This window comes from Schistocerca americana, chromosome 6, assembly GCF_021461395.2.
Source record: "Schistocerca americana isolate TAMUIC-IGC-003095 chromosome 6, iqSchAmer2.1, whole genome shotgun sequence".
NCBI classification, from domain to species: domain Eukaryota; kingdom Metazoa; phylum Arthropoda; class Insecta; order Orthoptera; family Acrididae; genus Schistocerca; species Schistocerca americana.
The window spans coordinates 438,592,572-438,664,660 of record NC_060124.1 but is presented as its reverse complement, the minus strand read 5'-3'; positions in this window follow the sequence as shown (position 1 = coordinate 438,664,660).

Below are 72,089 nucleotides of genomic sequence, written 5' to 3'. Positions count from 1 at the left end.
GAATTTTTTTTAAAAAATTTGATCAAAGAAAGCACTGTAATTGAAAGCACAATTAAATTTGATCAATTTTTTCATTTCTGATTGTAACTAACAAGTGAGCCCGTTCAGGGCATTAGCGTGCAAATTATTTATGATGCTTCTCAAGCCGTCAAAAACTAAAAAACATCAATTTTTTAGAAAAATGGTAAATTAAGGCAACTCACTGCAGTTAAAAGATTTATTAATGTTTTACCTATTTTCCTTTAATAAGGTTTCAAAGACTGCTAAGCCATCCGCACATTGCTCTCCACACAACTTTTGTTTGTTTCCGACTCCTCTGACCATATGCATGTGGCTCTATACAGAAACTAATTTCTGAATTAGCAGAAGCGGTAATAAGTACGTAGGCACGGATTTTAGTTGCTTAAGCCAAATGGTAGCACACTCTACACATTACGTTATAGTGGCCTCACATAATGTGCACTCCCTTTGGTCGACATATGCAGTAGAGTTTGGCTGAAGTAAAGAATCTCAAATGGTGTACATATAGTTAGTATTTCAGTGACAAACTTGATCAAATTAATTCACTTTTTACAGTTGTACTTTGGGTGTAAATAAATTATTGTTGTATTTTGTTTGAAGAGACTAAATGTAATGTGGCTTACAATATTCAAATTAACATTAAAAATGATTAAGAAAATGAGGTATGTGCTCTATTAATTTACACGAATATTACCTCAACGCCACCTGTTGACAGATTTTTGCAACACTATAGCGCAGAATCTTTCTGAGATGCCAAGTTCAGAGTGCTTGAACTTTGTTTTTGTTATAACCCTATTTATTTTAAGAGATGCATCACATTGATTTATTACAGGAGCCTCACCCCTGAAAATCCGCTACCCCTAATACATGGAAATTAGTTGGCTTGGATAGCTCTCATGGACAACGGACAAAAATCATTTTTGGAAAATTTCTCAGCCTAATATTGACTGATTTTAAAAATTTATAAAGCTAACATCATATACATGAAAAGGAATATCCAAAAAAGAAATATGATCAATATAGTCGGGTATCATCTACTGTCTAAAATATTCATGGAGTATTCTGTGTTGGGTGTCCCATGCGAAATTTTTCTCTCGTACATGACTATAGAGAAAACTATCTTTTGGTCTTTTATCGTAAAATGTACCGACCAATTTTATCATGGTCCTTTGATTTGTAGCAATATCTTTTTAGCAGTGCTCTTTCTACATGTCATGTTAATCATACATGTAGAATAATTTGTTGCGAATAAGAGCAGCTTCTTTCAGTGTCAGACAGGTAAGAAAATCACATCGCTATGCTTTCAGCTACCTAGTTTCAACTACCTTACGAAGACAATTAAGTCTTATCAATTTTTATACTATTTTTGTTATATAATAATAATTTTCATTTATAATAGTTTTATTATATTAATTATATTTTCTTATTTTTGCAACACTTTTACACATATCGAATTAAAATTTTTTCCATGCAAATGGAGTTTAGAAATAAAATATATACTAGAAACAAAAAGGAATATTCTATAACAGAACTACGTGGAAATAAAAAAGGACAACTAACAATTTAGTTGCTCTATGGTAACTTACAGAAAATTTAAGTCATTATAATCTTATTAGAGATATTGGAGGTATTTACTGCACAAAAGGAGAAAATCTTAGAAGAATTTATGACAATTACATAACCATTATGCGACAGCATTATGATTTTTAAAATAACAGATTGAGATTGAGAATTGGAAAACAATAGATTTCTTGTAAATAACCGGAATATGGCAGTTTTAACAGCTTTTTAAAATCTAGATTTACTAAATTTAATTCAGCTGGACGTGGAGTTAAAGTAAAAACTCTTTATCTGTTTCTAATGTACCAAAATTAATGGTGTTAATGAAATAATTAATAAATATATAAAAATATAAAAATTCTATTGATATTCTTTATAAAATAGTATTAGCAGATATAAAATGAGATACATTATTAAATGAATTATAAAATTCCGACGTTTCCGCGACTATTGCAAGACGGTTCATCATGGTGTATTGCTAACGGCTGAATGGGCGCTGTTACTTATATACTATGGAGGCTTGCTATCATTGGATATGAGGGTGAGGAGAAGAGTATTAGGTGTTCTTTTATTGGTTTTTGCATTGATTGTTATCACGCCCACTTCCGCCAATGAAAACACGTAATACAAAGACCAATAAAAGAACAAAATAAATGGTTCAAATGGCTCCGAGCACTATGGGACTCAACTGCTGTGGTCATAAGTCCCCTAGAACTTAGAAATACTTAAACCTAACTAAGCTAAGGACATCATACACAGCCATGTCCGAGGCAGGATTCGAACCTGGGACTGTAGCGGTCGTGCGGTTCCAGACTGTAGCGCCTTTAACCGCTCGGCCACTCCGGCCGGCTAATAAAAGAACACCTAATACCCTTCCACCTCACTCTCATATCCAATGACAACACTGCTCCATACCATATAAGTAATCAAACTAGCGCCCATTTAGCAGTTAGCAATACACCCTGATGAACTGTCTTGCAATAGTCACGGAAACGTCAGAATTTTATAGTTGACAATGCGATCACGAATCCAGGAGAATTTGGTGGCTGTGACAAAGGCAACGGAAGCCTACGTTTACATGATTAGCACTGTTAAATCATCGAGCTTTTAACTGGTCATAGAGATACTGATTTGACTTCGTCCGAACAGGCCTCAGAAGGCCCAGCGGTACCGGTCGACCGCCCTGTCATCCTTAACTGATAGGCGTCATTGGATGCGGATGTGGAAGAGCGTATGGTCAGCACACTGCTCTTCCGGCCTTTTTAGGTTCCATGGACGGAGCCACTACTTCACAGCCAAGTAGGTCTTCAACAAGCCTCACAGGGGCCGAACGCACCTCACTTGCCAACAGAACTCAAAGTCGGGCGATCTCCCATCGAAGTGCTGGCCAAGACCAACAGAGCTTAATATCGGCGATGTGATGGGAACCGGTGTCATCACTGCGGCAATGCCATTGACTCAGATACTGATTTAGTTCTCAATATTCAAGCGAGAACCTTTCAAACACGGGTAGACATTCCTGGCAAACATCCACTCTTGCATTGTTTAGACACGGACACCGTCCTGTTCTAAGTCAACCAAACTGTTTCCAAAAACTTTTCCTCAAATTCTCTTAGCGTGCAGCAGAAATCAGCCACCTTGAGACCCTATGACCACACCCTTTCCCGTAAACTACTAACTATATAACTAACATATCTCCTTTACTCCAGGTTCGAATTCTGCCTCGGGCATGGATGTCTGTGATGTTCTTAGGTTAGTTAGGTTTAAGAAGTTCTACGTCTATGGGACTTATGACCTCAGATATTAAGTCCCTTAGTGCTTAGAGCCATTTGAACCTCCTTCACTCCGTTGGATCGGTAACAGTCTATGAAACTGCGTGACGAAAGCTGCCCGATGCATTGTATTTGACGGTCGATATGTGTGCTGTGCTCAAAGAAAGAGGAAACTTTCCAAACCGTGGGCGCCTCCACTCCTGTTACTCCATGTGTCAATTATATGTAGTGTGATCTGTAGTCATACTGTACAGCTCTAAGCTGTATAACACATTTGAACTTTTCGTCTGCTTCTTGAATAACATTATGTTTTCCCGCTTGTCATGTTTAAGAGGAATAACGATTTAACAACAAAAATTTTCTGACGCATACAGTTGTCTAAAAGCAGAGGTTTTATTATTTACCAAAACATATAGTAATGAAACCTTGGAAAGATAAATTTAGTTAGATGTTTTTGGTCTTTCTTCATTCTGCAGTGTCTTCAACTATGGAGCAATAGTTTTTGCTAACGTTTGCAGTTCCGCCGCCCCACCAATCGTTTTTCCATTATTACAACGTGTCGTATTTTCCAAGTTGTCGAGGATAAAGTCAAAATGGCAGTCAATAAAATTTAACTTTGGTGACATATGGCATTATGTGCGTTGGGAACTTCTTTTCAGGTTATTCACAATGTCTTTAAAGTCTTTTGTGATTTCTAGGAGAGTGCGTACACGATGGCTTCAAAGCATTCCATCTATCTTTATCAGTCTCACTTAAGACGTTAGCGAAATCTATGTCTTGCATAAGTTGTCGTATTTGGGGGCCAGTAAATATTTCCTCTTTAAGTTGTCCACTGCTCATATGGAGAAAATTTTTCTTCCGATCGGCAAAAGCTTCCCCGTGCCTGTACAGCGCTTCTACGGATACCTATATTAACCTAATTGTAATACTTTGTTTTAATATTTTATCTTATATTTACTATCTGCTCGTATGACACACTCATTTTGCCTGGAGTGTAGGAGTTTCACTCGGGACACTTTTAATGTACGTAATGTCCTTTCTTTTTCTGACCACCCTACTCGCACAGAAAGCAGTAGTACTTCGCGTTACTTGGTTGCATACCTGTCAATAGCCGTATTGGTTTTAGAACAGCACATAATATCCAGTTATGTCAAAGAGTAAGTATTTGAGCAAATTTCGCATAGATTCATAGTATCCTTCTTGTTAACCGAGTATCCGACTGGAACTGAGGAATATTTAATACCATTATTAAGGAGGACTGCCTTCAAATTTGATTTCGATGAGTCTAGAAAGTGTGTCCATAACTGAGGCTTATGAACATGACGCAGCGCTCCAAATAAGCCAGTGTTGTCACTACAGTAAAAAAACTTTATCGAGGAAGAGAGAAAGGTTTCAGAGTCATTCTGGTGCGTCGTACATTAACACTCCGAGAAAACAAATTCCATCACCGCAATCGCGATGCCAGTTATTTAGAGTGTGCCTGTGGCAGATTCAAGTACCTACAGGGGTCGTTACGTTCTCCCTGTGTAATGCCTTGAGGTGATGTTAATTATGACAGCAAATACTTCGGATCCGGACCAACAGGTGCTGTGCTGATTACGGCTCCTGTTTTCTACCCATTCTTGTCGGATAACATCTGTATAAGTTATTCATCAACGGTCAAATTATTTGGTGGCTTAGGCGGTAGAGAAACATCATGAAGAACTGGCAGCATGTATCGGGGCATATTTAGATCATAAATACCACCTTTCGATTTTGCCAGAATACCGCTCGGTCTCGAGTAAATTTTCGTGATGATGGGTGTGAGAGTCGAAGTGTGAGGTATAGCAAAAGATCCACCATCCTATCCAGAAAGTGCTCTGTATCGTTAGATAATTAAGAGACCATAAGATAGAGAATCACCAATGCAAAGTCATGCCCATTGGGCGGAGTTTCTCATGTGAAATTGTTGTGTAAAATGTAATGGCGTGTTTAGGTTAAATAAGTTAGTGAAAAGTTAAATAAGTTAGTAAAAAGAAAAAGATTGGTGGCCTTGTTATTCGAATAGTGTATAGTCATGATAACCAGAATTTATAATGTGTGCGCCATTCATATTCAGTGCGATGGCCACGTGTTGATCAAAGCCGTTGGGTAAGAAAGAAAATGTGGTATTGCCAGAGCGTAGTGAACAATCAGAGTTGTGTGAATTCCCAATAGTTAGATGCTCGTTATCCGTTTCCGTTGCTTAATATTCAAACAGGAGAATAATTTGTAGCTTAATTGTGGGTACTAGAGCTCATAATGAGTCACTGATGTTACTCGAGAGATAAGGATAAATCGACTCGTTTGGCAGACCACTCATCTTGCAGGCCTGACTGCTTGATGCCACAGTATGGGCAAGGCTTGTGGGTGTCTCTCAACTGTACGTTTATATTGCAATAATAAATAATTCAGAAAAATTCCTGTCCCAGATGAAGGCTCAATGAACAGTGCGTGGAATAGCTCGTTAGTGCAGCTAGACCGAAAAGAAATAGAATTTCAAAATAATGGCAAAATGTGACTATAACATTTAGAACCTTAAGTAGAAAAATATGGAACTGTATTGATTTGATAGGGATGCCGCTATTCCTCACACAAAATATGTGCGAGTAACATGTGATACAATGAATCATTATTCTTTGAATCACTGAAAAATCCCAATCTTCATACATCTAAAAATATTGAAAGCAGCTCATTAAACGCCGCTATTCCTCACACAAAATATGTGCTAGTAACATGTGATACAATGAATCATTATTCTTTGAATAACTGAAAAATCCCAATCTCCATACATCTAAAAATATTGAAAGCAGCTCATTAAACGGATATGTGATGAGTTCAAATGCTTGGATTAATGGAATCTCGATTCTGCACCGTGCTTCGAAAGCAACCAATCTTACAAATACAAGAACGTAACCTCACTGTTATAAAGCGTTCCCTAATGTTCTTAAAATATTACAAATATCATCAAGCTAACCCTTACATACATAACTGAAAAAGGCATTCATTTATAGCACGATGTCTACGAGTGAACAACAAACTGCCGTTCTACCATAGTCTTACGTAACTATAAAGCGTCTTACCACAATTGCCGATGACAAGGTTCAGCGCCAAACTATCTTCTTCTTTGTCCATTCAAACGCAACGTTCCACAAGTGTAAACCAGCATGCATGCTCCCCATTGGCCATCGCAGTCGTCTCGGCAATATGCTTACTCAAAGCTCCTAGTGTTTGTAAAAATTATTCCATCGATTGTGTGAGCGTACGACAGCAACCAGTTCCGAATTATTTAATAATGACAACGGTTTTTTTTATGAAATTATTTAATATCAGTGACGCATTACACCCTTTTGGGGCATCATCATACTGTCTATAAAAATAAGAAACCAACTAATTAGTAAGAAATAGAGGGAGGGACATGGTTCTGTCTTGCACGACGATCCGCAGGTAAAATGATCTGAATGTAATACAAACTTACGTAAAAGTAGATGGACATGAAACCCATTCGTCATAAAGCCATATAAAATGGGAAGTGGACACAAACAGTAACTGGATATTTAACGACCAGTCTTAAAAACATCAAATACGAAGTGGACCTAGTTGAAAGAATAGAAACCTCCAGTTTATCATGAAGAAGTTACAGAGAGATGCCGGAAAAATTTCACCGGCAATCGCATGTTAACTTAAACACTAATTAGGTTTATGTTGATTTTGTGTTTCGTATATGTGCCTTAAGCCGGTCATGTGCGCCACCTGGGCACCACTAGCCGCGCCAATCACGGTGTTTGCGTCTTAAACTGCCACACTAGTATTGTGTACACGACAAAGGGAGAATGTGCTGCGTGCTGCATGCGGCTCATACCGCGTTTCTTTTGTAAGAGTGGATCTGTTTTGTACTCTAGTGGCAGGGTCATCTGAAGCTTTCCTCTGATTTGATTTGTTTCTTGTTTTTATAGACAATCTGCTGATGGCCCAGGAGGGTGAAACACGTCACTGATATTAAATAATTTCGTAGCCGAGACTGTTTCTATTTTGAAATAGGCCTACTGATTTTGTCAAAGAGAATCTTGCTTCCAGACATCGATAGCTCGGTAGAATGTCTTTGCCGGTTGTCTGCTATAGGTGGCGCACGAAATGTGTTACCACTTCGTTTTTGAATACAAACTTTATTGTCAATACAATCTGAAAGGAACATATACTACAATGAAGAGCCGTCCATGGAGATTTGTTACAACCCAGAACATGCTCTGTATGTCCCCCATTTGATTTAGTAACTTCATTCAAACGAACACTGAAGTTAGTGATTATCCTACGGCACATGTCTTCCGTAATTTCACTGCAAGCTTGAAGAATAAGTCTTCTGAGCTCCATTAAATCACGTTGACGTTTCGGGGAAATTTTTTCCTTTAGGTATCCCCAAAGAAAAAGTCACATGGATTGAGGTCTGTACTATTGGGGGGCCAATTTTGTCCGTCATTGCAGCGACCTGGAAACCGGAGTGAAATGATCCGCATGTCGAAATGCACGTGTAAAAACTCCAACACAGTGTTTGCAGTTTGTGGCCTTGCTCCATCTTGCATGAAACACTGCGTGCTGAAGGGCAAGGCAGTAGCAAGAAGCTGTGGAATGAAGCTATTGCGAAGCATGCTCAAATAACGCTCGCTGTTCACAGTTTCTTAGAAGAAAAAGGGTCCAATAAGTCCGTGACTGGAAATTGCTGCCCACGCTGTAATCCTCGGAGAATAATGTTGTCGTTCATGAAGCACTTTTGGGTTTTCAGTGGCCCAAAAGTGTACATTTAGTTAATAATAAATGAAAAGCACCAGTTTGCTTTTGTTCTACAATATTATTTTTATTGCTAACTGGTTTTCGGCTTACAAGGCCATCTTCAGACATTTACTGAGTATTATCACCAAAGAAGTTAAATGTTAGCAGACAACATTGGAAGAGAAGTAACACATCTAGAGCGAAGTAGAAACATACAGTGGGTAACGTCTTTGCAATGAAATAGTAAAAACTGAACAGTACATAAATATCAATGGAGTTGACAGGAAAACCTTTAGTACAAAATAGGAATAGCATGCCTACATAACAGTTTCTATTAATAAACAAAACTAACAAAATAAGATAAAATTAGTACTAGACAAGGCTGCATCAAGAGGTATGAAACATGGAGAGTGATACACAACCAATTAAAAAAGAAGAGACAGTCGTCAATGTAAATACAGAATACACGAGGAACTTAAGCAATATCAGTAACATAAACAGAAATTAGTAAATGCAGGAAAATTGAGGTGTTTGAGGGAACCTACAATCTCAGAGTGTGATGGTACTGCATTTTAACATTAACATTATAATCAAAGCAGTGGCTGTATACCAGTTTACATTAAATAAATGAGCAAAGTAAAATATGAACAGTATTTGATGAGACAACTACAAGGGGAGTTAAACATGGACAGTAATACAAGTACAAGTTAAAAGCAAACCCTTAACTATTGAAACTACAGCATATGTGGAATACAAAGACAACTGCAACAAATAAAACAACTTAATGACTACAGGAAAATGGGAATATGTAGGAAGAGTGAGTGTGGGAAGTAATGAACAACAAAGATGATTATATGAAGTTTAGGAGAGGGGAAGTGTTGAGTTGTGTCTGGTCATTTAGGATGCGATCTGGACTGTTGGCAAGATGTTTGTTAATTTCTAGGGCTTCCAGCAGGTTGAGTTTATTGCCTTTGTTTGCTAAGTGAAGTACATGGGACACTGGCTGGTAGTTGTGACTCTCACTCAGTACATGCTCAGCAAATGCAAAGTCTGAATTCTGCAATCTCCAGCTGCGTTCATGTTCAGCCAGCCCAGTTGATATGTCTCTGCCTGACTGACCAATGTAAAATTTGTCACAATCAGAACAGGTGATTTTGTATACCCCACTGTTGGCTAATAACTGGATCTTGTCTTTGCTATTAAAAACACACTGGACTGTAGTGTTCCTATCATAGTAGGAAACCCTATACTTGCAGGATTTCAGTGCTTTGGCTACAGTCTGTGATACCTGACCCAGAAATGGTAGAGTACACCATTTCTTGCCGACAGTGGATGGGGAAGCAGCTGGGGCACAGAGGAGGGGTATAATTTTCCGTTTTTGTTTTCTGTGCAAGATGTGGTCAATAAGAACTGGATTATAGCCATTGGCTGAGGCAATAAATTTTATTGTATCTAACTCTGCTTTAAAATCATCTTTGGACATGGGGACAGATATGAGACGGTGTACCATTGAGTGGAAAGCTGCATGTTTGTGAGCTATGGGGTGTTGTGAGCAAGAAGGTATTACTGTGTCTGTAGTTGTTGTTTTTCTGTAAATTTTGAAACAATGTGTGTGTGTACTGATGTCAATGGTGACATTTAAGAAGTTTATGGATTTGTTGCCAATTTCCATAGTGAACTGGATATTTTTATGTTGACTGTTTAGGTTTTTCAAGAATGTGTTAGGTTGTCTTGCAGTACCAGTCCACATACACAGGACATCATCTACATATCTAAACCAGTATTTGATGTTTGCACTCAAAGGTTCTGTTTTTAGAAAATTTTGTTCAAAATGGTCCATAAATATTTCAGCCAACAGCGGATGAAGAGGGGAACCCATAGCTAAGCCATTTAATTGTTTATAAAGAGTGCCTTGGAACTGGAAATAGTTGTGTGCAAGGCAGGTCTGTGTGGCCAGTCTCAAGTCATTCAATTCCACAGGATTGACATTAGACTTGTGCATCAGCTCTGCCAGAATGTCAATACATTCTACTACTGGTATGTTAGAAAACAAACTGCTGACATCAAAGGATACTAATTTATCACGGTGTGAGACAGATATACCTTTTAACTAGTTTACTCGGTCCACAGAATTTGAAATACCATGCTTTGGTTTGAATTTAGTCTTGCTCTAAATTAGGACATCAAGATTACTGGCTAGTTTGTAAGATGGAGCAGTGAATGATGATACAACTGGACGAATAGGAACATCTTGTTTATGCAGTTTAGGAAGCCCGTACATTCTAGGAGGCACTGGCTTCATATTAGTTAACAGTTTTACTTCAAATTCAGAGAATATGCTACTGCATGAAATGATTGCATATTTAACATCCTCTTTGAACAATTTAGTAGGGTGTTTAGGAAGGACTTGGAAGCCTGTAGTATTCAGAAAATCATTAACTTTATCCACATTATCACATTTGTTCAAAAGCACAATACTGTTGCCTTTATCAGATTTTGTGGCAACGATACCTTGGCGTTGTAATTTCTGTTTTAAGGACTTGAGGGTGTGAAAGTCAATAGACCGTGGGATGTTACACACGAATTTGGTTTCGTTCTTTAGTGCATTGGCAACAATATGTTTTGCAGTGGTGTCTTTCGTTAAGGCATATTCAATATCAACTTTCATAACATCCAGTTGTTTTTCTGATGGAGGGTGGGGAGGAGCATATTTAAAACTATTTTCAAGCACTTTTTGTTCCTTTGGGGACAGAACCAAGTTCGATAAGTTAATTACACGTTGCGAAAAATTTTGTTTACAGTTTGAGGTTAGAGGATCACTCACCTTCCTAGTCATAGATAATTTCTTGTTCTGCCGCAAAAATACATCGTGAATAAGATCACTTACACTTTGACGAACTTCTCGATCGAAAACTTCCAACTCACACGGGTGTAACTTAGATGTGATTGCCATATGTATCACTTTTAGATGTGTACACACGTTGTCACGAAAACGATACCATTTCTTCCTTTATCTTTACATTTTGTTTGTTAACCAAACGTTTGTTTGTTGACCAAACTTTATTGAGAGTTTCTTCCCTAACCTCCGCCCACTGAGCAAACAGTAGTCTCTGCTGCTTGTGTTCTTCAGTGAGCTTCTGTGCACAGGTCATCTTGTATGGGTACATATCGAGGTCACTTTTAAGAACGCTTTGAACGGAGAGTCTCGATATTCCCAGTTGCACTGCTGCCTTTCTAAACGATTTCCCGGAACTTCTCTGTATAGCAACTCGTACCGCTTCAATATTCTACGGCGAACAAACAGGCTTAGGACGACGTCGCTTCTCTTCCTATACTGTTCAGGGACCCATCGTGTGCTAAACTGTTGTCGAAAACGCTTATGAGTCTCGAAAAAGAAACAAAATTAACGATCGTTGCTGTGTCGTCAGTCTTCCATTGTCAGCCATTGCTGCTTATTAGTCTCCTAGCGGCAGTATCGTGAATTACACGTCATTACGTAACTCATTTGTTTTTCCAAGCTCTGCTGGTACTGCTGTAGAGATCGCAGCGGGATATCTAATGGGCATCGTAAATATTAAAGAAACAATTGGTAACACATTTCGTGCGCCACCCTGTATTTAAGAACACGTGAAAGATATTCTGTGCTGAAAGTACAGAATGTGACAGCCAACCTTCAATTCCATTGCTGGTAATCACGTTATGTGCTTTACTCTACACGAAGGTGATAGATTTGTCGTACATAATTTAGCATTTCAGTATTCCTGTAAGCAACAGGAGAACCCGTTTCGCTGGAAAATGAAGTCTGCTTTTATCTTCCCTCTTGTTGCAACTCCCCAACAAGTGTTCACTTTCGTAGTCAGTCTACAGAACGAGATGTGTGCGTAGCAAATCCGCAAATGGTGTCCCGTACTCCTATACCACGTGCTGTGTGACTCAGAGGCCGACTTCTGTTCCGGTTCATAGGATCTGGCACGGAGCCGATATTGCCGTCAGTTAACTTTTATTCGCGTCGCCTGGGCACACCAACATTGAGGTGTCGAATGTAACTTGAAGAAATACGCGTAAAACTATGCGGTTCGTGTGAACAGGGATAAGTTGTGTTCACGGTAGAATATTCTTCTGCCCAGAATACAGGATCTATCTGGTTCTTGTTATCTGCGTTCTGTATTGCCTTAAACAGCGGTGTTACATGCGAAGAGTATCTCCGTGTTGAGTATTAGCTTGCACAGTTGAACAGCAACAGAAGACATTTACGTACCCTGATCCTAAAGAACTATATAATCAGGATACATTGTAGATAAATGTGAACATTTTCCCCACAGCAAACAGAAACCGAATACTTTGCGCTAAATGTGATAAAATGGTGAACAATTACCGAATCAGTAAAGGAGAACTCATAACCAGAAAGCGTATTTACACGACCCACCAATATCGACAAAAAACGGAAGGCCAAAATTACGGTCGAAGTTAGAGTATCAGGGAATAACTTTCAGCCTGGCAGAGAAAATGTTCAAATGTGTGTGAATGACCGAGGGAGGACTCGAACCTCCGGCGGGTGGGGCAGCGCAATCCGTGACATAGTGCCTCAAACCAGACGGCCACTCCGTGCGGCCGTGGCAGAGAGTTGCCGTACGTATGTACGAACGTTCTAATGTTGTTCGTACGTGTTGCGTGAAAAGTTAATGCACCTACACCTTGCCTTCTTCGATCTCGAAAATACCTTTCATCCAGTGTCAAACGAGCTAATTAAGCTTGCCCTGGAGAGTGTGGAGTACCCGAAAAACTGCTACGATCTGTCTGGCTACTCTACCATGATCCGGAGAGCCGGATACAGTCATCCGCTGGGATATCAGGGGATTATCTTACTTCAGCAGAAGTGCATAGGGTATCTGGTCTCTCGCCTCTCCTCTTGCTCACGGTCACGAATAAAGACATAGTAGATATACAGAAGACCGCTCTCTGGAAGTTAAGACTGGCCTGCAATGTCAAGTCCAAGTAAAGAATGACCCCATTGCAGAAGTAGATCTACGGCTCAACATTAAAAAACGCATCATGTCCCTGAATGATCGATGTGATTCATGTCGGGCAATCTGTGTGGCGAAATTATGTGGATACCATCAATGACATCTACTTACCAACAGCGAGAACTTTGAAGTACCTATGCTCGACAATTAATGCTAATGGAAATCTCTAACGAGCAGAGCCGCATTTGGCTCAAACGGCTATATGGGTACTTAATGACAAAGATTGCAAACAGGCTCAAGCCGAAAGTAGACCGATTTGTAATCCGTTCGGTTGCACTATATGGTGCCGACAATGAGTACTGGCGTTCGACAGAACTATTCAGACGTATGGCAGTGGAGTTGACCTTAAAAAATTAATGCAACCGGGTGCGCTAGATCTATACTGAGGTGGCAGGAGTCATGCGATAGCCCATAGCACCGTGTAGGACTTCTTTCGCCCGGCGCAGTGTAGCGCACAGACGTGGCATGGACTCGAAAAGTCGTTTCAAGTACCCTGCAGAAATATGGAGCCATGCTGCCTCTATGACCATCCTTAATTGCCAGAGTGTTGCCTGTGTAGGATTTCGTGCACGAACTGACGTATCGATTATGGCCCGTAAATGATCGATGGGATTAATGTCGGGTGATGTGGGTGGCGAAATCATTTACTCGAATTGTCCAGTATGTTCTTCAAACCAATCGCGAAACACTGTGGTCCAGTGTCATTGCGCATTGTCATCTATAAAAATTTCGTTGTTTTCGGGGAAGATAAGGTCCATGAATGGTGGCAAATAGTCTCTAAGTAGCCGAACATAATCATTTCCAGTCAGTGGTGGGTTTCGTTGGACCAGAGAACCTAGTCCACTCCAAGTGAACAAAGCTCAAACCATTATGGAGCCACACCAGCTTGCACAGTGCCTTATCGACAATTTGGGTCTATGGCTTCGTGGGCTCTACGCCACACTCGAAACCTACCATCAGATCTTACAAACTGAAATCGGGACTCATCTGACCAGGCCAGGGTTTCCAGTCGTCTAGGACCTAACCGACAAGGTCGCGAACCAAGGAGAGGCGCTGCAGGTGATTTGGTACCATTAGCACAGGCATTCGCGTCAGTCGTTTGCTGCCATGCCGATTAACGATATATTTCGCAGTATTGTCGATGCATGTCCCACATTGATTTCTATGGTTATTTCATGCAGTGTTTCTTGCATGTTAATACTGGTAAGTCTAAGCAAATGCCGATGCTCTCGGCCGTTAAGTCAAGACCATCCCCCGCTCCGTTGTCCGTGATGAGGGGTAATTCCTGAAATTTGGTATTCTTGGAACTCTCTTGTCACTGTGGCTCTCTCAATATTGAGTTCCCTAACCATTTCCGAAATGGAATGTCCCATGCGTCTAGCTCCAACTATCATTCGGCGTTCAAAGTCTGTTAAATCCTGTCGTGTGGCAATAATCACATCTCACACCTCTTCACTTGAGTACAAATTATAGCTCCGCCAATGTACTGCCCTTTTAGACCTAGTGTACATGATACTACCGGCATCTGTGTATGTGCACATCACTATCCCGTGACTTGTGTCACCTCATTGTACGAGACAGGCGAAAGTCTGTGAGATTACAAGAGGAATTTATTAATTCTAAACCCAAGGAAGGCATGTGCTGACAGACGTGAATAGTACCGAAGCATCACTTGAAAAGTCAAGGCAGTAAACTATTTACACGAATTGTTTAAAGAAGAGGCCAACCTTGTGGAGGATCAGTTTGAGTTCCGCAGGAAGGTAAGTACATGGGAGGAGATACTGGCTCTACCGTCTTCGAAGAACATAGGTTGAAGGAAAGCGAACCTACATTTGTAGCATTTTTAGAGACAGAGAAGGCTTTTGTCAGTGTTAACTGCAATTCCACTCTTTGGAATTTCGACGGTAGAAGAGGTAAAATGAGGGTTGTAGCGTACATAAACCGCTCTGCAGTTATAAAAAAGATGAACATCAAACGGGACCCATAGTCTACAAGGGAGCGAGACAATGATGTAGGCTATCCCCGATGTTATTCAGTCTGTACACTGAGATGTTGTGAAGCAAGCGAAGGAGAAATTGGGAAAGGGAATTAATGTTTTCGGTTTGCTAATAACATTATAATTCTGTAAGAGGCGGCTAAGCACGTTGGAAGAGGTTAAAAAAGGAATGTCGTAACAGTAAAACAAGGATTATGGAATACAGTCGAGAGAATTAGATTAGCTAGTGAGAGACTAAAGGAACTTCCGGACATTTTCTATCAACTAAGTAGCAGAATGCATGGAGACGACTGGGACAAGATCGACAGCATCACTCACAGGAGCATGCAGAACGAACACGAGCGCTGCACCGAGCGACAGAAGAAAAAGTTTGAAAGATGCCGGAAGCAGACCGACAAGGCGATTCCCGACATGTCACACACAGTGGTCAACCTCACTGAACGACAATTGACCGAAGAGGAAGTGTCTGTTCTTCAAAAAGGAGGGAATTCCGCTATCATCCCGAGAACTATACCTGTGGAGGTACCTATGGAGGATATCATTGCCAACACCGATGCAGCCATTCGGACCCTTCCTTGTGAAAGGGCAGAGGAAATACGCACGGAAGCAGCCAGGATACTGCGCCGAGCAAAACCACCAGCTTGCAACCTGAAGAAAGACGAGGTACAAGCCATTAAGAATCTCAACGCCGACAAGAGTATATTGGTACTGCCTGCCGATAAGGGGAATGCGACCGTCTTAATGAAGACCGAAGATTATGAGCAAAAGATCCGAGTCCTATTAGATCCGACGACGTACCGAAAACTAAGCGCAGATCCGACGCAGCGTATCACACGGAATACGAATCGATTAATCAAGAAGTCTTCTCTGCCGGCGGACGTACAGAGAAACCTGCGCAACACAGAAGCCCTACCACTTCGGCTGTATGGATTACCCAAGATCCATAAGAACAACGTTCCACTGAGACCGATCGTTAGCGCTCCTGGATCACCGACATATAAACTGGCAAAACACTTGGCCTCTCTGCTCCAGCCACACGTGGGAAAGACGGACACATATATTAAGGACTCAGGACATTTCATTGAGAAGCTGAAGAAACTGAAACTTGCACCAAACGACATCTTGGTCAGCTTTGATGTTGTTTCGTTATTTATGAAAGTGCCACTCAGTGACGTTCTGGAGCACATCGGTTCCATTTTCCCGCAGGACATCAGAAAGCTCTTCCATGCATGTCTCACCACGAGCTATTTCACGTGGAATGGAGATTTCTACGAACAGCTGGAAGGCGTCGCCTTGGGTAGTCCTCTCAGGCCTGTGGTGGCCAACTTCTTCATGGAACAATTCGAAGCACAGGCACTGGAATCGGTGACTTGCAAACCTAAGGTGTGGTACAGGTACGTCAATGATACTTTCGTGGTGTGGAGCCATGGTGAAGAACAGCTCGGTGACTTCCTAAGACACTTGAACAGCCTCCATGCCAACATAACATTTACCATGGAAATAGAAAAGGACAAGAAACTGCCATTTATAGATGTGCTGGTCACAAGGGACGGCGAAAACCTGGACACAGCGTGTATCGAAAACCGACACACACGGACCGATACCTGCACAAACTGTCAAACCACCAACCGAGACAGAAAAGAGGCATGATTAGTACGCTCGTAACGAGAGCCGGACGAGTATGTGAGCCGCAACACCTCAAACGAGAAATGCAACGCCTGGAGACTGTCCTGAGGAGCAATGGGTACTCCACAAATTACATTAGAAGTACAACAGAGCCAAACACTCGGCGAAGTAAGGAACCAGAAAAAGAAATGTCGGGTACGGACATTCTGCCATACATTCCCAGAGTGACGGACAGAATCGGCCGTATATTGCGCAAACATGGCGTAAAGACGATTTTCAAACCGACAAGGAAGATCAAAGAGTGTCTTAGATCGGCGAAGGAGAAAAGAGACCCACTTGCAGTGTCGGGAATATACCGTATACCATGCACATGCGGAAAAGTTTATGTCGGAATGACTGGACGATCCATCAACACCAGGATCAAAGAGCATAAGCGACATTGCAGGTTGGGGGAGGTGGAGAAATCGGCCGTGGCAGAGCACGCACTAAATGAGACCGACCACGTAATAAAATTCGCCGACACGGAAGTTCTGGCTGTAGAGAAGCACTATCACACGCGCTTGTTCAGAGAAGCTGTAGAAATACAAAAACACGCGAACAGTTTGAACAAGAAAGAGGAAAGCCTTAAGGTCAACGGATCCTGGCTTCCTGAACTGCAGCGAACGACCGTCGCAGGTACCAAGAGGAGAGCCGCACAGGAAATGACCGCGGAGAAGCCCTCGGACGTTGGCGCGCCAGGTGCATATAGTCTGCGCCCGCGAGCTCGGCTGCAGTTCACCACCGTCAGTGGAGGGCGAAGGTTTGACAATGCCACCAGTCGTGCTGGCGAAACGTCAGAAAAATCATTAGATGAACTTCGGCCGAAGAACCCGAGACAGAAGCCAATAGGCCATTTGTCTAGAGCTTAGTTCTGAGTTGAAGTGAGGCAAAGGCGATCCAGACAAGAAGAAAATAGGAGCTTTTGATATGAGGTGCTATAAAAGATGACGAGGATTACATCGGTATATCGAATAACAAATGAGGATATACTGAATTGAATTGAGGAAAAAGGAAATTTGTGACACAATTTGACTGAAAGAAGATACCGGTTGCAAACTCAGTCGATAGCAGTGGGCACTCCATATTGATGCACTGCATGGATTTGTAGCCTCATGACTGACTGCAAACGTCAGACCCTTAAAATCTATCGATTTCAGTGAACGCTACGGCCCATTACTGTTACTGATCGTGATAAAATACAAAATCATCTGAATGCCATGTTTGCGAATCCTTTCCCATATATTTTCTAAATGATTTCGCATACTAAACCACTAATTTCCTTGCTTTTCTATCCAGTTCGGCTGATGGAGAACACAGTTTACGATCGCTTGCACTTGCAATGACACACAGACCCGTTGACGGCAGGCGGTTCCTGTGGGTGATGACAGCAAGGTTCACGACAAAATGGGCTATCCAGAACGAAATCCCAGAGCGAAGTGAAAATCATCGTAACATTGTGCAGACAGTCCAGGAAGCAAATCACAACGAAATATTTAAACTCACTGCATACCGATCCCGTGCCGAATGTTTCAGAGAACTGTGAGGACTCCTCAAGAAGTGTGGCCCCACGGTTATTAGAGGCGCTCTCACCTCGGTGTATGGTCCCACGTGACTTACGGCTTCTACGGCAGCGGCCTCCATGGGAGCAGTTTGCGGCCGTGTTGTGAAGCCCAACTGACTTATCATTCCTCCGTAACGATACTTGGGCTACAAGCGGAACCAGACTCGCTGTAGAATAATGCATTTGCATTATACGAGTATACATTTTTTCCAATTCCAGATAAGCCAGCATCATTTGCATCTGGCCTATCCTTCTGTTGTACACTGTAAGACGCACTGATGAGGACTTTGAGGAATGGAACGGAAATCGGTAGATGTGTTCTAAACGTTCGGACAATAAATAATTACAATCCCCGAAAAAAATGGACGATTGATTAGCTGATTGTTTCCAGAGAGATTTATAAACTGTGCAAGTCAGTAATGCGTTGATACGCCTCTATTCCTTATGCAACGAGTTATTCGCCTTGGCATTGATTTACAGAGTTGCTGGACATCCTCCTGAGAGATAGTGTGCCCAGTTCTGTACAATTGAAGCGATAGATCGTCTAAATCCCAAGCTGATTGGAGGACATAACCATAAGACTCCAAACATTCTCAACTGGGGAGAGGTACGGCGACATTGCTGCTCAAGGTAGGGTGCCGGTGGTCAGTGTCTTACTGAAATATACACCCAGGAGGTCTTGCTACGATGGGCCACGAAACAAGACGTAGAGTATCGTCGACTTACCACTGTGCTGTAAAGGTACCACGAATAACCAGTGGGGTCCTGCTGTGAAAGAAAATGTCACCCCACACCATCATTCACCGCTGTCTGGCCATAAGGCGGAATCCGGTCTGCTTGGTAACCCACAGCTGTCTGACGCTTCTCCAGGTACGTCTTTTCTGGTCATTGGGGCTCAGTTCGAAGCGGGACTCATCAATAAAGACTCTTCTCTCCGGGGAATGAGATTCCAGGCCGAAGACATGTCTGGAGGCGCTCAGGAGAGCGGTACGTTGCCAGCGGAGCCCTTACAGCACATCCAAGCAGGCTTACAATTCAGAAATACGATGACCGGTCGCCCGCCGCGAAAGTTTCTAATTCTTGTCTTCGTGTTTTCTAAACCGTTCCTTGGGCAGCAAACAGCTTGGAATTTTGACGATCTAGTGTGCCAACTAGACAGAATTAGGCAGGATATTCCTCAGGGAGATATAAAACAATTTAATCAAGAAGTGCCAAGTCGAATAACTGCTTGCATAAGAGCCAGCAGTAGACTAACGGATTACTGATTTACTCAGTATTTGCATTTATTTATCTGCACATGTACATCACATCTACCGATTTCCGTCCCTTCTGAATAATTATTTCATGGTAAGTCTTATTTTTAGACTGTATTTTACCGTACGAACTTAAGGTGGGAGATGATGTCGCGTAGAAGACATCAGACCACTATACTTTTTCAGTTTTTATCCACTCGTAGCTAGGTCACAGATAATTGTTCACTTTGCAGTTAAGAAGTGATTTACTGACGCAATTAGTGTCAGCTCCTCTCATAGCGTAGATTGCAGCTCACGAGACCGATCAGCCTTCAGCTCGGGTTCGGCTCTGTTTACTGTCATAAGTCAATTTTTGTACCTCTTTCTTGCTCGGTTTTAGGAAACAAAGGAGGAACACGTTTGACGACGTTGTCTCTTGTCGGCTTCTCGAATTTGCACGCGCAACCGCCTGATTGGCTAACTTCAATTAATTAACTCGGAGACCGCACAGAGTAAGGAGATCTCTTCCTTAACAATTTATTCTTAGCATAACTTACTCTTCAATACCCGTACCAGCTTTTCAGACTTTTTCTGACCGACCTGTATATCGTCATTCAGATTAACTGTTATACCTAATATAAGTACATTTGCCAACAGTTTGTATTTTATCTTTTACCACCAATGTAGCGGAAATAACGTAATTTTTTATACCTCAGTCCCGCCACTTGGCGGCAGTCTCTGTGAGATACTGTTTGTAAAGCTGTTTATTGAATCGTGTATATTATTGTTTTATCATACTTTTAGGTTTTTACTTAGATTTAGCTTTATATTTTTAGTAAAAGGATGTTCAGCTAGTTCTACGGGTACAAAGAGCGGCAGTGTTCTTATACATTCACGCCGCTGGCGGCATGTGATATCGGCTAAGCTTTGTAATGCCATCGTGCTATCAATTAAGTTCCGATACTAATGGGTAACATGCATGACTGCGTAGTCTGTATAAAAAATTGTTCTTATTTGTGGTAACGTCACTCCTGTACTTTATGTAACATCTTTTGTAAAATTAAGCCTAATGATTTATTATTAATTACATTTGTGGTTATCAGCTTGCACGTTTTCTTGGCAGGCATTTCTGACGACGGGCAGAGACGAAAACGGGTCAATAAACCACTTCTCAGTGGGAAAATTAATATTTATTTTAGTGGCCTATTCAGCAATGTATAGAGAATTAAATCTCTGTACGTCCATATCTTTAGAGACGGCTGTTCGCTACAGCATGTCAAATGTCGGGATGTCATAATTAAGTTGCCATACGAAACTGAGATTCATATTCTGTTGCCTTTGAAACCAGAGACGTGTTCAAAGCTATACACAACCAATATAACTTCAGTTCTCAACTCATACTAATTCTGAGGGCTCTATACGGTTGATCTGTATTTAACTAACTCTATATTATCTTCTCTTTGTCTTCTGCAGGCTGAAACGTTTATCCGTTAACTACAGTGACTGATCACTTCCTCCCTTAAAATATGGGCGTAGTTGATCATTTCGCACATACAGGTGTTTCTTATATCTAAAGCCTCCGTAACTGATACGGTAGGAGTGTGGGTGCTTCGTGTAACCAATTATCGATATTACCTATAGTGGTCTTATCCAATTGTAAATTATTTTTCTGTTTTTACCTAACGCGATTTTTGGGTAAATGTGCTCTTTGATGTAACATCGATGTGTATGTTTTATTCTTTACATACGATAATTTATAAAATTGTAATTAATCTATGAATCTAATTTCAAAAGTAATTTGCTGTAAATGTTTCTAAAAGCTAAAGATTTAATTGTAATACTAGCTCATGCATAGTGAAAGTGGGTTTGTCACAATTTAAAACTTAGAGGGAAGTCACGCCGGAACGCCAGGCGGGAATAGAAAAGGCGGATCTGGCGGTCGAACTGTAGAGCTCCTTTGTGGCATGAGTCAGAAGGTGGCTAGCAGGCAATGGACGCGCCTCTTGTGAACTGAAAGAGGCGAGAAGAACTGCAAGATAGCCTCGGATGCAGAAGTAAGCGGTTTATTATTCATGGTATACTCTGGTTAGCTCTTTACTATGAAAATCCGACGCCTAGAAGAGAATTCTCAGAGCTCGCCACATAGGAGGAGCCTTGGATACTTTGCCGCCCTTTTTTGAATGGCACAGGAGATCGACACTGCCACCACCTCCGTCTCACATAAGGAGTTGAGTACTGAATATTTGCATGGACCAGTTACATGGTTTAGCTTCCAATGATAATTTCGTGACCTGTAAACGTTGTGTACAGCCACGATATTTGATCCTTTGTCATTTACCAGGAAAGGGTCCTATCCCTATCCGATTAATCCGTGTACCCTGTTTTATTGAACTGAAAAAAAAATTATTTTCCGTAACAAAAGTCATAGAACTTCATGGAATTATAAAGTACGTACTATTTACTGGGCATAAGTTTTGAAATACTCCACATAGTTACAGAACTTTGTGAAGTTGTGAAGTACTTGCTACTTAGTGAGCATAAATTTTGAAATACTAAACGTAATAGACTGGACAGTTAAATCATACATTTCAGAGTTTATTTTAATTGAAATAATCGTATTTACTATTTCATGTGTAATGTAGTTAACAGTGTTTTCAATTTTTTGTGACTAAAGTGTTCAGCCACAAACTGAATCTACTGATAAATCAATTTCTCTGTCCCCAGGCTGGTTGTTGAGCCAAATTTAAATGTCGTATTGCAATAACAACTATCAAAAATCCAAAACTGGTTACAATTATTGAAACAATGCTAGATCCAGGTGCCACATATTCCATTTCAGCTAAATAATTGAAGGTAGTGAACATTCAAGACAAAATATATTATTAATTCATAACTACTTCAAAAGTAATAATTTCCTGTAACTAAACTGACAAAAGAACCTTTTTTCCATGTCAATGGTGCTCCACCATTAATAATCACTTACCTATAATTATTATCATTTTCCTAGCGTAATGCACATACCCAGTTGTTGCCTAAACACAAAAATACCTCTCCAGTGTACTTCAAATCAATTCACAGGAATCAAATCACAGGAAAGCTACTTGATAAATGGTGCTACTGTTCTGCATCTTGTTAGCAAAACAGAAGTTTAGTATCAGGTAAAGTCAACCCATACAGTTAACTCTCCTTATGAATCTTGCTAAACTGAGTACAAGCTTGCCTAATTAGGCTGGCGCCGTTTCTTGTCAGGTAACCACGGTTTGCTTGATTACTAGTAGAAGCTCGGCTCGATTCCTGTTCATTTTCCTATTGTTTCCTCTCGATAAAAATCTTCCCAGAATCTAAAAACAGTCCGATACGTTTACATTACACATAGTCACGGTCACAAAATATTTTCACAGGTGCAACATTATCGGTGCAGTACTAGTATAGCAGCCGTTAGTGTTATATCCGGAATGGAACGTGCTGTGGGCTTTACTGGACATAGCTCCAAGTTTTCTTTTGTTAATCAACATTGTAACACCACTTTACACTTGAGAGTGATTTTACAAACATCAATCACTACCGAATTGTATAGTCGTTTGCATTTTGTCGCATTGACGAATAAGTTAAACAAACATATTATCTTGTCAAACACGAAAAAACGTTCACAAATTAGTTCTTCACAACATTAAAACATAAAATGAAAACAAGAAAACCTCCTCGGCACACGTTTTAAAATATGCGTAAAAATATACTAAATTATTTCAGAGATTTTAAACGCTTCACATAACTTTCGTGCAGTAAGCATTCTAAAACTTACTAGACCGGCAGTTATCAAAACAGTCACCTGAAACTTTGAATCATGGTACTTCTCTCACACACATGGTTCTTTCCATATTCAGTCTCTCCGCTACCAGAGCAAAAAATTAAAAAAAAAAATGGGGCCTCCTTCCTTATCTCACGGAACATCTGATTTTCTTACATCACTTTAAGACATACGTAATGGCCGAAGCCGGAAACTAAACTTAATATTATTGAAAATAGCGAAAGGACAAGGAAAAATCTCGTCGTCGTAAAAATCTCACATTTGTGGTAGATAGTTATTACACTAAAATATATAGTTAAGAAAGACAAGAATTCACTGTAGTATGTAACACCAAGGTGAAGCAATACTTGACACAAAAATTATCACAAGAACGCTACTGCCAAGACGCGGTAATAGACGACAGCTAAAATTAATGTCGTTCATACACAGTTGCTGTTCGAGAACACTTTTGCACACAAGGGAATTATCATTTGGTGTCCCCTATCCCTCTACTCGTTCATGCTTTCTCACCCGTGTCCATTTTCGCTACCAATTGCAATACGCGTACTACACATGAATTTGGGTGCCAGGGGCGTCGCAAGTGGCCGCTACTGATTGTAATAGTCCTGCATAGAAATATTACTGTTGTGGCGCCTCTGACACCCTCTCAGTTTGTCTCGCCAAGCGGCGATTTTCGTCGCACGGGCCTAAAACTGCCATTGCTCATCAACCGTCAAACCACATCGGCCTCCCAAATGACATCACTGAACACATAACAATACAATGACCGCCCACAACGACGCTTAAACAGTGCTCTCCCACACTCTGGGTAAACGCCACACTGCTGCACGAACATGCAGCACTAAATAGAAAAATAGGCAGACAGCCTCTACCAAAAGAGATTCTCGATGAACCACAACAAACTGACCAAGACTACACTCTGGTACCACCGGCGTGTTGATTATTTGTGCTCTTGCAACCACAGCCAAACACCATGCGAGCATGTTCCCTTTCGCATCAAAAATGGTTCAAATGGCTCTGAGCACTATGGGACTTAACATCTGAGGTCATCAGTCCCCTAGAACTTAGAACTACTTAAACCTAACTAACCTAAGGACATCACACACATCGATGCCCGGGGCAGGATTCGAACCTGCGACCGTAGCGGTTGCGCGGTTCCAGACTGAAGCGCCTAGACCCGCTCGGCCACACAAGCCAGCCCTTTCGCATCAATCTAAATGTGACAAACAATGCATTAACTGGCGTGCCTTACATGCGCTCGGCAGTGAGAGATGGCGGGCAGAGTGCCGGCATTCGCTGCCTGCAATTCGGCATCTACTCGGTAATTTTACTCTGTACACGGAAATGAAAACGTGAGGCATACAGTGCACTTTCGTTTCCAGCATCTGAGCACCATCCATCCAGAACCGAATTCCATATGCGGACTCACCACGGAAACTCCGCACATCGTGTGTCGACTTCCTCGTCCACGGGTAGACCGTCGCTGGCGCTCCGTCCAAGCTTGCGTTGTTCCACTCTTTCCTTAGGCACAGAAAACACGCGGTACATTGATTCCATGGGAAACCGCTCTGATATCGACGGCAGAGACGTTCCTGGAAGGTCTCAACAAGCGACCTGCAAATTAGGCAGACAAGTGATTCCACTTGTTTACAATAAAGTATTTATGAGAAAGCTAACACAAATTTTCCTACCTATTACTTATTTTGTTTGCGTCGTTTAGTAAATAATCTCAACTTCAATGTTTGGGTCTCCTTGCTGTGAATACCTTCAGGCAGAACAGTTTTGTGCTTCGTGACTGGAAATCACCTGTGTTAATAAAGTCTACGAAAGAAAAGAAAACGCAGCACGAAGAAATTCTCTAAGAGTTACAGAAATGGGTAGATGTGTTATACATGTACAGACAAACAATCACCCTTACAGAAAATATTGGATCATTTATTCAGGAGAAACAATTTCTAAAATTGAGCAAATCGGTAACTTCGTGCAAGCGTCTATTCGTCTCGACACTGATTGATAGAGCTGTTGGATGGCCTCTTGCGAGGTATCGTGCCAAATTTTGCCCAAATGGCTCATTTGATTGTCAATATCCTGAGGTGGTTGAAGGGCCCTCCCCCTAATGCTCCATGCGTCGTCAATTGGCGAGAGGTTCGGTGACACTGGTGGCGAAGGTAGACTTTTGCAAGCCGCCTTGTGCGGGCGGGCATTACCTTGCTCAAATGTAACCCAGGATGGCCTGCCGTGATGGGCAACAAAGTAAGGGGTAGAATATCGTCGAACTACCGCTGTGCTGTGAGGGTGCCACAGATGACAACCACAGGGTTCTTGATATTAAAAGAAAAAGCACCAAAAACTATGGTTGTAAGGCCATATGGTGCATGACAGTCAGGCTGGTATCCTACCAGTGTCGGAGGCATCTCCAGACACGTCTTAGGCCTATAATATTACAAACTAGAGTAAAAATGTCTTCAGTGATGATCGAACTGATCACCAATGACGAGCGAAGACGTGGCTGTAGATTTGACTGTCACCAGCCACACGGCCCGATAATTACGAGAGATGGTCTTGGGTTCCATGTATTTTCATAACGGGAACCATTTGGTTGTCACCCGCAGCACCCTTACAGCATGGCGGAATGTCGAGGATATTCTACGCCCCGTTTTGTTGCCTTCATGGTAAGCCATATTTGGCTTATATTTCAGCAACACAATGCCGGTCCTCGCACCACGAAAGTTTCTATCGATTGTCTTCGTGCTTGCCAAACTCTACTTGACCTGGAAGATCACTGGATCTATCCCCAGCTGAGGACGTTAGGGACATTGTGGGCAGGATCTTCCAACTGTGTCTTGATTTTGATGATCTAATGCGCCAATTGGACAGAACTAGGCACGATATCCAGTAGGAACAGGTCCATCTACTCTGTCAAACAATGCCAAGCCGAAAAACTGCTTGTATAAGTACCGGAGGTGGTCCAACATATTACTGAATTGTTCAAGCTATGAAACTCTTTCTTTTGAATAAATCATCCAATTATTCTGAAACTGTAATCATTTGTTTGCTTTATATGTACATCTACCTATTTCCTTCCCATTCATATAATTCCTTTGTGGTGGGACTTTCTTTGCTTTTCCTTTTTCTTGCCTTTGGGTGTACAACTAGTGTTTCAAATTACAGCGTCTAGTCCTCTGGGGCATGCTGTGCAGTATCGTCTTTTTTTCAGGGGATCTCTTACTGGAGGCTTGCTGCAAGCATCAGAATAGCTGGAGCTTGGAGCCAGAGCAATGGGAAGCTGCTGGGTAACAACACAGGGATAACGACGCCTAATGGACAGAGGACCCGGTAATTGCCGATGACTTGCAATCCAAGAAATCCATTCGTGAGTTAACTGTGGAGCTGCAGAAGATCCAGGACTAATGTTGTGTTCATGTGGAGCCGACTGGCAGTTAGTGGCTGACGGTACAAGAGAGAGGTCCCGAAGGCTAAGAAGATGGGTTATACGTTTTTCATATTAAATGCATTGTTCTGCCGGCTACTCCATATCTGCGAACTCAGTAGTCATGACACATCGTGAAAGAGCAGAATGGGGCGCTCCGCGGAGCTCACGGACTTCGAATGTGCTCAGGCGATTGGGTGTCACTTGAGGCCGCTCGGTGTAGTCGCGCGGTCACGGGCTCCTTGTCACGATCTGCGCGGCTTCGATTCCTCCCTCGGGCGTTGGTGTGTGTGTGTGTTGTACTTAGCGTAAGTTAGTTTAAGTTAGATTAAGTAGTGTGTAAGCATAGGGACCGATGACCTCAGCAGTTTGGTCGCATAAGATCTTACCACCAATTTCCAAATTTGTCTCATACGTCTGTACGCTAGATTTTCACACTCCTAAACATGCCTAGGTCCACTGTTTCCGATGTGATAGTGAAGTGGAAACGTGAAGGGATGAGTACAGAACAAAGCGTACAGGCCGACCTCGTCTGATGACTGACAGAGAGACCGCCGACAGTTGAATATGGTCCCAGTCTGCATATTACAGACCATCACACAGGAATTCGAAACCGCATCAGGATCCACTGCAAGTACTACGACAGTTACGCGGGATGTAAGAAAACTTGGATTTCTTCGATGTGCTGCTCCTAAGACACACATCACGCAGGTAAATGCCAAACGACACCTCGCTTGGTGTAAGGAGAGTAAACATTGGACGACTGAACAGTGGAAAAACGTTGTATGGAGAGACGAATCACAGTACATAATGTGGTGATCCGATGGCAGGGTGTGAGCAAGGCGAATGCCCGGTGAACGTCATCTTCCGGCATGTGTAGTGCCAACAGTAAAATTCGGAGGCGGCGGTGTTATGGTGTGGTCGTGTTTTCCATGGACGAGGCTAGCACCCCTTGTTGTTTTGCGTGGCACTATCACAGCACAGGCCTACAATGATGTTTTAAGCACCTTTTTGCTTCCCACTCTTGAAGAGCAATTCGGGGATGGCGATTGCATCTTTCAACAAGATCGAGCAACTGTTCATAATGCACGGCCTGTGGCGGAGTGGTTACACGACAATAACACCTCTTTAATGGACTGGCCTGCACAGGGTAATGACCTGAATCCTATAGAAAACTTTTGGGAAGTTTCGGAACGCCGACTTCGTGCCAGGCTTCACCGACTGGAATCGATACCTCTCCGCGAAGAATGGGCTGCCATTCCCCAAGAAACCTTCCAGCACATGGCAACGCATTTGACTGAACGTATGCCTGCGAGAGTGGAAGCTGTCATCAAGAATTCCAGCATTTCCGATGGAGTGTGCCACGTACTTGTAAGTCATTTTCAGCCAGGTGTCCAGTACTTTTGATCACACAGCGTACGAATAGGAAGTAGAATAGGCTTTAGTGCTACAAAGTTTACAAGGGCATTGATTTTGTATTAACTGATCATGTAATAATGCTGACTTTAATTGGTTTATGTGTAGCTATATGGGACTGGCTGGCGAAAGATGATGGGTGTGCCACTGAGCCTAGTTAAAATTTAATTGTTTTTTGTTCTGGGGGTTTCCAGCACATGAACTGTAGCGCGAGGTCTATGAGTTTATTGTTCTAGGATCTAATATTATTTGTTATTTTGTTTTTAGAGACATTAGATGAATCATTTTAATTATACTTTTGTTTCATTTCGTAGTGGATTTTAATAACTGTACGTCGATCTTAGGCGTTGTTTTGGCATATTGTAATTCTGCTGTTTTTGGTGTCGCTAATATTGACTTTGCCCTCAACTTTTCCATTCTTTGTGCTTTACTGCTTAGAAATATACTCGCAGGTATAACGGAGGGTTGTTGCATTTGCTGCAATAGGACACCGAGTGGATATTATATCACATAAAATATTAGTTCCTAAGATATTATTTCCCTTTATTACCAAATATATCTGATGAATTACTTAACTTTGTACAGCCCATTTAAATATTTACCACTGTCTCCGAACATAAACATATCGCTTGATTCAGATGATATACAAGTCTCACTCAAGTTACATTTAACAGTAACCTTCACGTATTGTCCTGTCAAATGCAGTGATCACACAGCTAGCATACTAGAAGACCATTCCGTCCCTTTGTTGATGACAGCGGACAAGTGCTGAGCGATGTTCCATTTGGCCGCAAGTCGAAGATCCGTTGCGGCGGCGTAGCGGAAAGTTTCTGGTTGGTTCAATCAACTGGTATTCATATTTGCTTTCTTGTAGGAGGTCGGCTTCACAATGAAAATCGCATACAATCCGAAAATTTTCACACTTCATACGAGTTTTCCCTCTTATCATAAAACCTATGCGTTTTACGAAGATGACCACTCGATATAAAATCGAAACGCGTAATATTTCCTACAAAATGCACGAGTGAAGTTTGATTTTACGACGAGCAGTATCGATGCCAGAAAATGCGCAATTTTGGTGGCCCTTCCGCAAAAACGTTAGAAACGGGCACTCCCGCCACCTACAACTCGAAAAATATACAAGTTGTCAACACAAATTTCTACACCATGTGTAAATACGTTAAATTTCCCTAGAAGCGAAGTCTGTAACACCCAGTTTTATCGCAAGCGGGGAGTGTGCAATGTGAAAATTACCAAAAATGCCTCGTACGCTTTACAGCCAAACGTCCCAACTCACCTTTTTATTTCTTGTCGGCACAGTATTGTCAGTGCATTATTCTTACAGCTCCCTATAGTACCACGGAAGCCAGGCCCTGATGTCTTACCAGATGTCCTATCATCCTGTTCCTTCTCCTGTGTGAGTATTTTCCACATATACCTTTTCTCTCCGATTCTGCGCAGAACCTTTTCATTCCTTATCAGTCCGTATAATTTTCAACATTCGTCTGTAGCACCACATTCAAAATTCTTCGATTCTCCTCTGTTCCGGTTTTCCCACAGTCCATGTTTCACTACGGTACAATGTTGCGCTTCAGATGCACACTCTCAGAAATTTCTTCCTCAGATTAAGGTCTATGTTTGACAACGGTAGATTTCTTTTTTAAGGAATGCCCTTTTGCCAGCCCTAGCCTGCTTCTGACATCCTCCGTGCTCTGTCCGTCATTGGTGATTTTGCTGCCTAGGTAATATAATTCCTGAAGTTCATCTACTTCTTGACCAGCAATCCTCATGTTTTCTCGCTGTTCTCATTTCTGGTACTTCTCATAACTTTCGTCTTTCTTCATTTTACTCATAATCCATATTCTGTACTCATTAGACTGTTCATTCTAGTCAGCAGATCATATAATTCTTCTTCAATTTCATTCAGAATTGGAATGTCATCAGCGAATCGTTTTACTGATGTACTTCCACCATGAATTTTAATTTTTCTTCTGAATTTTCCTTTTCTTTTCATGATTGCTTCTTCGATGTGCAGATTGAACAGCAGCGGCGGATGACTACATCGCTGATTTGCCCGCTTTTGAATCCGAGCATTTCGTTCTTGTTTGCCCACTCTTATTATTCCCTTTTAGCTCTTGTGCATATTTTATATTACGCGTCCCTCCCTAAAGCTTACACATATTTTTCTCAGAATTTCGAACATCCTGCAAAGTTTTACTTTGTCGAATGTTTTTTCAAGGTCGTCAAATCCTATGAGCGCGTTTTGATTTTTCTTTTGTCTTGCTTCCAATATCGACCGGAACCTCAGTTTCGCCCCTCTTGTGCCTTTACCTTTCCTAAGGCCAAACTGATCGTTACCTAACAAGTCCTCAATTTTCTCTTCCATTCTTAGTGTATTATTCATGTCAGAAACTAGGTTGCATGCTCTGTTAAGCTGATTGTGCAATAATACACTTGTCAGCTCTTGCTTTCTTCGGAATTTTGTGGATGATATTTTTGCGAAAGTCAGATGGTATGTCGCCAGACTCATAAATTATAAAAACCAATATCAATAATGTTTTTGTTGCCACTTAGCCCAATGATGTTAGAAATCCTGATGGAACGTTATCTATCCCTTCAGCCTTTTTGACCTTACGTTCTCCAAAGCTATCTTAATTTCTAATTCTAATACTGGATCCCCAGTGTCTTCTATATGGACGTCTGCTTCTTCTTGTATCAAATCAGACAATCATCCCCCTCACAGAGGCCTTAAATATACACTTTCCACCAACTTGCTCTCTCCTGTGCATTTAAGAGTGGAATTCCCGTTGTACTCTTAATGTTATCACCCTTGCTTTTAATTTCACTGAAGGTTGTTTTGAGTTTCCTTTACGCTGAGTCAATCCTTCCGACAATCATTTTTTTCCGACTTCTTCCCATTTTTCATGCAGCCATTTCGTCTTAGGGTCCTGCATTTTCTATTTATTCCATTCCGCAGCGATTTGTGTTTCAGCATTCCTGAATTTCCCGAAACGTTTTTATACTTACTAAGTACATTTTTGTACTTACTATATACATATCTCCTTATATTCGTCTTTATATACAGTGCCACGCGCATAATACACTCCTGGAAATTGAAATAAGAACACCGTGAATTCATTGTCCCAGGAAGGGGAAACTTTATTGACACATTCCTGGGGTCAGATACATCACATGATCACACTGACAGAACCACAGGCACATACACACAGGCAACAGAGCATGCACAATGTCGGCACTAGTACAGTGTATATCCAACTTTCGCAGCAATGCAGGCTGCTATTCTCCCATGGAGACGATCGTAGAGATGCTGGATGTAGTCCTGTGGAACGGCTTGCCATGCCTTTTCCACCTGGCGCCTCAGTTGGACCAGCGTTCGTGCTGGACGTGCAGACCGCGTGAGACGACGCTTCATCCAGTCCCAAACATGCTCAATGGGGGACAGATCCGGAGATCTTGCTGGCCAGGGTAGTTGACTTACACCTTCTAGAGCACGTTGGATGGCACAGGATACATGCGGACGTGCATTGTCCTTTTGGAACAGCAAGTTCCCTTGCCGGTCTAGGAATGGTAGAACGATGGGTTCGATGACGGTTTGGATGTACCGTGCACTATTCAGTGTCCCCTCGACGATCACCAGTGGTGTACGGCCAGTGTAGGAGATCGCTCCTCACACCATGATGCCGGGTGTTGGCCCTGTGTGCCTCGGTCGTATGCAGTCCTGATTGTGGCGCTCACCTGCACGGCGCCAAACACGCATACGACCATCATTGGCACCAAGGCAGAAGCGACTCTCATCGCTGAAGACGACACGTCTCCATTCGTCCCTCCATTCACGCCTGTCGCGACACCACTGGAGGCGGGCTGCACGATGTTGGGGCGTGAGCGGAAGACGGCCTAACGGTGTGCGGGACCGTAGCCCAGCATCATGGAGACGGTCGCGAATGGTCCTCGCCGATACCCCAGGAGCAACAGTGTCCCTAATTTGCTGGGAAGTGGCGGTGCGGTCCCCTAAGGCACTGCGTAGGATCCTACGGTCTTGGCGTGCATCCGTGCGTTGCTGCAGTCCGGTCCCAGGTCGACGGGCACGTGCACCTTCCGCCGACCACTGGCGACAACATCGATGTACTGTGGAGACCTCACGCCCCACGTGTTGAGCAATTCGGCGGTACGTCCACCCGGCCTCCCGCATGCCCACTATACGCCCTCGCTCAAAGTCCGTCAACTGCACATACGGTTCACGTCCACGCTGTCGCGGCATGCTACCAGTGTTAAAGACTGCGATGGAGCTCCGTATGCCACGGCAAACTGGCTGACACTGACGGCGGCAGTGCACAAATGCTGCGCAGCTAGCGCCATTCGACGGCCAACACCGCGGTTCCTGGTGTGTCCGCTGTGCCGTGCGTGTGATCATTGCTTGTACAGCCCTCTCGCAGTGTCCGGAGCAAGTATGGTGGATCTGACACACCGGTGTCAATGTGTTCTTTTTTCCATTTCCAGGAGTGTATGTCATAAACGTAATTTATTAATGTTTTCATCAAACATGGTTTCTCATTAATCTGCGCGAAATAGCCTGTTTTAATAATTATGCACTTTAAATTGTAACACCGATGAGAGACAAAAAAGTGAAAGATGTCGTTTGGCTGTACGGCGCACGAGGCATTTTTCGTAATTTTTGCTTTGCACACTCCCCGCTTCTGAGACAACTTTCACGCGAAACAAAAGTTTTTATTGATATAATATAAATTTTTCGAGTTAAATGGCGTATGAGGTGGCGTTTTTGACTTTTTCGCGGCAGGGCCAAAAACTCCTTGTCTTTCATTGCTCTCTTGCGTCGGAACGACCAGTCGAAAAATCATACGCGACTAGTGCAATTTGTATTAAGCGTTGTCTATTTCGATTTCGCATTGAGCGGTCATCTTCGAAAGACACGTAGTTTTGGAGTCATGAGAGGAAAACTGAAGGAAGTGCCAGAATTTTGCGTTTTCGTTGTGAAAGCGACTTCCTACGAGACAGTAAACGATAATCATATGCACCTGTTGAGAAAAAAGACTTCTGTGGTTTTGCTATTGGAGAACCACCGTTTTACCTGGCGAGGTGTCGCTTATTCGTCGACGCCGCATGCAAATAATACTTTCTCTTGTGGTTGTATCGTGAGGTAGCAACCTTGCTTTGCCACTTTGCTCATGGGACCACTCCACACACTATTCATTTTAATTGTCGTTATGTGTAAAATAGGCACTTATCTTGATACAAGTAATAATTTTTCTAGCTATTCCGATTTATTGCAGGAAGCAAAGATATGTTGTTCATGGCTATTGGTGATAGGCTTTTCTCTGATTCTGGATCCTGGTTTAAGTATTGTGTGTTATTTAAAAGACTTTCTATCAAGATTATGTCTTTATGATGCACAGTTAAATGAAATATTTTGCTGGTTGTTTGAAGCTGATTTGGCGATAGAGTACTATGATAAGTGACGTATACGCCCCCAGACCTCCATGACACTTCCACTCGTCAGCCTATGCTCTCGCTTAACCTGCCGATCTAGCTTCAGTTTTAATTCATGATAGACAATAGACAATGCCAATGAAATTTCTTTCAGAGTGGAAAGCGTTTGACCAGGTATTCCATACTGAGCTATGGGATTAAAATAACTTGTAAATGTTAACGATCTCAGTGTCACTATAATGATCCTGGCACCTCGAGTTCTGCTGTCGTTCAATAATAGCATATAATCTTCGTCTCCATGTCTCTCTGCATCCACATACAATTTTGCCGTTTAAGCCCCGTAATTATGTTATAGCTAAAGTTTAGTCTATGGAACACACTTGCACCGTTTAGCGCCGCGGCGTCAGTACTTAAGATGCAGTTTCAGTACTCCTATAAGAGTAATACCCTCCTAGTAGAATTAACGTGTATAAAGGCGTTAATCTTCCAGGCGTCAGCTTCATATCTTTCTTCTAAGGCGCTTTATTCCTGCCATTCCTTGTCAGAATACGTGCCTATAAACTCTATGTGTCTCTCGCTTCAAGAGGAGACAAGTAGCAGTTCATTACTTCTTAGATTATCAAAGACGTTACGAATATGAAACATGCATCTTCACGAGAAACGCGTTTGTTACAACTTCATTTTCCAAGAGCAGTGAATCACTTAGAGCTCTTGAGTCCGACAACTGTTCTCGCAAGATAATTGTAAACAACAAAATGAATGCTTATGTGAGTAAGCGAGGCCTTATTTATGATCTGCAAACCACTACATTGTATTTGTGGTGATGAACCTACGGACAAATTTCGTCATAACCAAACAGTGAAAACTGCATATTTTAATAGCCTATAACGCATCATTTCAGCTTTATAATGTAATTACACATAATTTCATACAATTTATGATGTAATGAATTAATGAGATTTTAAAATATATTTCGTTTCGTGCTTCGTCATTTAAATTACTAGGCCTTTACTTCGTACTTTATGATCTTCCGTAATTACAGATTAGTGATAGCTAAATCTCTGCAGATGGCTGTTCCTAGTGTGAACCACTGGGTCACTTCAAGACTAAGGAAATTATATTCTTCCGCAGTCCTGTGTTAATCAGAAATGCGATGCGATGTGCCTTCGTATTTGCATGCATGTCCGGAGGAACAGGCCCTGTGGGAATACAGCCGGCACGAGATATATGAAATGAATGTATTCGCAGCTACTAAATGCCTAACCAACAGCTGTATAATGAAGCGCAGGAAATATCGGAAACAGTCAACTTCAGGTTTGGACTAGGTGATCATAAGATGGGTAGGGGTCGAGTGTCGAATCCTGAGGCCTGGCCACGATGCTTCCCACAACCCCCCTCCCCCCCAGCCACTATGTTGGTCCCTCACACCGATCGACTTGCTTTTTATTTTTCTTTGTTTTATTTTGTTTATTTTATGGATTTTTTTAAGCCTTACAACTTGCTTCTCGAAAAAGAATGAAACGAAAGCGGAGTTAAATCTACATAGCTTCCGCCACTTAAAAAAGAAAAGAAACTCAGTTCCAGTCTTTACCTGCAACAATCTTTCGTTTACATTTTTATTAATGACAAAAAGATAAGGCAGACAGGACCACAAAATGAAATAAGCTGTGTAACAGTACACCAGAATTTACCTACGTACATAATACATACATACATAGACTACATACACACACACATACGAGGGTAGACGAACCGATACTTTTACGCAGAAATACAAGTTTCAACGTATTTGTGTCGTGATACCGTGGCAGGCGCAAACACTTCCAGCATGGAGTGGACATACTTTGGTTGGAACGTGGGCGGATCCCTGTCGCCCTCTAGATCTAAGCCGCAAAGAAGACAGGGGCCTAACAACCATGCAATGGTATCTGACTTTGCCCTCGGAAAGAAGGAGTGGTCTGGCCGCAGGAGGGTATCAGCTGAAAAGTCTGTGGGATCCAGTTAGGAAGGCTAATTATTTTTTAAGCAAGAGCTAGTTTGTTTCGTGACCATGACAGGTAAATCTATGGCGGCACAGAAAACGCACTGATCCGTGAGAGTCAGTCCAGTACGAAATGGGCGCTCCTTAGTGAATAACAGGCAACGGCCTTGCCGCAAGGGATAGACCGTTTCCCGCGAGATCACCGAAGTTAAGCGCTGTCGGGAGTGGCCGGCACTTGGATGGGTGACCGTCCGGGCCGCCATGCACTGTTGACATTTTTCGGGGTGCACTCATCCACGTGATGCCAATTGAGGAGTTACTCAGCTGAGAATTAGCGGCTCCGGGCAAAGAAAACCATCATAACGGCCGAGAGAGCGGTCTGCTGACCACACTCCCCTCATATCCGCATCCGCAACTGAGGATGACACGGCGGTTGGATGGTCCCACTGGGCCACTTTCGGCCTGAAGACGGAGTGCTTGGTAGATAACACATCGTGTACCAAAAGTGTGCGGTGACACACGTTCAGCCGGAGAAGTACACCCAATCTCTGTCCTCCGTATAAATAAAAATGTATTGAGATGCTGCCTCCGTAGAATATCAGCACCCAAACAAAAGACAGCAATACAATATTCACCGACATGCTTTAACTCGAAATTAACTTGAACAACATCGACAGCCAGATCAAGACTGCCCGCTCACTGACAGTGAAATAACCGAAACGTGAATATGTGGATACCTGAGAAGTCTGCACGCTGCACAGAACGAATAACACAGACGCTGTTCTCTGAATTTCGGAAAGTCTCAGACCCCTGAGAGAACGCACACGAGCAACCACCTCGCGTCTTAATTGAAAACTGTGATACTTCCATAAAAAAAACGATTAGACAGCTGTTTTAGTATCCTAGCTATCATAGCTGGAAGGGGAAAAATCTGAGCGTTGTAATGTGCTTTGTCGAAAACGTAGACATCCAGAATGCGAACTTTCTGAAGTAAGTTAAGGGAACGCTGTTCATGTTTCATAATTGCTCCTTGTAATTTCTCCGTAACCAACTTCCAATTAAGTCTACCCATTTGGAGTGGAGAGCGGTCAGTTCCAGTATTTTCATGTCTACCGACCATCACGATCACGAGATGATAGCATTATGAAAACTCCACAATTTCATCGATCGAAATTTGTCTTCACAAATGCAACCACCAGATGCAGAGGAAAATAAATCCAATGAAGCCGTGAGCAATGGAATCTCAGCGGGAGAACGAACACCACCACATCAACCGCGTATGAGCGGACAGAAGTCGTCTCGAACAAGAGTGTCTATTATTGGAAATGAGCGACGATTCTTCGAAGAAAGGGAACAAGTGATAAACCAAACAGCACGACATTGAAAGCGGATTTCCTAGAGGAGGTATTAACAGCGTTCTTTACTGAAATAAACAGGATGCTACTTAAGATAGTCCAGGTGTTGTGGTACAACCTCTTCATAATGGTCCACTTCACTGCTGGTGAAATACAAGTCCGCTATGTACACTGCTCTAGTCGCTATGTGCTGCCTGAGACTTGGACTCTGATTGCGACGGCAACTGCTATTGCAAGTGAATGGGCTGCGACTGATGACTCGACTCCATGACTCACTGGATGGCTGACTGACTGGACCCTCCAATCCACAGTGGCGATTTAAATACTGGCGGCCGAGAGAGCGTTAACGACACGTTTCTTGTGAGTCTGTCTTTGGCTCTCTGCTGACAGGCACTCTTGCTCTGGTGCTTACTATCGATCTTCTCGCAGCCTCTTTGAACATCAGAGTGCTGGTGACAGCTTACTCCAGCAAACACACTTCGACGACGAATCTGATAAGGCATCAGATGATATAAAGAATTCTATTCATCTGCTACCACGTAATGTGCTTTGCATCGCATCCTTCACCTTCCATTTCACGCCGCTTCAACCTGTAAGAGTTGTGGCTTTAGACGCCTGGCGTTTGCAATCGTAGTGTAGCTTAATGAGCTTTTTCATAAAGGTCAGTTAAGAGAGAGCAGTACAATATTTGGTTTGTCCGAAATTCCTGTGCTCTATCAGCGTACTATCATAACAACGTTCGTCTGAGAAACAGCTTTGCCAGTTGAACCCACCATTCCAAAACAAAGGCGTATCATGCAGCTGAATGGAGTCTATGGTCTCACACCTCATCGAAAGAGGCATCCTGCAAGTGTACCACATTCGACATCTAAGGCGATCGAAAAACCGGCGGTCGAGAGTGATTTAAAGTAACGGTCACTGCACAGTGGTCAGTGGCGATGGAAGGGATGATTTTGAGAGCCAAAATTCTATCACTCATCTATCAGATAAATAAAATTTTCAAGCCTACAACTAGAAGTAGCAATAAAATAGATATATTTGAAAAGAATCAGATTTATACACACCCAAAAGTCTTTCAGATACCGACAGAAATTAAAATTGGGTGACTGATCTACAGGACGGAAAACACAGTTAAAGTCACCGCCTGTGAACACATACTGCGGACTTTTCCGTAACAATTGAACCACTTCTTCATTATAAAAAGATTTCCTTGTAAAATTGATGTTGGTCCAAAGTGCGTCCGGTACAGGACGGTGCATAAAGGAGAAGTGTGAGGTGAAGACAAATATATCCCGTTCCTCTACAATTACTTAGAACTTCAGCCCTTTCACAGAGAATGACTGCCTAAGAAAAAAAGGCAGTCCCCTGGAACACTCGGTTTCCATATGAAACACAGTGAAAACAATCATGGAGAGAAAAGCGACTAAATTGAAAACACGACGTTCATACAAGAATCATACATAAGCCGACGCAATAAATCGAGCTGCAAGACCGTTTCTACCCTATTAACATTCAAAAGATAGAAACATGTAAACCTGCGTATTTTACAACGAGAAACTAAATTCGAGCTGCCGACCAATTCAGTTACGTAATCAATGTGTATCAAAATCCATTGTAGACTCCAGTCATGAGACAGGTAGTGGGGGTAGCGCCCATCCCCGCATCTGGAATTTTATTCTTCTTCTTTTTACAGGCCACTGCTCGCTCAGGTTGGACACGTCGTTTACAATGACTGCGGGGCAACAGAGTATCGGCAGTCGGGGTCGTAGACGGTTCTTCAACATTAACCAAATTAGGTGGCAAACGAGGAGCCACAGAGGCCCACTCCGTAGTATAGGATCCTTGCAGTTCAAAGAGACATACAGGAGAGGGATCAAGCATCCAGACAGACAGGTAGAATTTCATGGCCACCAATCGCCTCCACTTGACTAACAACAGTTGATGGTTCCGGCTTCACCTGAATGGGTGACATCAAAGGGAAAGGCAATTTCAGGTGCAGCTTAATCTGCTGTTATTGAATCACTGGTACTACAGAAGGCTCAACGGATTCTCTGCCCTTGTGTAGTTCCAAAGAAGTTACCTTAACCGAGGGAGGAACACTAAGAAGCAGTAGAGACCTCAGAAGCTGTTTACGCACTATCGACTACATCAGGAACACAGGATTCTGCGCTACAAGGTACATCAGAGGACAAAGTTACTTCATGGAGGAGTGGATGACAATAATCATAGACGTGTCCTATTCCTTATCATCCTGCTTAACACACTACGAACACAGTGCGGATTCAAGACCGGAATCTGTTACAACCGGTTTCATATCCAGTGTCAGGTCACACACTTCGGGTACTTGCTTGCCTCACCCCCTGACCCAAGGCAACCACCGGAAATTCATCAAGGCCACCCAAGAGAGGCACCCAGACAATTGTATCATGTGACATAAAAATAGTGGAAGCCCCCTGCGCTCCGATATTGAACAATGAGGATTGAGCATCCGCCCCACACCTTCATTTTTTATAACTGGAACACCTATGAGGGAGTGGTTTCTCTGCCTCTGGACGGCATAGGGAAAGGATGTATCTGCTTGTTACTAACAAATTACGTTATGTCATGTCCCTCAAGTTTTATTTGTTAATAGCAATACTACGTGACACCAGAAGAGGCGACACCAGGACAGATGTGTAAGTACTCTGACTTTTATGTAATTTTCAACAGTTTTACGTGTTTTCCACGATTTTCTTATTTTCTAACTAGGGACTCTCTGGTGCTTAGGGAGGGGTTATGTCTGTTTGTTTTAATCACAAATTACATCACTTGAGTGCTATTTGTTAATAAGAATACTACGTGCCACAAGCAGAAAAAAATGGTTCAGAGCTCTATGGGACTTAACTTCTAAGGTCATCAGTCCCCTAGAACTTAGAACTACTTAAACCCAAATAACCTAAGGACATCACACACATCCATGCCCGAGGCAGGATTCGAACCTGCGACCGTTGCGGTCACGCGGTTCCCGACTGTAGCGCCTAGAACCGCTCGGTCACTCCGGCCGGTCCACTAGCAGAGTCCTCACCTAGACATACATGTAAGCCCTTTCAGTTTTCCGAATTTTTCGCATTTTCCTCAATTTTACGTATTTTTACCGTTTCTTCCACATTTTTACGTATTTTGTCCAATCACGCTACACTGTTCCCGATGTCACGTTCATGTCAAGATTCTCTCAGCTGCCTACTCCTCAAATACAGGGTGCCTAGTAAACCTGCTATCTCGGTTCGCTAGACAACAATTCAAACAAATCGTATGAATAATTTTTTTTAAAGTAAGATAAATGACAATACTTAACTTTGAAAATTTATGATTGTGTGTGGCAAGCAAAGGGCGACAACCCAAATAAGAATCCTCATCATCATATATAATGCCTGACACAAATAGAATTATACAGTTCCTAGGTTTCTGCTGTAGAGTTCGTAGAACGTATAGCCTTCAACTGGGACGCGGACAGGCGGCGCGGCGCTTATGTTCTCTTCGCGTAGAGGCCGCTGATGCCTTGTTGTCGTCCTAGAGAATGTTCGGTCAGTCTACTATTGGCTGACGTCTTCTTCACAGCCGCCTCTGCTTTAACGTTTCTGAACTGGGGTGCCGGCGCTTGACTTTACGCCGGAACACAGGCCTTTACAGTACAAATTAGATATCACTGACACTATGGCACACATCGCAAACTTTATCTTATATAGCAGGAGAGATCCTGCAGGGTAGAGAGAGGTTGTATCTGTTTGTTTACTACAAATTATGTCACCCTGGGTCTATTTATTTAATACTTCGAGGCACCATCACCGCCACATACATGTAGGTACTCTCAGTTTTACGAGTTCTCCACAATTTAGCGCATTGTACCCAATGAAGCGAGTTATGAGCGAGCTTTGCATCGTGTCGTCTGACGAGGTCGCGAAACAGTGTCTCGTAGCGTCACTTAGCATCACAAGTCACAACTCGTCATGTCTACGTCATTATGTTGTCATCATTCGTCCAGATTTATGTATCATTCCTAAGCCACCGCTCTATTACTGGTGTGTGACCCCATAGCGTCAGCAAAGAATATGTAAGTGGGAATAGGAGCGTCATAGACAACTCTATATCCAAAGATGATGTGTGTAAATACCACACTACATTAATATCGTGACGTCATAGTAAAATCATGAAGCTTCCAAACAAAGGTACTCTATTTGTGGCACATCTCTAGAGATGGTCGTACAATGTCTGTGACAATCACAGCGAAAGTCATCTCGCCTGCTGGATGGTAGATCACTCCCCTCAGACATCGACATGTGGCTGTGTAGGCGTGAACGCCGACGATTGCGGATACAGTGACCAGCAATTACCGACAAATTTGTGGTTGTTGCCTAACATTTCCGCTATATCAGTTCTGGCCGAGAGATCTCGCGCTCGCGTTAATAACGGCAAGCACAACCCAAGTCGTAGATGGAAATAATAATGGAAGGATCACACATAGATTATGAGGAAGTCCTCACCTGTATTCTCCGAATAATACCGATGCGGAAAGGAAATCTGTGTACGACGGTTGCCAATAGCTCACGAACGGGATAGATCCACTTGTCTGTTTTGCAAAAATTTGCAAAATGTATGTGTAATCACATACAACAACCCATTAGCTGTCACAAAATAGAGCTCACTGGTCCGGTGAGAGAGCGTCCACAGCAAATGACTTTCGTAACTTATAGACGCTTCTGCAGATAAACAATGCCAAGGGTTTAAGCTCCAAACACTCCCCCTCCTTGCTCCTCTGTAATTTCTCTAAGGAACCCTTAGACAAACCAGTCTTAACTCGTAGACAACTACATGTCCACTAGAGAAAATCTGTGGATTCCTCTGCGGATGACCGCTGCTAACTGTTTCAGTGCCAAACACAACTCTTACGACCAACCTTACTCTCCGGACCAACGAGAAACATAATTCCATCCAACATTCATGCTTTTGAAACTAGCATGGACGACTCCATTTTCAGCTAGGTGGGCTCCAAGGTGAAATGAAAACTTGTAAATATATATGTGACGTTATTATAGGCCTCGTATACTAACCACCGGAACATCTGATTATGGTATGTAATTTCGACTAATCCGTAGAGTTACACAATCATACGTTGCACAGTCAGCACACTGATGTGTTTGCTACGAAAACTTATCCGTGCATTAATAATGAGTATTCCTCAGGCGAAGTCATCAATGGTTCAACAGACGTAGCCTTCCTCCACTACATGTGTTCCATATCTGGTACATCGGGGAAAAAACTTAGCGACCAAATATAAACCTAGGAAGACATTCCCAGCAGGCTAGATCTGTCAAACATGTAACACTATGTTGCGTCCCATGAATGGGTGTTGCCTGAGATTGAGCGACACGGTTCGTAACCACAACTTGGTTGGCCTTAGGGAAAGGGAGACTTTGATCTAAGAAATGACGATAAATGACGGGAAGGTAACAAAAGGCTGAGAGATAATCAGGCAACTATCCAGAACGTTCAACAACCTGAAGTTTATTAGAAAATGTACAGACTGATCCTTACAGATCTGGCGGAGATGTGTCCAACGAGCGCCCAAGTCTGATAAAGAGACGGCATAATGACACTGTCGTTCCGTCTACTCTGAAATTGCGATCCACACTAAAATCAGAGTCCCACAGCTGCTGCCTATCGACACCTGCAGACTATCTCCTGAAGGCCTCGCACATTGACCGCCTCTTCCGACTAACTCCCTGCCTCTCTAACTCTGTCTACTTTCTTCTCTCGGAGCGTCTTGCTGCCGATTTTTATATCACTTTCTCTTCGATCCCACCGACTATTGCCATGACGTAATGTCGAGGGCTGCTTGCCTCCTTATTGACTATTGTTGTGCACTATTCTTCAGTGGTTCTTCAGCAACTGGGTGGAGGCGTTGAGATGCTTCTCTTAATATGGTCATACACGTAGTCCGAAGGCCCGTATTGGCTTCTCCTGACGTAGTGTTGTCCCCAACTGAAGACCATCTCTCTTTCTCCCTCTCGTCACGCGTTCTCTAATTATTAGTGCTGTTTGCGTATTAACTTTAATTCCACTTCTTCTCAAGGTCCAGTTACCACAAGTGTACACAGAGCCCTCCTTGTGCCATTATGGCTTATTGCTTTTAGCTTGCTGTCAACATGGCTGCACGTCAGCCTGGCACCGCTAGTCAGCCAACTTCTGGGTCTGTGGCTCATCTCGCCGTACTTAAATACATTACTGTTGCATCTTTACATTTTATCAATTCTGTTATAAACAATGCCTCAACAGTTCTCCGTTTTGTTGTCACTGGTGCAATCCAGACTTGATTTCACTCATGGATATAACAACTAGCAACTCTACGTCGCTATAAGAAAGGTACATACCTGCAGAATTAATTATATACGACATCGCCACACACAAACGAGACAGAGAAATGGTCACAGTGCAGCAGAAAAATAAAGCCTTCCCACGTGCAAAGTTAAAGATCAGTGACAGATGTCATTTTACTATAAAATGTGACCTTAGAGACAAGCACCTTATACCGATAAACCGCTTCTTCAAAGACCAATAACCAACACTATTAGAGAGACAATGACTGCTGTGAAAAACGGGTCACACTAACCTGGTAATATTGCAGTTCACTCCGTATTGAAGACAAGAAGATGTGTGGCTCTGTCAACCCAGGTTAGTGACTCCTACAGAGGTCATGTGAGCCTGCAGCCATCCCTGTGAATAAAGAACAAACTTTGGCAGTGCAACACACCCCATACACATGTCCGCTATTCATAGGGGAGAGCCTACAGAGGTCACTGTGAGCCTGCAGCCATCCCTGTAAATAAAGAACAAACTTTGGCAGTGCAACACACCCCATACACATGTCCGCTATTCATAGGGGAGAGCCATCTCTTTGGCTCCAAGTAACTGCGGGAAAACTCATATGCAAACCGAGAGATGGGTGGAATAAACGACGAGTAACGCACCCGAATTCTTTTCCAACTGCTTTCATTTGATAACAAACACCGAATCTTTTGCAATGCTCCCACGCACCGCGTTTGATCAGCAGAGACCCGTTTGAAAACGCTACCAGTGTGTCGCCCACCTGCAGTCTGGAACCGCAAGACCGCTACGGTCGCAGGTTCGAATCCTGCCTCGGGCATGGATGTTTGTGATGTCCTTAGGTTAGTTAGGTTTAACTAGTTCTAAGTTCTAGGGGACTAATGACCTCAGCAGTTGAGTCCCATAGTGCTCAGAGCCATTTGAACCATTTGTGTCGCCCACAGGCGTGAAGCAGACATCAGGGACTGTCAGAATAAAAGCGTTCTAAATTTAATTTATAGGAAACAACTGTAAGCTGCAGCATACAATCATTTTAACAAAAAAGTATTATGTACTACGAAAAACCAAAACGTATTTTTATTCATTCCAATAATATCAGCAGAGGTTGGAGGTTAAGATTCTGCTACTAAACCGCCTCTGACATATCGTTAGTGCTACGGGAGCACGATTTCAGGACAGTGTTGCGAGGGCAGACCCTGTAAGTCGGCAGCAGTAAGCGGCGCATCCCTCTGCTGTTCCATTGCACCAGAGGAAGGCGTGCAACCATCCTCGTTAACAGTAGAAACGAGATCAGCTTACGTCTATTTTCGACGCTGTTCGGTACAGATAACTCGCCGCGGGCTACTAGTATTAAGGTTTCATTGCAAAGAAAGCATGTACCAATTTGCCCAACTACACGCTCTATGAAAGCGGTAACCGTAGAGGGAATGTTACGTTTGACTACCGTCTCCACTGAATGGACTGCGCTATAAGATTGTTCAGTGTACCAGCATTCGTTTCGTATACCCCTCACATCACCATAAGGGAGCAACACCTCCTTAAGTAAACTGTCGACGAATTCCGGCGAGAGACTGAACTCTCAGAGATTGATATAATCCGGATCCACGTTAGCAAAAAGCACAGTACTTGTAGAACCAACGTGATACTTAAACGGAACTTGAAAACAATGACGCAAAAGCAACCTGTCTGCTTGTAGTTCTACTAAAACACATAATTATGAAAATGTGGCTCTAGGCACTATGAGAGTTCGGTCATCAGTCCCCTAGACTTAGTACTACGTAAACCTAACCAATCTAAGGACATCACACACATCCATGTCCGAGGCAGGATTTGAACCTGCGACCATAACAGCAGCGCGGTTCCGGATTGAAGAGCCTAGAACCACTCGGCCACAGTGGCCGGCAATTATGAAAATAAAAGTAGGTAGTATGAACCTGATTAGATGATACAAGAATTGTATCAACGAGCCAATCATGAATCTCGAAAGGTCCGGATTTGTCGAAACCAAAGCTGACTGTACCTTTTCTTGGAACGTACTTGGAATGCATGATGGAGATTAAGAGCGAACTACGCCGCTGCCAACGGACGCACATTAAAATCTATTGCTACGAACCTAACAACGATGTGACATTCAACAAGACTGAATAAAAGCTGTTCAGGTGCGCACGACGCTGCGATGAGGCGATAAACTAAACGACCTTCCCGCTCGGCGCTCGAGGCAGAAATATTTATTAGGCTATCCGAGTACGATACACGGCCCGACCAACCTTCCATATCTCGTCACGTATGCAAGTCCGAAAGTTCATCGTAATTCTGAACAATACAGGTTCTGCACTACATCGGTAGCTTTTACTGACACCGGCCAAGTGACTTTCAATTAAAATGTCTCTTCCGTACGGAAATATAAGTAGCAGTGCAGGATAAAAGACACTTTGTGGACTACTTATGGAAGTTTGGTTCTGGACAGGGAGCCTGCTCGAATAGCCTAGTAGTAAGGGGACCAGTCGCGATAATCGGAAAATCTGGGTTCGAGTCCCTGTCTGGCACAATTTTTCACTGTCGTCATCCCACTCCACAACTGATGGTCTTTAATATTCGCTACTATGAATACATTTCATGTATTACATTCTTAAGGTAAGTGCTGTTGCAGAGTTTTGCATACGTGCGATCTACCCTGGCAGTTCTTACGTCTATGTGAATCAATTCCCGATAGCTGAGGACAAAATGCTAACTCTCTAGGATCTATTTCTAGGAAACCAGTACAGTCCCAAATAGTCCCAAATCCACAACATGCAAGCCTTTAGATTGGGCCATAGGTGAGCTAGGGCCGTCTTTGAGAGTGCCCATGAGGATGGGACTAAAACCCATTCACCACCCCCAACTCCATTGTAGTCTTAATGGGTAACTGAAACTGTGATTCATCCTGCTGCCTCGGCCGTGGCTTCCACTTTGTTGGCTACACATCCACTGCTTGTAGTCGACATCTCTGTATGTATTACTGGCGTCGGTTAAATTCACTGCATTGACAATACACACTTCAGCACTGTCATCTACTATCACGTTTTCTCTCACAGTGACATTACGTACGTTTTTAAATACGAGGGCAGTTCAATAAGTAATGCAACACATTTTTTTTCTCGGCCAATTTTGGTTGAAAAAACCGGAAATTTCTTGTGGAATATTTTCAAACATTCCCGCTTTGTCTCTTATAGTTTCATTGACTTCCGACAGGTGGCAGCGCTGTACGGAGCTGTTAAAATGGCGTCTGTAACGGATGTGCGTTGCAAACAACGGACAGTGATCGAGTTTCTTTTGGCGGAAAACCAGGGCATCTCAGATATTCATAGGCGCTTGCAGAATGTCTACGGTGATCTGACAGTGGACAAAAGCACGGTGAGTCGTTAAGCAAAGCGTGTGTCATCATCGCCGCTAGGTCAAGCAAGACTGTCTGATTTCCCGCGTGCGGGCCGGCCGTGCACAGCTGTGACTCCTGCAATGGCGGAGCGTGCGAACACACTCGTTCGAGATGATCGACGGATCACCATCAAACAACTCAGTGCTCAACTTGACATCTCTGTTGGTAGTGCTGTCACAATTGTTCACCAGTTGGGATATTCAAAGGTTTGTTCCCGCTGGGTCCCTCGTTGTCTAACCAAACACCATAAAGAGCAAAGGAGAACCATCTGTGCGGAATTGCTTGGTCATCATGTGGCTGATGGTGACAATTTCTTGTCAAAGATTGTTACAGGCGATGAAACATGGGTTCATCACTTCGAACCTGAAACAAATCGGCAATCAATGGAGTGGCGCCGCACACACTCCCCTAACAAGAAAAAGTTTAAAGCCATACCCTCAGCCGGTAAAGTCATGGTTACAGTCTTCTGGGACGCTGAAGGGGGTTATTCTGTTCGATGTCCTTCCCCATGGTCAAACGATCAACTCTGAAGTGTATTGTGCTACTCTTCAGAAATTGAAGAAACGAGTTCAGCGTGTTCGTAGCCACAAAAATCTGAACGAACTTCTCCTTCTTCATGACAACGCAAGACCTCACACAAGTCTTCGCACCCGAGAGGAGCTCACAAAACTTCAGTGGACTGTTCTTCCTCATGCACCTTACAGCCCCGATCTCGCACCGTCGGATTTCCATATGTTTGGCCCAATGAAGGACGCAATCCGTGGGAGGCACTACACGGATGATGAAGAAGTTATTGATGCAGTACGACGTTGGCTCCGACATCGACCAGTGGAATGGTGCCGTGCAGGCATACAGGCGCTCATTTCAAGGTGACGTAAGGCCGTAGCATTGAATGGAGATTACGTTGAAAAATAGTGTTGTGTAGCTAAAAGATTGGGGAATAACCTGGTGTATTTCAACGCTGAATAAAACAACCCCTGTTTCAGAAAAAAAATGTGTTGCATTACTTATTGAACTGCCCTCGTACTTTCCGGTATGACCTCATTCAATTATAGTTGTCTAGTCATAACTATGGGTTCTTTTATTGCGTTGGGGATGAATGACCATACAGGGAGCATGCTCGAATAGTCTAGTAGTAAGAGGGCCATTCGCGATAAGCGGAAAATCTGGGTTCGCGTCCCTGTGTGGTACAATTTTTCACTTTCGTCATCCCACTCCACAACTGATGGTCGTCCATTACAAGAATGATAAAAATATCTACTTCACTTGAAGCAATCCACTTTCACATGAATTATGAGAATATTTACAACTGTCTTTGAACAGTAATGCACCACTTTAGTCACACAATTACAAATACTGCTCTTGAAATGAAAGTTCAAAGTTTACAAAACTAGTTACATCCTAGATTTGACTAGCTGTGTTCAGCCTTATCGCAGTTTGATTGCCCTAATGCTGGCTCCAAACACAAAGATAGCAGTAATGGTTGCAGCATAATACACATAAGCAGTTGCAAGAGGGTCTAAATTCGACGGTTCTTGTTCTTACCAACCACTACATAACTTTCCCATCTTTGTGATATATCTAAGAGGTATGTGTGTGAGGATTGCGCTTCTCATCAAGTTTATACACAAATACGTTAATATCTAGAATTGGATTTTTACTCAGCAGCGGAGTGTGCGCTGATGTGAAACTTCCTGGCAGATTAAATATGCGTGCCAAGCCGAGACTCGAACTCGGGCACTTTGCCTTTCGCGGACAAGTGCTCTACCAACTGAGCTACCCAACCACGACTCACGCCCCGACCTCACAGCTTTACTTGTGCCAGTGCCTCGTCTCCTACCTTTTAAACTTTTCAGAAGCTCTCCTACGAACACAGTTTTAATCTGCCAAGAAGTTTTACTTTAATATCTCACTGGAGCGTACCTGGTCCCCCAAAATGTGAAAGATTCTGCAAGTGCTAGAGGCTGCGTTTTCTTAGTTACTAGCTGAGCACTACTTTTGTATCCGAGTGAGCACATGACATGCTTATCTTTCCAGTCTGGCACATATGTCCTGTACCACCGGAAAAATATGTCATCGGTACAGGATATGACTAATACCTGAGTGATTTAATTCAGTGTTGTTTCATATCGCTAAAGACTATGGTGCCTTAAACCCGACCCATATAAAAAACTCTTAGGACAACACCCACTATTTTACTGCAGATTTTGCCCCACGCCACAGCACGACTTACACTCTGGAAAGCTCTTGTTTAAACACTATGGGACAATGGTTGTCTCAGACGGACAAGTGTCGCAAGCCACCATAAATTGTTAAAGACGCCCGGAGTGTCAACGACGAGGCCTCCGACATACATTTGTCCACAGTGCTAAAGCACGGATTATTCCTTCGTCTTTGGAACGAGGCGATTGAATCACGTAACGTTTGAAACAAAGGCGTCACCACAAAATACGCCAGAGAGACACGAGAGGAATACTTAACATGCGGCTGGCACGACCAGTCGACTTTTACAGACTACGTGTAAAACTCACTCGAGTGCGCTTTACGTCTTGAACGAGCACATTGGGTGACCTCCGAGTTTTTCTATACATATGCAACCACCTTACCATCCGCCTCGTCAGCTGCAGCGTCAGTGTGGCGGATTGTTAAACTAATGGTTTGATTCCCCAATGCGTCAAAGATTTCCTCCGTTCGAGGACTCTGTGTTGTGTTGTCCTTCGTTTTGCATCTTCAGAAACTTCATTGCATTGTGGAGATGCCTATGTGGGTGCGTCCACAACGTCAATGAAAAAATTTTTAGAAATCAGGCTATTGATACTGCCGGTGACGTGGTCGTTCGATTTTAACTGTAAAAGGTGCAGTGCCGTAGTCTCAACGCAGTCATAACTGATCTGCACTTGATGTGACACAGCACGCAAATCTCTTCCTGTTACTGTGCTATCGCCAACTGGGCAAGAGGCACTTGTGTAATGAACGTGAAACGTCCCCTTCGAAAAATTAATGAATTACTGTGCTGATAATCCTCTCACATTATTTGATTTTCAAACAGCTAAGCAGAACTGAACGTACTCAGACATTTCGCCCTTTACCTATTGTGACCAACACTAAACTGACACACAATATTTTTAGCGCAACTTTCAATAATCCCTACAAAAGAATGGCCATGACTAATATTAACCTATACCTATCACAAATCACTTACCTCACAAAAATCTTCGTTACTCGAACTACTGCAATACAGCGAGCGCCACTGCTGTCAGCTAAATAAAAGATTCAAACTACTTTAGGCACTAACTGATAGGCATAGTTAGCAAATGAAAGATTTTGATAGAGAACAAACCATGTGTATACCTTAATAGTGTTCAAAAGTCATAAAATATATTTGTAAGACTGGATGTCATGAACTGATATATATATATATATATATATATATATATATATATATATATATATATATGTATATGTATATGTATATGTATATATACCAGTTCATGACATCCAGTCTTACAAATATACTCTCTCTCTGATGGACACACGTCCAGATCATCCGCTCTCAAAACTCTGCCATCTCTCTGCTCACATCCACCACTGCTGGCGGCTCACCTCCAACTGCGCAACGCTACGCGCTGTTAACATCCAACTGCCCAACACTACAATAGCATGTACTCCAACAATGCAAACCAACCACGGCCTTCACACAGCACAGTCAGTGATTTCCATATAGAGCGCTACGTGGCGTTACCAACATAAAAACCTAACCAACCTACTTACAAACGAACTAGTCACCGAGCTATTTGATCCTGAGAAACCGGCCGGTTTCTTGCAACTGACGCCTAGCTAAACTTTTAGTTTCGATGAATAAGTAAAAGCTTCCCCCAAGTTCCTGTTAAGAATCATGTACAATAATGAAATTGGGTGAAACGTTTTGGATCATACTGTATAGTGAGAAATAAATAATTAGTTGTATTGTGATGCCTGATTAAGGGAATGCTTTTAATCTCTGTAAAAGCAACGGTTCGGTGACCACAGAAGCGTGAGGAAGCGGCTAGTGGTGAGATAACGCCCGAGGGAGCACGGAATGTGGGAGAGGAAGGGCGCGACGGACAGCAGAGCAACAAACGCAGCTGCGAATAATCACGACACGGCCTAGAGGAGCGCCGGAAGCCATGTATAATGGAGGCGGAAGGCACGGCGCCGGCCAGGCGCGCTAAGTGAAACCACAGAGGACACGGCGCGCTGCCGCCTCCGCCGCCCCCGCGCAAGAGTGGTCCCTGGAGGCGGCCCGGCTGTCCGCAATCCGCTGGAGTGGCCGCCGGCGCTGGACAGGGGCGTAGGCCGCTTTGCGGAGGGTCGCCGGGCCATGAACTGCCCCTCCCTTCCCCCTCCACCAGTGGGGACGTGCTATCTGTTCCAGCTCCAGCTGCAGCTCCATTCCCGGGGCAGTGAGCCGTCGCGCCAGTTACGTTGGAGCCGGCAGCCGACAGAAGCCGGGCGTTTATTAGCATTCGTTAACGCTGACCGCCTCTGTTAACTAAGTGATTCCGCAACGACCCTAGTAAAAGGAGCGTAAGAACCACTACTGACAAGAATAGTAGTCAGAACAATGGGGACGCTAAATTGGGGGCTTGTTGGATAACGATCATTTTCAGTTTAGGATAGGCAAAGGAAACAATGAGACAGATCTGATATTGCGACTGTGATTCTGAATAGCATGAGCGGGATCGGTAATAAGCGAGGAGCTGGGAGTGGGAAGGTGCCAGGCCACAAAAACATAACACTTCATCCATAAATGAGATAAATTCTTATAATTTTCAACATAGCTGTGAGCCAGCAAGTGTAGAAGTATATGATTTGTATAATACATGCAACCTGTTGCAACAGACCTGGTTCCGACATATGCATTTGGTGTCTTCATCAGAAAATCCAAAACAAACTAACACGTAGTACCAGATGAACAGATTTACAAGCAAAACTCTCTCGTCATACAAAATAATTTCATAAGAAGGTCATATTTCATCATATAAAAATTAGTGACATCGCAACTCACATAAAATTGGTAATTGTCAGCAAAATTGTAGCTACTAGACATAGCTAACGGCTATAAGACGAAACAGGGAGAGGAGGTGCTATAATATTGTTGGCAGTCACCAATTTTATGTCAGTTTCATGTCTATGATTTTTATACCGTTTAGAAGTGATCTTCTCATGAAGTAATTTTATATGACTAGAGCATTTTGATCGAAAATCCATTCATCTGATATCATATGTAATTTTTCTGGAGTTGTGATGAAGCCATCCATAGTCGGCCTTAAAATGAGGTTTAAGTAAAAATTGTAGCAAACCCGTTTAGTGAATTATAAATATAATATTAATGGAGCTGTGAAAACTTCTTAAAAATTAATTTCTACATGAGAAATTTGCTAAATATCAATTATAAACCTTTGGAATTTATATTTACTAAGATGGTATCTGTTCTTTCGGACATGTCCGAAAGTTAAGGCTCACCGGCCACTTGACCATCTTCTTCTTCTGTGCGAATGCACAATCAGTGCACGAACTCTTACGGGAATCGGCAACGCGCCGCGAGTAATGAGTATAATGGGCGGGGGCACTACGAATGTAGAGCGGGACAATATGTTGAGAATGTGGGTTTCGCGGGAGGCGTGCCAGAGATAAATCCCTGCAGTCACAGAATCCTCTGTGTTCTCGGTAGCTCAGGTGAATAGAGCGTCTGCCATGTAAGCAGGAGATCCCGGGTTCGAGTCTCGGTCGGGGCACACAATTTCATCTGTCCCCGTTGACGTATGTCAACGCCTGTAAGCAGCTAAGTGTATTCATTTCATTGTAATTCCATTTTGAATTTAATTTGAGACAGCGAATTACGACCTTTTGTAGAGTTTGACCTCAGTAAGGTGATGTGTGTGAAATACAATTAACCACAGTATGAAATCAGGTGCTAGTAGAACAGACAGAACAAAACTTCAAGTAACAAAATTTCCAGAACAATACAATAGACATCAATAAACACTTAGCTAATGCATCAGTTAACACCTGTAACATGCCAAGCCACATCATGCAATGAGCAACTTTAAAATATTTTACCTAAATCAAATCAGAACAGTCTTTTAGAAGAGCGGGAGATAACGAAAAATTAGACAAACATAGAATTCGATGGGCTGGTAATCTCAGTCAAGGGAGGATGTACAAATGTGCTGAAATTGATTTTGAGTTGTGACAACTGTCTCTAATTCTGGGGAAAAATGAAAAATGTGGATGTGAATTTTAAACAACACCAACATGACTTAAAGTAAAACTGCAGGTAACGTAATGGAACTTACATTAAGCTGAAGTAGAAGTTAAATTACATTTAAGATTAGAAAGGAATACGACAACTCACCCAGAATAATTACGACACAAATCATTTTACCTTTGTAACGTAGCAAAGATGGAACCGGGTTAAACTTAAAACAATATAACACATACAGCTAAAATCTCTAACGGCACAGCAGACAGCTCCAAAAAATAGTCGTACGCACTACACACTGAAGTACTCACCAAATAAGCCCAACAGTTGACAATGATGACGGATCACTTAACCCTCTTTGCCCACGAACAATTAGTCACAAATAGCAGACAAAGCTCCTAAGATATTGAGCCCTAGCTCCTTCGATATCCATCGCTCGCACTGCTTTATTTCAAACAGAAGTTTGCTGGAATCGCTGCGGTTGATTGATGGTGGAGTAAAGACAGGGTGAGGCGGCTCGCGATGGATTGAGTCGGTTCCCGCCATTGGGCAGCGAGTGGCACGGCGGTTAGTTTGGCAGCACGGCTCTGTGAGAGAACGTGTCGTCACGTCCTCCTGATCTTGAAAAATAAATTGGAATACGGGCATTAGCTTATAACTGTGAACGCAATTCGACCACTAGTGCCCTCGTCCACGACAGTGCCCAAGCTTGTAAATTTCCTACTGACTGATATAGCGATGTTTAGTTGCTTAAGCAACTTCTGTATGTTAGTAGTGTTTTCAAAAGCCTACTTGTGTGACCAAGTCGTCTGAGCGACGTGTGCTGTCGTAAGCGACCACGCACAATGAGCCTGTGAGGTGTTGATTTTTTTTTAATGAAAGAAAACATTTTTGGTTTTGTTAGTAGTATTCGTAACTGTATTTCAACCATGAGATGACAATTTGGAAAAAGGGTTTACTGTTTTTAATTAACACCAAGTGGTGGACGCAGGATTAGCTCTTCAGCTGTAACTAGTGTTACGCCGATTCTTTTACTCCTCGAGTATGGTAACCAGAAAGGTTTCCTAGAAGTAAGTTTGTGTCTAGTTGCAAAATGATTGCTTTCCCGCTTCTTAATTTGATCGTTATTGAAAATGATATCAGTGCAAAGCAACGTTTGTGTGATGAATTTCTTTCATTATTATTTGTCATGCACAAATCATTCTTGATGAATGGCTTGTTAAATTGTTTGGTCAATAGTAATCTTTGTTGTTGTTCTCTCAGAATGTAGTGTTAATAGTGGTCTGCAACTATTTTTATAAAATTGAGCAACAATTTATCTAGATAATGGCTATTGGAGCAAAGAAAAGAGGACAAACAATAATATTGTTTAACTGCTGTTGAGCGGACATATTTTTTAAGAGTGCAGCCTTTTGTGAGGTTGTTACCTTGTCGTTTTGTGTAATACAGATATAACTGTAGGAAGTTCATCATATTGGATGTTAGTCAGTCAATACTTATGCCAAAAGAACTGAAACGCACCTCACCCTTTTTTCACATGATATCTTGCGAACCATGGATGAAGGGTATCAGACGGATGCCATATTCCTTGACTTCCAGAAAGTGTTTGACTCGGTGTCCCACTGCAGACTCCTAACTAAGGTACGAGCAAATGGGATTGGTAGCCAAATATGTGAGTGGCTCGAAGACTTCGTAAGTAATAGAACCCAGTACGTTGTCCTCGATGGTAAGTGCTCATCGGAGGTGAGCGTATCATCTGGAGTGCCCCAGGGAAGTCTGGTAGGTCCGCTGTTGTTTTCTATCTACATAAGTGATCTTTTGGATAGGGTGGATAGCAACGTGCGGCTCTTTGCTGGTGATGTTGTGGTGAACGGGAAGGTGTCGCCGTTGAGTGACTGTAGGAGGATACAAGATGACTTGGACAGGATTTGTGATTGGTGTAAAGAATGGCAGCTAACTCTAAATATGGATAAATGTAAATTAATGCAGATGAATAGGAAAAAGAATCCCGTAATGTTTGAATACTCCATTAGTAGTGTAGCGCTTGACACAGTCACGTCGATCAAATATTTGAGTGTAACATTGCAGAGCGATATGAAGTGGGACAAGCATGTAATGGCAGTTGTGGGGAAGGCGGATAGTCTTCTTCGGTTCATTGTTAGAATTTTGGGAAGATGTGGTTCATCTGTAAAGGAGATCGCTTATAAAACGCTAATACGACCTATTCTTGAGTACTGCTCGAGCGTTTGGGATCCCTATCAGGTCGGATTGAGGGAGGACATAGAAGCAATTCAGAGGCGGGCTGCCAGATTTGTTACTGGTAGGTTTGATCATCACGCGACTGTTACGCAAATGCTTCAGGAACTCGGGTGGGAGTCTCTAGAGGAAAGGAGGCGTTCTTTTCGTGAATCAATACTGACGAAATTTAGAGAACCAGTATTTGAGGCTGACTGCAGTACAATCTTACTGCCGCCAACTTATATTTCGCGGAAAGACTACAAAGATAAGATAAGAGAGTTTAGGGCTCGTACAGAGGCATATAGGCAGTCCCTCGTTCCGTTTGGGAGTGGAACAGGGAGAGAAGATGCTACTTGTGGTACGAGGTACCCTCCGCCACGCACCGTATGGTGGATTGCGGAGTATGTATGTAGATGTAGATAATGTAGATGTATTTTGGAATAAATTTGAAGTTAAAACATATATCCTCTATTGGGATCAGTGTTTATACTCCAGCACCTCCAGCGCCCTGTTTTTCTACCTACCAGTAATAGCAGGGTACGGTTGCGTTTCATGGGATGAGGATAAAAAATGGTACACTGGTGCTACCATAACGGTGTGGTTGTTATTGTATATTATATTTGCTCTTGTTTCCGCAGCTCTTGTCGTATTGTATTGCTTTATGTTTCAGTATGGGTACCACTGGAGTAAGGAAAGTCATTGGTGGGGCAGCATCCGAAGCTATGTGTACAATGTGAGCTGCGCATACGTAAAAAGGAAGTGTTGGTGAACTCTGGCAACGATTTCCTGCTGCCATGACCTTGCCAATAAACAATTTCGGGCGAATCAGTGGGAGAAGTGAGTGAGATGATTCTACAGGGTGAGTCACGTAGAATAACTCCGGAAGTATAGTAGATGCTGAAAAGTTTGTGTCAGATGCACGTTAGATGGATACGCCGTATTCAGCGAATATTTACTATTTGCATGATATACGAGAGAGAATAGTCAGAGTACGTGCTTCGATAAATGCGTAAGTGATAAGTAATACCACTCAATCCACGATAAGAAGATAGCATGGTCATCACTTCGAACACCTTCTGTAAATGGACGTTCATGCCACTTTTCTGACCTTCGTTGACCTTCAAAGACCTTACTGTTACACATCATTGGGTTCGTCTCGATATCCGCCATCAGAAAATAAGTACCAAACTATAGCATCCCATTTAAGAAAACGAAGTTGATCTTCATATCTCTAAAGCGTCCCGACCTAGCAACAAACAACCAGCGTCATATTATTGCCCACGTTGTCCCATGTAACTTTTGTCCCACAAACGTTTCAGCTGTTGTCATACTTTCGGTGTTATTCTTGATGGCAATAGTTAGTATTTTGTAAAAATTTATTATGGTATCTCCAGGATAATGTGTCAACATTCGAAGTTATCTCCCCGTGTCGTAAGCAAATTTGCCGAGTACAGGCCCTCCACGATCATTTGGCTGACAGGATCCGTGATGTTTGTACTTTCAGTAAAGATACCTTGGTGTCAACTGAAACTCAAAAATTTAAGGATGATGTTTTCTTCCTGCAGTTACACAAGTTATGACTAAGTTGGTAAGATGGATAACGGAATGCTGATATTCTTTTCAATGACGTCAAACGCGAACTGAAACTTTATAATTATTTCTGAAGATTACCTAATAAACTAATGACTACTCTCAAGGAATGATGAGTTTATCTCTTGATAGCCCTGACCAATTAACGGGAATTTTGTAGTTATTGGTTAAATTACATGAACTGGCGAATGTGTAGCGGTCTAATCATTGTTTCGTGTTGCAATTTGTTTATCCATTAGTCATGTCTCGTTGGCCCAGGACTACTGCAGAGGCGTTAGAGAATAAGGAATTGGAATTTCCGGAAACCACTTTCGACTAAATGTTTTGGGAGTCACGAGAAGAAAGCGTTGCTAAATAAACACGTGCAAAGGGTGCAATGCAAAAATGAACCCTTAGCTTTCAGTATCAATGAAGCCGATAACCAAGCCTTGAGCTGAATGTTGGCCCGCCCTCGTAAGACCAGACGGATAGCGCGGTGGACAGTGAAGATTTCCACTGAACATCAGAGGTGGGCAAAACAAAGTTGTTGACGCCTTAAGTCGCAAGTTTCAAGAGGGTGAGGCCGAGCAAGAGCCGGAGTCTCCAGCGAAGCGAAGTGCACGATGGCAGTTATAACAGAAATAACATACTTGTCTGCCAATCTTAAGGAAGAATGGCGAAGTGACCAAGAATTAAAATCCATCCTTATTAAGCTAAATGAGGTTAAAATTCTGGGCGGCTATTTCATGCAGAAGGGCTTGTTATGTTTCCAGGCCCATGGTATCAAGTGACCTCCTCTGTGTGTACCCAGTAGTTTAGTCCCCGGTGTATTTTAGTACCTCCGTCAGTCCGAGTTTGGGGTCATTTTGGGTATCATAAAACATTCCTCAACGTGAGGGAGTAGCTAACTTCGGAGAGTATGGACCGCAACATTCGCAGATTGGTAGCGGAATGTTTACCATTTAAGGCTGCAAGACCTGATACTTATGCCGTGGTGGCCGAGAGGTTCTAGGCGCTACAGTCTGCAACCGCGCGACCGCTACGGTCGCAGGTTCGAATCCTGCCTCGGGCATGGTTATGTGTGATGTCCTTAGGTCAGTTAGGTTTAAGTAGTTCTAAGTTCTAGGGGACTGATGACCTCAGAAGTTAAGTCCCATAATGCTGAAAGCCATTTGCAAATTGTTCTAAAGCTGATGCATCACACATCACATTAGCCTACACAAAAGAATTATCGTGAATGCGTCAGTTAGATCCGCTATTAAAATAATGTTATATTCTCAGGTGTACTTCAGATGATGTCACTGCACAAACCGAAATTGAGACTGAAGTCTCGAATCTCATTAGCGAGGTAAGTAAGTTGTCTCTGGGGCAGAGTCAGAATGTGACACAAGAGCTAACTGCTCAGGGAGAAAAATATGATAAAGCATTTCAAGAATGGGTTTCTAAAAACGATAGTGAGATAACGAAAAAGTTGTACAAAAAATATGTCCCGCGGTTCAATCCTTAAGAGCGGAAATTGTGTCCGATCCAGGAACTGCAGGCGAAACAATTCACAGGGAACTAAGTGAAATGCGGAAAATTTTAGTAGAAGATTTGCCCCAATCACGCGCTGGAGTAACCGACCTCAAACAACGGATCGAACGAGTTGTTAACATGCCGCGTGATAAAATACACAAGCCCACACACATGCCGTAAACGTACGGGTATGTACCGATGTACAACAAGCAAGCGCAAAATGAAACAGGATCTTATGGTACTGGTGCATGATGCAGTTACGATTCTACTGACACAGTACCAACATTAGCAGCCGTGCTTTTGGAAGAAAGCCTTCTTAAGCACAGGCAGTTTCATGTGTTTATTCCAGAAAAAAGTTTTTCACATCCGGTGATATTTATTCTTAAACCAATATATAAAAATTCAAGCACGTCTTAAGATGTAAAGTATTCAACCAGGACACTTACAATGCTAAGCAAGTGTTCGGAAATATTTTTGAAAGTATATTGGAAAGACACGGTGCTGGGACAATCCTATATTAGAGGAAGATATGATAGGAATTTAAAAAAGCAAATTGACAAAGAATGTTCGGGACAAGCTATTACATGGGCCAGAAGACCGTTTGCAAAACATTATATCTGTGGTGGATTCGCTTGATTTAATTCAAGAAGACGTGAGAAGTATGACCTGCAACAATAATGAAGGCCCGTACCAAAACGCTAACCACAACAATGGTAGGAATCATGCTGGGAACGGTGAGCACAGGAATGACAGCGTGCACGCTCAAAACCACACCGGTTCCGAATTTGTGGGTAGAAATAAAAATAACAGCCACACATATAGCCACGGGCATCAGAATAACAGACACTCGCAAAATCAGGAATATTGGGGTAAAACCAAAACCAAACCGGGAGTCAGTGGCAGCCTAATAATTTTCGTGGTTCACCGCCGGCAAATATTTCACAACCGCCTCCCTGCTAAAAATACCAGCAGCATGAAGCCAGATATAATAACCAACCAATATAAATAGTTGGTTTACAGATCAACAACATCAACAACATAAACAGGTGTCAGACTAAAAGCGGTCCTGTCATCATCCCGGAAATCGGATGCGTAATGGAATGAAGCCGGAATAAATGTTATGGCTAACATGAATCGTTATAAGGAGAAGGAAGTGACGTTAGGGATGAGTTATCTAGCGATCCATATTGGAGAACAGTTTGTTACGAAGAGCAATTTCAGGCAGCAGCAAACGCTGTAGTAGGTGGAATACCAAACACTGTCATTACATATACAGGGGCGAAATTAAATTAACTTGCTGTAAATTTTTTTATAAGATTTGTGACACCAGAAAGGTTCCGACTTTGCCTTTGGAGAATTGTGTTGTCTCGGGAGCCATTGGTGGAGAGACAAAAAAGATTGAAAAGCAGGCACAGATCAAAGTATTATTAAAATGGGAGCTAGAGAATGCTCGTTTTTCTTCGTTTACCTCCCATTGTGTTTCAAACAGAAACACACAGATTGTGAATGCGTCAGTTAGACTCGCTATTAAAATAATGTTATATTCTTAGGTGTACTTCAAAATATGTTTTCTTGGTCTATTTTATGTAGGAAAACCTGCACTGGAACGTATCGACATTTATTGAATATAATTATTACAAAGTAAAAATTATTTACAATTTTTTTTCCAAAAATGAATTATTCTTAGAGGGTATTTCAAAATACTTTTTTGCATAAAAACACACTTTGTAGCTTAAGTTTCAACATTTATGGCAGACAATAATTAAATTGCAAAATTTGACTTTGAGGAACCGTATTGAACTCAATTTGCATGCACATCGCATCAACTTATGTGATTCTTGCAGTAAATGACTGCGTGTTCTTGACAGAGGATCGACTGACATGTATTACACATTTTGTTTGTCTTTCGGTCTTTCTTAGGTCTACACTCTTTTCACCAGCCCCTGTTCTTCCGTTATTTTGCTCCTGAACTCGTTGCTGCAATACTCTCCAAATTAATTTTGATCTTCTTAGAAAGATTTTTGGTCATCCCTTCCTCTCACATTGGTTTCAATAGGTCATATCCAAGTTCTCTAAGAAATAGCTGCCTTCTGTACAGTTTCTTCTGACAGTACTCTGGACTGATGTGTACATACAACACATAAACATTTATTGGAGCAATATATAGCATGTTATAGAACAAATAAAGAGCCCATCGTTTAGTATACCTTTAGCAGTAATATCTACTGGTGAGTTTATCTGCTGTGTCAGCTCTTTATACCGTTTTGTTGTAGCGTAGTAATATTTCAGGCTTCTTATGCACTCCTGAAGGCAAACTACATTCACGATGCATTGTAGAGTAAACTGTTTTTTTTTCTTGGCACCAACGTTACGTCTCCCTGAAACACAAAGATAGTTGGAAGTACCGTTCTACTATTGTTTGGCTGCGTTTCCTTCGCAGTCTTTGCTTTGTTCTTTCTGAGAGTTTCTACTAATGTTAGATTTTTCTTCAGAAGTTCTTTGCACATGGTGTAGTCCGTAACGAAATTATCGGTTTTAATGTTTCACCCGGTTTTCTCAGTTCTTTCAGTAAGCCTCGAAACAACATTTCTGCCTTGATTTGTCTCTCGTGGCACATTATCTGGTTTTCCTGGATACATTCCTGACGCACAAACATAAACTGTCTTTACGTCATATGACAACCATAATTTAATTCGCTATTATCTTCTGGATTTTGAAGGTTTATACTGCCGGAAGGAACACCTTCCTCTGAATGGATTCCATTGCTCATCCACTGTGACATACTGGTAAGGAACGTACAATGAGGCAACAGTTCCAGAAACATTTAGAGAGAGTCCTGATAGTAGCCAGTTTATCGTGACGTCGTCTAGCTGGTCGATCTCCTCCGTTTTCTAATCTGAGAAATCTGTTCACTGCATGGAAACGCTGAAATGGGATCGTTGCACGAAAAACTGCCCGACCAATCATGTTGCCCCTGATTCTCCAGCAGATCTGTACACACCAGATTACGTAAGAAATCCTAAATAAGCATTCGGTTCCTGACTTGTAATAGGAGTGTATCTCGCATCTTTCACTTGTAATACCCGTGTACTGTTCTGTTTGTTTCACTCGAAATCACTTTTAACTTCTCTTTAGTTAGGAACAGGAGTAAATTACGATAGTTTCGTTTCGTCAATAAGTTGAAGAGCAAACTGCGCATGGCATGGAAAGGGACAGGAATATTGGCAGCCCTAAAATAAACTAGAGTTAAAGACAATGCAATAAAAGGAGTAACAGAGAAACACATAAAAATCTAAACCTAGCAATAAGCAAAAAGTAAACATGTACTGCATACAAGCCCAAAGGACGGATGGATGATAGAGGTTTTCACTTTTGTAGACAAGGAAGCCTGTCTCAGAGCCGTGTTCCCCACTAAAACAATCACCCATGGATGAGTTTCGAACCCATGAGCACAACGGTGACAGCCCAGCTCTCTAGTCACTAGACTATGAAGCAGTGGAATAGTAACAATTGCAACAGTATACCCATGAAACACAGTTACGTATATTTATTATGCTCACCTTGCTCTTAACTCTGCTGTAGGATTTGCAGACCACTCTGTAACTTTAGGCGACCTGCACTACGTGGCCAAAACTATCCGGACACCTGAATGAAAATAGCTTACAAGTCCGTGGTGCCCTCCATCGGTAATGCTGGAATTCAATGTGTTGTTGGCCCACCATTAGCCTTGATGACAGCTTCCACTCTCGCTGGCGTACGTTCAATCAGGTGCTAGAAGGCTTCTTGGGGAATGACAGCCCACTCTTCAAGGACTGCTGCACCCAGGAGAGGTACCGATGTTTGTCGGTGAGGCCTGGCACCAAGTCGGCCTTCCAAAACTTCCCATAGGCGTTCTATAGGATTCAGGTCAGGACTCTGCGCAGGCCAGTCCATTATAGGGACGTTATTGTCGTGTAACCACTCCGGCACAGGTCGTGCATTATGAACAGGTGCTCGATCGTGGTGAAACATGCAGTCGCCATCCTCGAATTGCTCTTTAACAGTGGGAAGCAGGAAAGTGCTTGAAACATCAATGTAGGCCTGTGCTGTGTTAGTTCCAAGAAAAGCAAGGGAATGCAAGCGCCCTCCATGAAAAACACGACCACATCGTAACACCACTGCCTTCGAATTTTACTTTTTGCACTACACACTCTGGCAGGTGAAAGTTGACCGAGCATTCGCCATACTCGCACCTGCCATCGGATCCCCACATTGTGTACCGTGGTTCGTCATTCCACACAACGTTTTTCCACTCTTCAATCGTCCAATGTTTACGCTTCTTACACCAAGCGAGGCGTCGTTTGGCATTTACCGGCGTGATGTGTGGCTTACGAGCAGCCGTTCTACCATGAAATCGATGTTTTCTCACCTCATGCCGAACTGTCATAGCACTTGCAGTGGATACTGATGCAGTTTGGAATTCCTGTTTGATGGTCTGGATAGATGTCTGCCTATTACACATTACGACCCTCTTCAACCGTTGGCGATCTGTGTCAGTCAACAGACGAAGCCGGCCTGTACGCTTTTGTGCTGTACGTGTCCCTTCACGTTTCCACTTCACTATCGCATCGGGAACAATGGACCTAGGGACGTTTAGGATTGTTTAAATCTCGCCTACAGACGTATGACACAAATGAGACTCAATCACCTGACCGCGTTCGAAGTCAGTGAGTTCCGTGGAGTGGCCCATTCTGCTCTCTCACGATGTCTAATGACGACTGATGTTGCTGATGTGTATCTGGCAGTAGGTGACAGCACAATGCCCCTAATATGAACAACGTATGATTTTTGGTGTGTCCTGATACTTTTAATCATAGTGTATACATATATCCCCAACTACTTTAGTTTCTTTAAACAACGATACGCTACCTTCATGTATTTCAATCCCATCGCTCTCCTCACTTTCAGCCGACACGTTATCGTCATCACTTGAACCATCAAGAAGATCTTGAAAATCAGGATCACTGACAGAATCACATACCATTACATCGTCTGATACGTACAAAGGTCTTTCTAACTGATCATCAGTTACAAAACGTCTAGCCACTTTGACACACAAAATCAGACTAATGATGCAATTGTTACACTTGTACCTATTCTTACAACAATTTGAAATGCCTCTGAACCATTGTAGAACATACGACAACAATGGAATTCATTTCATATAGAATTTTGTTAGAATTCAAACGACAATATCTCAGTGGTTGAAAATGATCCATTCAGAATAAGAGTGTCAAAGCTGTGTGTCTCCTAAATTATTTTAGACTTTGAAATAAAGTTTGAGGACAACGTAAATTATTACATATCTGAGTATCACCTATGGCCCTGTTGGAGTACAAACATTAATTGCGGTTTTATAATGATTTCAGTAAGCGATCTGCCTCAGTTAGGCCCATTCACAATAGCAAGTTTAAGGGCTTATCTGTGTCTTGGCAGTTAGGTATGGAATTTATATGAAGGGGGGATGCAAAGATCGACCTCCGGAGTGGAAACTGCCAAAAAAATTTAAAAAAATGTTGGAAGTAGAGTTTATTTTGAATTAGTTGTTCACTAAGACACGTCAAGACTAATTTTGTCAGAGCCTTAAACTGAAGATTATAGGTTGCAAGGTGCTGTAGGCAGACAATTATCTGGTTGCCTATGAACATGGAAAGAACGTATCCAATCATATAAATGACGTTTTACCTGATTCTAACAAGATATTCGTTAAGACACTAGAATCAGAATACCTTAGCGAACAGCAGAAAGCTCAGCCATCTTATCCGTCATTATGCTTCGCAAACGTGTTTTCTTGAAAACCTAGAATCGTAAAAGGAAACGTTTACAAGATGAATGTTGTTTCACGTGAGACATTTTCACGTCAAGCATAATCCATTACGTGGTCGAAAAGCGAGGCAGTTAAACGGGAAATGCAAAAGATACGTGCCTGGAATATTATAGAAGCCATCCATAATAATCCTTGCTTCAAGAAAAAAATCAAGACATGGAAAACAATGCATAACGGCCCATTCAAAGTTGTCAACATTACTCATGAAGGATCATATTTGCTGGCATGGCCAGACACAAACAAGATCAAAGGATTGTACCACCACCGCTATCTGAAAAGATTTGTCCAGCATTTTGAAAAATTTGTAAATAACCTGTTCTTGTATAATTATTTTGTCATGTATGAATGTGTTTATTTTGTTTTTTGACTTATACTATTTCGTGTTGTCATAAATTGTCAAGATACTATTATTTGTAATGTGTGAAAGATTGCATGCCATGTTGACGAAGTGTGTCTCACCAGTAAAAGCTGAAAAACTGTGAAAAGAAGTGTCACAATAATGCAGTTTATTCATGTCATCAGCATTAACCCAGAGTGGAGGCATGAGCTTCAAAACACAGCGTTTGGCCACCGCTTACGCTCGTCGATTGGCTGCCCAAAGTATACAGCGACCGCAGCCTCTGGCTCCACTAACAATGGAGCCATATTTAACGCCACTCCTGACGTCTGCAAGCCAGTTCTCATCGTGCTGCTCCACAACTCGGAAGTGCTACGCTGCGGTTGACCTGCTGTTCACTGTTGATTCGGCTGCGCTCTGGACTTAAAATCCGAATGCTATACTGGAACTTGGACTTCAACGTTAACTAGGTTTAGTATGTCAACGTACTTGTGGTTTCCGCCGGAATTCTGCATTTCACTTGCACTTCCCAGACGTTGATATAACCACCATCAATTTACATAATTTTTCGTAAAACTTGGCGCTTGGTAACATAATTACTTTTTCGGTGTTGTGCGAATAAAACGTAGGACGGTGATATTTTTGCTGTGTTATTCCTAGTTACAACACAGTAACGTGGCGACAATCCAGCAACCATCAACAATGGAAGCTCTACTCACGCAAATTATTCATCAGCAGGACGAGAACCAGAAGCTGCTATTAAACGCACTCTAACCACTTCTTTAAAAGTGCCGGATATCCCTTCCTTTCATAAGGCTTTAGGGAATTGGGAAGCTTAAGAATCTAGATTACTGGAGCGTTTCCATGCATTCAAGGTAGCAGGCGCCAGACTCATGAAATCTTTGTTTGCCGACAGCTGTGGCCGAACGGTTCAGGGCGCTTCAGTCCGGAACCGCGCGACTGCTACGGTCGCAGTTTCGAATCCTGCCTCGGCCATGGAGGTGTGTGATGTCCTTAGGTTAGTTAGGTTTAAGTAGTTCTGTGTTCTAGGGGACTGATGATCTCAGGTGTCAAGTCCCATAGTGACCAGAGCCATTTGAAACATTTGAACCAAATCTCTGTTTTTGTCAGGATCAAAAACTGAGATCTTCCGGTTATTGTGAAAACTGGCCCCTTTATCTAAGTCTTCAGAGCACAGCTTTTCAAATATTCGTTCGTTGGTGACTAAGTACTAATAGCGGTAAACCCATGTCATTTCCTCCCTGGTAGCTTTTTACTAATGAAAGAAACAGCCAAACCAATGTCACAGAGAATGGGCCGCAGAGCTGCAAGGTTCAGGGCGAAAATGTCATTTTGTTACCTCTAAAAGTAAGGAATCATACCGTATTATCGAAAATTTTTACCCACTGTAGCAACAGACACCGCCCCCTTTTCCCACGTATGAAAGAGGGGGGTGCCTTTCCAGTGGACACCAGCTTGCGAGCGCTCCTTCCACAGGTTGAAACTCTAGTTGTTGATGGCGCCCGTGCCTCGTATGTTTTGATCCAACAAAGCAGATAGTTATTGCAACGGGCGCATCTGATATAGGCGTCGGAGCGGTCCTGGCACACAGGCAGGCGGATGGCTCTGAACACCTTGTGGCCTATGCATCGAAAATATTGACTGACACCCAACGCAGATACAACCAAACATGAAAAGAAGCGCTGGTTATCACGTTTTTCTTTATGGCACAAATTTTCAACTCGTCACAGATTGTAAACTGCTGATCTCTTTATTTAATCCACCAGAGAAGTTTCCAGGCAGGACTGCTCACCGTCTCCAGCGCAAGGCTTTATTTTTGGCGCGCTACCAGCATGAGCGCAGAAACCGCAAAACTGCAGAAAAGAATGGTTCAAATGGCTCTGAGCACTATGGGACTTAACATCTGTGGTCATCAGTCACCTAGAACTTAGAACTACTTAAATCTATCTAACCTAAGGACATCACAAACATCCATGCCCCAGGCAGGATTCGAACCTGCGACCGTAGCGCAAAACTGCAGAAGATGACACACATTGGAATACATCCAGCAAATCCGTTGGCATCTTGGCTTACAAGCACTCGCCCTTGGGAGTGGGTACACACTGATTTTGTGAGGCCACTGCTTAACGCCCTGTTCTTGATAGTGATTGATGCTTACTCCCGATTTCCGTACATTGTCCGATGCAATGCCACCTCAACACCATCACTACCTTAGAAAAAATTTAGCGATTGAAGGTCTTCTGGAAGTGCTCGTAACTTACAACGGTCCACAATTCCATAGAGATGAAATTTGTGGTCTCTGTGCCCAGCATGGCACTCGCCGTCTTCCATCGACCCCCTTCCATCGTAATCGAATGGAGAAGCCGAGAGTATGGTCCGCACTTTCTATACTGACATGAAGAAATACCTCCATAATCACTCCACTGATGAATCATTAACTTTTTTTTGAGTAGTTACAAATCCACACCCATTGGACTCAAAGTCCTGCGGAACTTCACGGACGGCAGCCCCTGACTCTCTTGAGTCTGCTCATGGTAGCACCTCCACAGACTACTTCCACATTCCGCTCTGGGACGTCGATGTGGGCGCAATGACTTGGCCAGCAACCAGCTTGGGACAACCGGGAACAATTGTCCAGCACCGGTGCTGGAAGGTCTTCGTGGTGCAGCTTCCAGACTGGGAGCTTCTGCGATACGCAAATCAACTTTGTCCGCGACTAGTATGGCAACAGTTATCTCCGTCCCACTCTCTGCACCACCATTGCCAGTCACCTAGTTCCCATCTTACCGCAAGCCACCCAGGCAGATTAATACCAGACTTAAACATGCCTTTTGCCCACAGCCAACTGACCAGCACTACGCCCCAACAAGAGCGACTTACCTCAGATGTCCCCCAGCCCTAGAGGCTGCCCTTTCTGGAATTGATGTCTCCCAGTCACCAAGCACAAGTAACTCCGGATGAAGATGAAGACATGCTGCTAGTTCCAGCTCCACCGGCTCCGCTGTCGACGTCCTTACCATACAACCTTCACCCACGGCTGGGGCGTTTCCGTCCGTGTGCTCCTGTGCCCCAAGTCAGCAACGCGGCTGAAGACTTCATGGATGTCGCTTTCATTCGCAGCAGATGGTTCCCCGCTTCCCCAAGGGGGAAGGGGCATGGTATCCACCACTATCAAATCTCCGCACTGAGCAGCGGCGCGGTCCATCTTGCGCCGCCGAGAAATGTATTGTTGACCGCACCCTCCGGGCGCGGCCTGCTGCTAACGTCGCAAGCCGCCCTCGCGCGCGCTCGCATCGAAATATTTGGAAATTTGTTGTAAGGTCTTATGTGACCAAACTGCTGGGGTCATCGGTCGCTAAGCGTACACACAATTTAATCAAACTTAAACTAACTTACGCTAAGGACGACACACACATCCACGCCCGAGGGAGGATTCGAACCTCCGACGGGGGGAGCTAGCTTCGAAACACGGCGATTGGCCACCCATAACACTCATCGATTGGCCGCCCAGCATATACAGCGACCCCAGATGCCGGCTCCATTAACTATGGAGCCTTACTTGGCGCCACTCTTAATGTCTATAAGACAGTTCTCATCGTGCTGTGTTTCTAATCCAGAATTCGGATGTGCTACGCGGTAATAGACCTGCTGTTCGACGTTAAATCGGCTGCGCTCTGGACTTAATATACTTGGACTTCTGCGTTTACTAGGCTATATGTCAACAGACTTGTGATTTCAGCCGGAATTCTGCATTTCACTTGCTTTTCCCAGAAATTTATATAGTCAACATCAGTTTATATAGTTTTCCATAAAGTCTTCATCTGCTACAACTTGGTGGTTTGTAACACAATTATTTGTATCAGTGTTGTGTCAAGAAAACACGCCAGGGCAGCCGAAAGCACTAACGCGCTACTGCCTGGACTCGGGTACGTGCGCTGGCGGATTAACGGCGAGGGCCGGTGTGCCAACGAGCGTGGATGTGGTTTTTACGCTGTTTTCCACATCCCGGTAGGTGAATACCGGGCTGGTCCCCACGTTCCACCTCGGTTACATGTCTCGCAGACATCTGAACACATTCGTATTCCATGGATTCCACTAGATACAGACAGTTGGGGTACACTAATTTCTTCCCGGAGGATACAGGGTGGCTACAGGAGGGGCATCCGGCCATCCCTTCTAATTCACATGCCGCATCCGATTAACCAGCATAGCCTGCAAGTCGGGATAAATGCTTGGAAAGAGAGAGAGAGTGGTGTGTCAAGAAACTGGAGAACGGTGATATATATACTGTGTTATTCCTATTGGTAATATCTAGATGTCAGTCTTTTATTCTTATCAGATGGAAGAACTTTAAACAGACCTGGGACTAACGAGAGAAACCCAGCACATGCTTTCAATGAAAAAGAGAGGTGCTAGGTACAAAACCAAACCAAAGACTTTTGTAAAATGCAAATTTCATATAAGACTATGTTTACATGACAGTACACAGTACGCACATAATTTTTTGGTTAGATTTAGAAGCTGGTAAGCAAATGGTATGTCTATGGCAGAAAATGTATTACTTGTTTCCCATTTATTATTTGTATTAGAAATAAGACCTGAATGTGTTTCTCTTTGTATATTTATTGATTTGTTCTCACATCTGTATATATGTCATGGTATCCAAGTATGGATGAGCCCTGCCTTATTTACGTAAAAGATGAAGACGATTAGGATTTGATTCTTTGCGATGACCGTTTGTCTCATTCGCGCTTTCTGACACTTCGTCAATTATATTTTCGTCTTGTAAAGCTGGGAGCCTTGTGTCACGTAACAGCCAGTGCTACAAAAATCTGGGTTCTAGCCTTTACTCTCGAACTAGGTAAATGTAGAGCAGACTGGTGCAACAAAAGGTATCTGACCGTAGGATCGTATACAGGAGAGCATGAACGTCTCAGAACCAGAGCAAACAAATTGTAAGTTTTGTAAACTGTAAAACTAAATACCACGAACTAATGCAAGGAGGAGACAAAACTCTCAGCAAACAGTTATGTAAGTGAAATTGCATGGACTATATAGCCGTGAAAAACGCACCTGCGGAATGCAGAACAGACTGTGAAAAACACTTAAATGTGACACTCTGCTACCGATGTGAAACAAGGGAGACTAGTGAATGTGCGACCTGCTATATAAGTCAGTAACAGTGCAGTACCCACCTTTGCCAAGCTGTGACGCGAAGAGACAAATGATAAAAACGCAAACACAGTAGGCTGGTGTCGACGTGGTGCTAGAAAACACAGGCACATTTCATAAAACACTCGTACGTATGCAAACGAACTGCTTCCATAAACGTTTGTCGGTCAGTTCTTGTACCGACAGCAAAGAGACTAATTGTTAGCGTGCGGTGTTGAGTGCGTGTTTAAAATGAAAACTGTTACCGTGCGTGGGCGACTAAATGAACACATAACAAGACACTTGTGTGCACACTGTAATAATAATGTTAGTACAATGTATGAACTGAAAAAAACGATCTCCTACTTCAGCGAATAACAAACACTGGTTCTGGCTGTGTGGCCTAACTTGCCCACTAACGCATTCCTTACCGATTGTACTAAAATGAACAATACAAGATTACATAAATGTCTAACTAGCGATCCATAAACTAAAATCGAGTGCAGTATACGCAGATAAACAATCAGTCAGCGATTACAGTATGTGCAGCTTTGCGTTTTAAGCAACTATCAAATATCTGGTACTGCTATTTTATCTTTTCCATAAACAACCTGGGACGCTAGGGAACGAATTGGCAACACTGCAGCTGCTCGTGTCTCGCCATGGCTGCTGCGAAGGTAAGATGTCACAGCAAGCTGACAGCTGAGGCAGTCAAGTGCTGGCGACATGCGGGTGTAAACATTCCATCAGAAGGGGGCGGGGCGCCTCCCACATCTCAACGACGTGCTCAGGCCTGGTGTCGCGGTTCTGCAAAACACTATAACAAACCTTTGTAATTCCGTCTACCGACGAATTCATATCGACGATACTCTACTGCCGCACACCCACACCCTCCGACCATCAAGACAACAACAAACCATTGTAATTCCATCCACTAGCAGAAAAACTCGCATACAAAACGTTGTATAAAGTCAATCATCAATGGAATTCTACTGCTCCACACATACAGGAGCAAAATATCAAGACAACAACACTTCTTGGTAATTTCATCTACCAGCAGAACAATGAGTCTACATAGCATTTTATAAATTCATGTGGTATAAATTCTACGTTCCACGCCTATAACCATCGATCTTCAAGACATCACAAAAATTTTGAAAATGCATCCCACGAGGAAAACGAAATCAACAAAAAAGAGACTATAATCAAACAACAAAAATCTATGAAACCGATGGTTTATGTAAAACCATTATCATTCTACATTTACTCTGATTTACTGCATTTCGATTTGTATAACTAATGTAATGTTTTATTAGCTATACATGTGTATATGTAAGTATTTTTATATGACACTTATGTGGAAGTGTGTACAAACAATTTTAAATGCTCAAATATTTTTTACAACCAAAAATGTCATTTTCAACAGTACCAAAAAGAATATAAACATTTGTCAAGTTATGTGCCCAAGGGAATTTATAAATAAAATAGCATCAAGCGTTCTGGGGTGCATGACGCATAACATGGACAGATCCACGTAATTCCATCTAAATTTAACGTCACAAGAACGACAGAAAGAACGAATGAAGTGCATTATCCACTTATTTACAGTAAATAACTACGAATCTAAATAACTAACGTAATTAATTTGATGAAATGCAATTATTATTTCACTTATTTCACAAATAATATTTCAAAGATATAGCGGGTTGATTGCTGTCGATTGTAATCCACTGTTTTTGTTTTAAAAAGTAATGAAGAGCGTTCCTGCTCGGATCTCTCCCTCTTGTCTGTTAGCCTTCATACTGATAGGACGCACTATAGTTGCGTTCCTTGTGTGTCAATAATTTATCTTTCTTTTGTGTTGACAAATGTATTGGCATGTATTAGCTTTAGAACAATTTGCAATTAAATTATACCCATGAGTTCTCAGTTTAACAGTTCTCCCAATAGATTTATGGTATGTGATATGTCTTAATGCTTTACTGTTAAAGCCAACAACCAGTACCAGCTTCACTGATCGTGGTGTGGAGACGCAATGGGCCAATGCAATTAGTATTCTGCCATTTATTCATTTGCAACATCTGCAGCGTTCCTGAGATTAATTGCCTATCATCAAGAAGCGTTTTTCCAACTTGAATGCAAGCGTGGAACCTCAAATGATCTGGCCATAGTCTCCAAACTATTATTCCTTTTTCCCTGTTTATGACAGATAACGGTTCCGCGAAACTGATGGTGGTATTAGTGGTAAAAGATTAATCTTTTCTAAATATAACAGCATTTTCCTTGAAGTCAATATGATCA